Below are 72,089 nucleotides of genomic sequence, written 5' to 3'. Positions count from 1 at the left end.
ATATAATCAGGGCCGTTGGTGATGGATCGGGTGGCTCCGGTGCGCAAGTACCCCTTCGCCGCGACACATTTTCTAAAGAGCCCTCGAAAGACACAAAAATACAACCCACCAACCTATTTTATATAGGAAGCCTCGGGATTAACTTTATAAATTACGGATCCATCCTTGGTCTTTTCGAATTGGCCCTTGGAAGCTATCTTTAGTATAAAATAAATGTTGCAATAATTAGAAAAAAAATCAATAACTTCTTCATTTAAACTCCGTTTTAGTCCATTCAAATTACGTTAGCTTCATAAAAATATTTCCTGAGCGGTAACAACATCATCTGTACCATAGCATATATGTTTATGATTAGATAGTGCTCAATCTATATTTAATAGATTAACTCTCCTAATTTAGGTTAATCTGTCTATTATTATAATATGACTAAAATATGATCTTTAATCAGGCAGTAACTTAGGTTAAAGTTGAACAAAGTTACTTATATCTTTTCTCACATGACTTATATTAATAGAATATAGCTTTATTGTTTACACACCTAAATCTTCATAAAACCATATCTTTGTAACCGTAACTCCAAATTTAGTGGTTCTTGAACCTACAATCTCGTAGCAACACATATAATATTCTTATGCAATTTGTTCTCATGTTTGGTGTGATGTTAATTTCTCCTATGCAATGTTTGTTTGTATTGTTGCGAGTAGACGAGCAAGTAACTGATGAGTCTGGAGCACAACAGGTTGAAGATCCAGAGCAGAAGCTCGCTGAAGGCAAGTTGTGCCCTTGATCACTCTTCTTTAACCAATAATATTCTTGTTAATCACTATGACATGCTCAGGCTAATTTGATGGGACCTAATAGGTTACCCTAGTTTTGTCTACTCTATACATGCTTACCACTGAACTATTTGGTAGTATCTGCTATTGCTCTATGTGCTTTTGGGTGTTATGATACATATTATTCATGATTATGCTTATCACTATCAATGGATTATTTATTGTTCATGATAAGATTATTTTGGTTAATTGGAACATGGAGCGACCACCCGAGAAAATAGTGCTACCACAAGGGTGCAATTGAACGCCCATGGTTGATTAATTAGGAAAGCTAGTGTGAGTTAATCCTTTTCCAAAAGTGGCGTGGGGTGGAGGAGTGCAGGTGTAGGGAGGTCCTTGGGTTGGACTGTGTTTTTAGCTTTTCGGATGAGGGATTCCAATACTGCCTCCGGCCCAGAATACGTAGCGGGTTCTCTCCTCTAGTGGAACTTTGTAAAGGCCACATAGTGCTACCCTGCCTCGCCTCCTCGGTAGAAGTGTATGGGATTCATAACCCCGTGGAAGATGGGTATCACAGCTTGTGGGTAAAGATCTGTGACCTCTGCAGAGTGTAAAACTGCTATATCAGTCGTGCTCACGGTCATGAGCGACTCGGACCGTCGCATGAGTAACTTATGGAATTAAACTTAATCTATCATTTGCATTGCACTTTGGGATTTATTTTTAATTGTGATCTCTTATTTAATTGGGTTGATATACACTTATACCTAGTAATTTCTAATAAAATTTTGACCAACTTATTAAAAGCAATGCTTAGCCTTAACTATTATGTGTTGATCAACTTACACTACACATGAACCCCCACCGTAAGTGAGCTCATGCACATTATTCCCCACACTTGCTGAACAATGAACGTCTGTGAGCTCACTCTTGCTATAACCCCCATAGGTGAAGAGTAGGTACCGCCGGAGGACTACTACGATGAGTTCGACGAGATTTAGGTGTCGTCTCCTAGTCAGCTGTTGGCGCCGAGGAAATAATTATCTTAGTTCGATTTATTTTTATCAGTTATTTTGTAAGACATTTTCGTTATGTAATAAATATTATGACATTCATCTCTATACACTGAGTCATTGTACGTGTGGATCTTTATTTGGCGCACATATGAGACGCACCTAGGTTTGCTCTTAAATTCGGGTGTGACAGAACGTCGGTCAGGGGCCAACTGACGAACTTAATATTAAGAACGTTGACCACTGAAAGTTGCCTAGAGGGGGGCGGGGTGAATAGGCAAGTTAAAACTTTAAAAAAAAAACTAGAAACAAACTGGGTAAAACCAGTTCAACAGGTGTCAAAACCGGTTCAACTCGTTTGCACGAGCTCAACTAAACGATGAGATATAAAACTGAATTGATCTCGAAATTCACCCAGTTAACTTTGGATATGAGATGTTCTAAATGATCCATAGGGTTCAAAGTAGTAGATCTGAGAAGGGCACTTCTCAAAATCCACACACCAAAAAGATATGAACAAATCTTCCATAGAAGGGTGAGAGAACGAAGAACACCAACAAACACAATGAGCAAGAACACAAGAGACACAAGATTTATCCTGAGGTTTGGTCACACCACGAAAGGTGCCCTACTTCGTCGTTGAGGCGCCCACAAAGAGCCAGGTCTCTTTCAACCCTAATCCTCCCTTCACCGACCACAAAGGCCAAGCCCACACACTAATCTTTGATCAAACGAGCGGGTAATACAAACTTTCTTGTGGTCTCCCACAAGATTTGGAGACTCACAAGAGACACCTAGTCGTCTAGGAGCTAGAAGCTCTAAGAGTAATGAACCCACAAAGAACTCAATGTAGTACCAAAGCTCGAATGGAGAAGAGCAAGAGGGATTTAGAGATGAAGCACAAAAACTATAGCTCTCAAGCTCACTCAAAGATTTCTCTCCAAAGATTTGAAATGGGAGAGGCAAGAAATGTGTGAGAGAGAGTGGGAGGTGTTTCTTATGTTAGAAATGGAGTTCAAATCATGCTCCCTTCTGTGGGGAGAGAGGTAGGAGTGAGTATATATATAGGTGGGGCTTCAAAACTAGCTGTTTGAGCCAAAAACCGGTCTAAAACTGGTTGAACCGCCCCTGGCAAGCCTGGCAGATTGTCTGCCAGTTTGACTAGCAGTCTGCTGCACAGACTGGTCAAGTTGACCAAAACCGGTTGAACCTCTTTCGGGGGTGGTTGAACCTCTTTGGCAGACCTGTCAGCCTGTCTGCTAGTCTGACTGGCAGACTACTGCGCAGTCTGGCCAAGTTGACCAAATCGGTGGAACTGCCCTGGGGGGGGGGCAGTTGAATCGCCCCTGACGACTCTGTCGACCTGTTCGCCAGTCTGATTGGCAGACTGTTGGTCAGAGGTCAGAGGGGTCAGAGACTAGTTGAACTGCCCCAAAAAACCAGTTCAACTGGTCTTGACCAGAGAGTTTAGGAGAGAAAACCCCAGTTCAACTGCCCGGAGGCAAGTTCAACTGGTATATGGTCAGAGAGGTTCACAGTTGAAGTTTAGTTGGAGTTAAGAAAGCTCAACTGTAGTTGAAAAGGCTCAACTGCAGTTGAAGAAGTTCAACTCAACTGAAGTTCAGCTCAGCTAAAAAAGCTCAACTGCAACTGAAGAAGCTCAACTCAGCTGAAGTTTAGTTCAGCTGAAAAGCTCAACTGCAGCTGAAGAAGTTCAGCTTCTTTTCAACAAGAACACTATGAGTTTCTCAAACCTAACCACGGTCAACCATAGAACGTTCAAGAGATTTTTGGTTTTCAAAAAATAGCTTTTGAATATAGAGACTTGAGCTTTGGCAAACACCAACCTTCTTTTTGGATCCCCCTTGATAGTACGACGATTTCTATACTCAAGTTAAATAAAATATAATTAAGTAAACTCCTTGAGTCATTGGTGTCTCATGTGTGATTTCTCCATGGCGTTGCCTCATAAGGATCACAAACATCTTTGTCTCACCTTTTGAAGCAAACACAAATCAAACCCTGTGACTTGTACCATATCACCATATATGAGTTCAAATCATGGCTTCAAGTCTCCTTACTGATGCCTCAACATGTTATAACTCTTCATAGCTGATTAGTTCATCGACTTAGTGCAAGTACTCTCTTCTTCACCTTAGCCATGGTACCTCGGTTCACAAGCCGTTGCTTGACCTTCACCTTTGCTTCGTTCCTCGAAGCCCTTTCCTTGCTATCTTCACCCTATCAAGCCATTCTTGAGTCACATCATATTGAGCATCCATTGAGAGAATCATTTCTTCAATATTGTGAACCTTGCTTGAATGTCTTCTAGATATAACTGTTAAGATCAATCAAGCTCTAGTTTGATTCTCATAGAAGCATATATGGACTAATAGTAATATGGTCAAGCTAATTCACGATTCCTCATATCTTATTCACTTTGGCTTGACCAATCCTCTTAATCACTTCATCCTCTATTCTGATCATATGTATGTAGTGATTTCTCAGTCTTGTCCATATATTAAAACCAATATAGAGATCATATTATATCCATTTACATTGTCTCATTAGTTATTTAACCTCGTTTTGAACCTTTGTTCACTGATCATTATACACTATTCAACTATGTTCATCATACTGAATTTCCTGTTCAACACTTAGCAAACTCATTAGACCTTTAAATGTGTTGTTATCCAAATCACCAAAACTCACAAAGGGGATGAATGCACTTTCAATCTCCCCCTTTTTGGTGATTGATGACAACACATTTAAAGCTTACATAAGATTTGATAACTAAGATTTTGAATCCTATGATATAGTTTCCTCCCCCTAAATATTTGCATTTCAGAAAATAACACTTTTGTACTCAAATGCCAAAAGCACATATTTGAGTCAAAGTATGGAGACAATTTATATCATACTATTCATGGGGTGCAGTGTGTCATAAAATAAATGTGATGCTGATGACATACTATGCACTCATCAACTTTCTATATCTTATGTTTTTCTTATGAATCCCCCTTTTTGTTAATTATTTATCCCCTTTTCAAAAATAAAGATAAGCTTTAATGCAAAATTTCTCCCCCTTTATCATAAATCTCCAAAAAGGATACAAAGAATATAAAGGGTAGAAATTATGATTAAGCAAGATGTGAACACACTATCATGAAAAGGGTCCTTAGATGACACAAAATAATGTAGAAGTGACATGAAGTGATGTACCTTTGCGTTATATCTTTTCAAGGGGGTGTTCCAAACTTGTGTTGGATTTGGAATTCATTTGCATGCTCTTGTTGGTATAGTTGTGACATAGGTCCAAGATATTAAATGAAGATTGTCATACTAAATCGAAGGTGAAGCTTGATACCTGGAGTCTAGATGTCACTTAGCATTTTCTTATCACAACAAGAGGCAACATGAAAATTGCACGAGTATGGATTCTACAACTAGTGATCATGTACGAAAAATATCAATTGAAAACACCAATTGATACAATTTGTTAGATAAGCAGATCACTAATTGCATATTACACTAAGTTCTCCTCAAGTTTTAGTGCGCACATATATATGAATTCAATTGATACTTGTTGAGAGTACTTATTTGCAACTTAATGTACCATTGGCATAAAAGGAGTATCAATTGAACATAATCATGCAACATAAGGAATATGTGCACTATTTAATCAATTAAGTTCTAGAAAGGAGAATTTATAAGCTATGCTACTTTAGACATTTGCAAACCAAAAGAATATGATACATGTTTACCAATTTTAGATGACGTTGGAGTAGCATATACGAGAGAAACTCACTCTCTTATGAAATGTATAAAAGATACATTTATTGGAGCAAAAAATCTATGATACCCATCAAATTTGCAGTGGAAACGATTGTCTTTGCCCGAAAATTCCTTTCTAATTTGAGACTACACACATAATAGACTTGGAAATGAACTTAGTCTCAAAGATTCAAATTATATACCATTCTCCCCCTAAATGTGTGCATACAAGTGAGGAGTACTTATTTAGCTTATGCACTTGGACTTGTGAGGCCATGGGATTAAGTTCTACAATTTGAACCTTGGTACAAATAAAGTATGAAAATATGAAACTGTACCAATTGCTCATACTCAAAAAGTATACTAATAGACATGATATGCAATATTTTAAGCCAAGATTCTTGAGAAGTTAGCATGTTTGACTCATACCTCACTAAGATGACTTAAGACTAACTTATGACATCACCACAAGAGGTATTAATCAAATATCTAGAGATTTTTTAATCGTCACCACAAGTGCAACCTTATGATGTGACTTAAGATATTGCATATACATGCACACACTAGCATGTAAGAGCCTAGATACAAAAAATGTAATACAATAGTTCATGGAGTGACACACCTTTGTTCTACGCCACATGGTCTCCATTATAATCATGAATTTCCATCTTAGCTTTTTTGATAGGCTTGACATTTCAAAGAGAAACTTATCCTCTTCACACGATCAAGAGAAACTCATTTTCATTTCTATGGAACCATTCATCCTCATTTGATGTTCTCCAAGGTGTGAGACTACACAACATGAACTTGAAAGAAATCATTAGTCTCACAAGATATAGGCTAAACTCTCCCTCAATTTGTGCATGCAATAGTACACAAAGTACACTTATGCACATCAACAATACGAGGTTGAAGAAGATGTTTGTACTATATCTTGGTTGAACATAACATGCCTTCATAGATGATGAAAATTAAAACAATTGAAAGTTTAAGAACTAAAAGTATATCAATTGAAATCCTGAAGGGTAAATCATGCTAATATGAACATCAAACCTTATAATGAAGGATATTATATGATTATGTCACTACTTCTTCATTATTTGGTTTTCAGGATAGTTCAACTTCCTTCTTGATTCAATGAGATTTCTTTTCTCTTTATGATTTCATCCAACCAAGCGATCTTGAACTTCATTCATCTTTGCTTGGTTCGATCATACTTGATATGAGACCCATTGAAATTCAATGATTGAAAGAACCAAGACTCTTATATTTGTAGATTTTGAAACCATCTTGAAAAAACTTGGAAGGACCTTGTTGAAACACTTATAAAAGAGCATTAAAAACACAAGAGAGGGTTTCACAAATGAGGATCCTTATATGTCGATGACAAATGAATCATCATACTTGAAACCCATAAGGATAGATTTAATTCCTTTAAATTAGTGCACACATATGGTTGATGTCAAAGTTATATGCACTATTGAACATTTTATACTTCAAGGAATTTAACATATACTATGGTACATTCCACTAAGGATAAAATACAAAAACAACTGAAGGAGAGGAAGTTTTCATACCTTGGCCTCTTGTCAACTTCATCTTACTTTAGTTGAATAGTATCCTTTAAGCTTGTGATTTATTCAATTTAATAATAAGCACCATCTCTCAACATAGATTTTCTATGGATAAACTCAACACAAGAGATGACATTAGTTGCACAAGCACTAGTTTCTTATTTAGCAACCCTTTATTTGTGGAAGGCAAGCTAGTTGCTAAAATAGAGAAATCTCATAATATGGACTAAATTTCCCTTGAGCCCTCATGCACAATATATTTTGAAAGACATGGATAATATGCATGGTTATTCAATGAAGTCTAAAGGGATCACTTAATCCATATTATGGTGAGTGTGTAATAAAGAAGAATCAAATCCAAATTAACTAGATAGAGAATACGTCACATAATTTTGGATTGTTGAAAATATGATAATATTCATTCATCTTCCAATTGGACCTTTATTTCATAATCAACAACTGATGTATATCCTCAAGTGCTTCTTTTTCCTTAATGGCTACACAAGACACAAAAGAGATAAGATTTGAAAATAATATGCACTTGAGATTCAGCTGTTATCACCCTTGCTACTATCTCCAAACATGATTTATACATCCATTATCGAGCACCCAACTTGATCCATTGAAGGAGTGATCCTGCAAAATAAGTTTAAGCTTCATATCTTGGTACCCAATTTAAATTGGGTCCTTTGAGATCAGTAGTAAGAGCCTTGGGTACCCACACATTCCTTATGGTGGCCTTTCTCTTTATTTAGGCACCCACATATACTTGACAACCACCATTCATGGTTTCAAGTTAATATTTAATCACACAAATAAAAACTAGAGTTAAGAATATGAGCCTTTTCTCCTTTTCTTGATACATCATTTTGTTGCCTTCTTGATGATGAACCTAGCTTGACCTTGGGTGCACCTAGCTTATCAAGGTTAGTCGCACAAGTATTCATATCATAAAGACAAGTTATGCATGGAATTTACAACTTAGTGATCCAATTCAATGTGAAGCATATGGATACCGATTGAAGTAGATTTCTAAGATATCAAAATAAGGGTTTCCAAAATTTAGAGAGTATGGATCACTAATTGTACCTTTTATAGTTTAAAAATCAAATCCATGTTAGTGCATATGTATGTGATGAATATCAACAAAAAGGATTCTTATGCACTTTTAGATTTAACGATAAGGGAATTTTAAACTGCATCAAGAGTAGCTATTTAGAAAACAAAGATTACAATCCATATGAATGAGATACAAATGTACTGTTGGTCACTTGTTCTCAGATGCTACAAATCAAGAACAAGGCAACACAATTGTTAATGGTTAAAGACAAACGTCCTTCGAAACATTATTTCCTTCTAGATATAAGGATATTCAGACGAAGGTCATGAAGGACGTAGCTTCATCATTTCAGTATGTAAATATGAATAAAATATAAATATGAGTAAGAGTGTGAAGGAACACTAAAGAATGAAAGATAATAATCAGATCCTCACAATTTATCTTATATTCATACCCACATGTATGAATCAATATTAATGACATGTATAATACAATTGTACCTTCGGTTCTCCAGAAGGTAAAAATGCCAAGATGACGAGAGAGAGATTACAATCCAGCCTCAACAGTACGGTGTTACTGTTCATCTATTTATAGGCACGGGACACAGCCCAGATAAGATTACACCCATGCCCCTGACATTTACCCTTAATCATAATGCAAGTTATCAAGGACTAAGTAGTCTTTTCCCCTTAGGTCAGTTTTGTCTTCCATCCAAGCCGAAGCTCCTTTAGCCACAGCTTCGGCGTCCATCCATGCCACCTTCGGGCTGTATACTCATCCCAAAGCCGAAGCTTCCTATAATAGTCTATCATACTGAAAACATATGATTAGTCACATTTTTTAGGACCTTAGGAAGAGGAAGGCCCCCAACAGTAGCCCCTCGCAGTGTTGATTTGTTTCTTCGTAACAAATTTAGATTGCGACGTGAACGAAGGCCTTTAGCCGAAGGTCCGAAAAAACACATTCCCTTCGCTAGAATAGAGAAAGACACTAACATGTAGGACCCACCAAATCGTGAGGCGCTAGGCATATAAATAGGAGCTTGTACTGAGAGTATTTTCTTGTGCCATCTCAGTTGCTTGCTTTGCGTTCGTCATTTAGGTTTTCCTGCTCTGTCAAATTTTGATTGAATTTTAAGCTTCGTCATTTCAACAAAATATGATGGCTAGTGAGAAGAAGGTTGTTGACCCAGCCCTATTCGAATTTTACAAAGATATGGAAAGAACCAACGCAAAAAAGATTGCACATGTAACATTAGCTAGGATATCTGAGAGTTCCAGTGATGATGAAAGCTTTGATGCAGCGAGTGAAAACGAAGATGCCGAAGACTGTCCATGGCGACAAAGCCATACTGTCTTTGGGAAATCAACCATTAAACAAAGCCAGATTGATGCAATGAAAGGTAGATATTTCCATGATATTTCTATCGTGAGGGCTGGGGGAGACAACAATACCCCTGTGCCTGAAGCTGACAAAGTAGTTGTCTACAGAAGCTTCATGAAAGCAGGGCTTTGGTTTCCCTTGGATAAATTCTTTTGGTTGAAGTTTTGAAGACTTTTGAAATTTACCTTCATCAGATTACCCCCGAGGCTATCATCAGAATGGGAATTTTTTATTTGGGCCACGAGGAGCCAGGGATTAGAGCTAAATGCAAAATGCTTTTGCAACATTCATGAGCTATCCTATGAGATGAAGGCTACTAGTAAAGACCAATATCATAATAATTTTGGTTGCTATAGCTTCGTGCCTCGCTCCGATGTGAGCTATCTAGTCCCAACATTTCGGAAGAGGTGGCCAGGAGCCTGGATGCAAGCGTGGTTTTATGTGAAAAACAACTTAACTGAAAGAGATGATATAAAGGGGATCATTCAACACCCTATCTGGTCTCGCTTCGTCATTAGGAGGCCAGCCACTGCCCTTGGAAATGATATTCATGCTAGATGGCCTTTAACACCGTATGCACTTATCTTGGCACAAGAGACCTAGTGCAGGAGCATATTGCTTATAGAGTGTGCCCCCTTGGAAGTGGCTAGGAGATGCCGAAGGAAGCTGCTACTGGGTCCATAGGCGGCTTAGTTTACCCGAAGTACACCTTCAGGTACAGAAATCAATTCGATGAGCCGAATGATGACTGGCTAGATTGTATTGAGGTAACTAGTGACGAGTTGCTTGGTGCCTACACAAGGGGCGAAGACGATGCCATGACAGTAGCCTTCGGAGGACGAGGCAAGAAAAGATTGAATAGAGTTTTTGACGTTATTGGCTTCGTATACCCGGATTATTACTATCCTTCGTGAAAACAAGGAAAAAAGAGAAAATCTGCTGCTTCGGCGATCGCCAGCACGCTGAAGCCGAAAAAGTTAAAGTTGTAACGCACCTCTCCAAGCGCGCTGAGACGGCCGAAGTGCCAAAACCTGCTGAAGGGTCTTCTGCTTCTGGGTCAGACTGCCCCGCTCTTGCCGAAGTGTCTAAGCCGAAGGTAATAACGGAGCAGCAAAAAGCCAAGATGGCCGAAGAGCCAGAGTCAAAGAAATCAGTAGAGCAACCGAAGATTCTGAGCCCGCCGCAGGGGATGGAGCTGCCAAAGGTGTCAGAAATTCCTGCAGTAACTCCAAAAAGGAGAAGAATGGCCAGCGTATTAGACGTTGTCATGGAATCGACAAAGGTACTGACTCCTGCTTCTGCAGAAGTACCTAACATAGGTGAAAAGAATATGAAGGAAACTGCCGAACCCGACATGAGTCAGGTTGAAATTGAAGCTGGGCCCTCAGTTCCCGCAGAAACGGGGCCTATGGAAGTTGTTGAAAAGAATATCGAAGCAAGACCTTCAGATGCTACAAAAACTAGCAAAGAGTCTGAATTCCCTGCTGCTGAAGCTTCTACTGAGGGATTGGAATTTATAGTGCGTCACGCGGCACGGAAGAAACTATCAGAAGAGCAGATTGCCGAAGCTATGCATTATGCCAAGGATTTGAAGTATCCCCTAGGATCCTTGGTGTTTAATGGTACTGATGAAGACGACTTTCTATACTGCCTTCCGAACAATAAGGATATATCTGATTGTCAGGAGATGGCAAAAAATATAGGATTCCCGAAGCTAGAGGTTAGCCTATCTGCAATGTTGAAGGATGAACTTGCAGACAACCTTGCTTATAATAGTTTGAAGGTATATATATTTTTGTTGTAAAATAAGTTATGTTTATAGATTTTCTTTTTATTGTTGTGTTCTCATATATTTGTATTATTAGGGTTTGATCCTAAGTAAAGCTTTGAGAGCCCAAAAGAAGCAGAAGACGAGAGCTGTCAAATAGCTCTTGGGAATCTTCGGGCGGAGGTCATTTCCCTAAGGAATGAAGCCCTTGAAAAGGATAAGATATTGCTTTCCTTAGTGGATATGCTGAAGGCTAGTGAAGCTAGGCTTGATGCAGAAACCGAAGCTCACAAGATCGAAATTGAAAACTTAAAGAAGCAACTTGCAGAAACAAGTGAGAAATTTGAAGTCGCAATGGTAAAACATGAAATAAGTGAAATTGAGAAATCCAGAGTGCAAAAGAATGCCGAAGAGATCCAGAATTCTAAAGAGAAATGCTACAAAATATCCTTAAGGTGCACCAAGACTCTAAAGGACAGTTTCGCAAAAGTTGGAGCGTACTCTTCAGAGCAGGAATTCATCCGCGGTGACCCTGATGGTGTCGTGCAATGGATCAGCGAAGAAGTCGAAGCCTTTGAAGAAATCTTAAGCGATCGAGGATACTCCTGCGCGTTTGCTGCCGCCCAAGGGGTCGCTGCGATCTTGGAGAAGGTTGATTGTAAGCACATTCAGGCTGCAGCTAGGCCGGGATTTGCTTTCTCGGTGGAAGATATTAAGAACCCTTCGGCTAAAGCCTCTACCTTAGGTGGTAAGTTCTACTCTGATGTGTGGATGAAGGGTGGTCGTGAGATGACTGATGAGGCTATTAGAAAAAACAGGAAAGAATCTCACGACGCCCAAGAAGAAGCTAAGCGAGCCGAAGAGGCTGCTGAGCGCGCGAGGCGTATAAGTACTTTTACTGAGATTTAGCTTCGGTGTTTGTTTTTAGCTTCGGATTAACAACTTGTTCTTTACTACAACTAAACTTTCACCGCCGCCTAAGCTGTATAATCCTGAGACCGATCCAGCCATGAAGGAAGCATTAGAAACGATAAGGATCGCCAACGAAGCTATTGACGAAGTTGTCAACAGACTCCTAAATGAAGCTGCAAAGAAGATATTGAAAGAAGACTGAATTCTTGTGTACTAAGAAATGCAATATTTGTATATGAGTCGAACATCAAACATTTGTATGTATATTAATGTAATATATTTCTTTGCGATGCATGAAATTTGTGTACATACCGTTTTTGAGCCTTTGTCGAAAAAACCTTCCCTTCTTGTCATGTTTTGCGAAGAAAAATTGCCACGACTGTTGTATAATAGCATTGCTGACGAAGGTTTTCCTGTTGTATACAATTATATCTGCCAAATGTGTACTTTGTGCTTCAGCACATTGTTCCATAATTCGTGAAATATTTTGAGAGGAGCATTTCTTTCCCCTCCACAACTTTGTTGCCGATGCGATATGATGTATGATGTAATGTTATGCGAAATGATGCGATGACGTGATGTAGCATGATGCCTATGCCGAAGACACACACCTAGACTCTGCATCCCCTTAGGAACGACTTTGGAGTCTCTTCACCTTTTACTTAGGTGGCATTTCAGCTCTGCATCCCTTTAGGAATGACTTTGGAGCTAAGCTCTATATCCCCTTAGGAATGACTTTAGAGCTTCTTCACCTCTAACTTAGGTGGTTTTTAAGCTCTGCATGCCCTTAGGAACGACTTTGGAGCTTCTTCACCTTTTATTTAGGTGGTACCTTAGCTCTGCATTCCCTTAGGAACGACTTTTGAGCTTCGGAACTTACTCTGCGCTCCCTTAGGAACGACTTTGACAATCGATGATGTAACGAAAGTATTATTATTACATCAAATTGGATATTAATTCTTCTTGAATTGTCTTTCTTGCAAGAAAATATAAAGACAGAAAAACTTAAGATACATCAGATCAGGATATTGTTTGGCCGCACCACTGTAGCCTCTAGTAGATGTGCTTTGATTCATGCACAGTGCTATTGACTGTGCGAGCTTTGGACTCCTCCCCAAGGTCGCGCTGTTACTGACCGTGGTGGTGCCCTTCTGGCTGTTGACTGTGGACCAAAGCAGGCGCTATTGGTGGTGGTGGTGGCAATTGGGCCTAGGAGGCTTGGGAATGACATGCCGAAGCGACAGAGGCCATAGCCTGTTGATTGCCTACATACTCAGGGACATAGAGAGAGTAGCATGAAGCGGTATGCAGGACCTGCTTCGGCTGATTCTGTCGTGCTTCAGCTTCGGCAATTTCTTTCTGCTTCTGGATCGTGACTTGGCACGTCCTTGTGTTATGCCCCTTATCTTCTTCGTAGAATAAACAAAACAGTTTCCTGGGCTGATTTCCAAATCCTCCTCCGAAGCTTCTTCCCCCTCTACCCCTTGGAGCTGGTGGCCTGAAAGAACTTTGTTGCACCCCTGATGACTGAGAGCTGTGTTGTTGTGCTTGGGTATGATTCCCCCTGTCATCACTTGCACTGGGATTATGGATCGATCTGACATGCCTAGGGTGGAATCTTCCTCTGAAGCCCCTAGCCATCTCGGAGTATCTGTAAGCTTCTTCCCTTCTTTGCCGAAAATCATTGTCGGCTCGGATATATTCATCCATCTTCTGGAGGAGCTTCTCCAAGGTCTATGGTGGCTTTCTTGCAAAGTATTGCACCATAGGTTCTGGCCGGAGCCCCTTGATCATGGCCTCGATGACGATCTCATTAGGAACTATAGGTGCTTGAGCTCTCAGACACAAGAACCTTCGAACGTACGCCTGCAGTTACTCTTCCTAATCCTGGGTACACTAAAAGAGAGCTTGGACAGTGATCGACTTTGTTTGAAAACCCTGAAAGCTAGTAACTAGCATATCCTTTAGCTTCTGCCATGACGTAATTGTCCATGTCCGAAGAGAAGAGTACCAAGTCTGGGCCACATTGTGGACTGCCATGACGAAAGACTTTGCCATGACGGCAGCATTACCCCCATACGATGATATTGTTGCTTCGTAACTCATCAAGAATTGCTTGGGATCCGAGTGCCCATCATACATGGGCAACTGAGGTGGCTTGTAGGATTGCGTCCATGGGATAGCCTGCAATTCTGCTGCCAGAGGAGAAGCATAATCAAAGCTAAAGCTACCATGATGGAAGTCGTCATACCATTCATCCTCATTAAACGAGCTCTCCTGACGAAGCTCCCTGTGTTGAGGCCTTTGGTCATGGTCATCTTGGGTAAGATGGCACATTTCTTCAGATTGTGATATCCTTGCCCCTGGGAAGGTGATGTCCTGGCCCAAGGCTTAATAGAATTAATAGAGTATCCATACCAACAAGGTGCGTCTTCTTTTTTGGAAGCCTATCTCGAAAGAACCTCCATGTTAAGCGTGCTTGGCTTGCAACAATTTGGGATGGGTGACCGACCGGGAAGTTTTCTCGGGTGCGCATGAGTGAGGACAAAGTGCGCACAAAAGACTCATGTTGGTCTGTGGGGACGATATATGATCCTAGAGAGCTGCCAGGAGTAAGTACCGCCGGTCCAGGGATTGGACGGGGTGTTACAAGTGGTATCAGAGCTGACCCTCGTGGTTTCACGGGCATGTGTGGGCTAGGGGGTTCGAATATATGGCGCATGTGGGACCGAAGTGGTCACATGGCATGGCATATGACGGCACTAGACATACAGACATGGCCAAGAGGGGAGGTTCCTGTATTGGGGTTGACCGACGAGGACGTCGGTTTTCTAAGGGGGGTGGATTGTGATATCCTAGCCCCTAGGATGGTGATGTCCTGGCCCAAGGCTTAATAGAATTGATAGAGTATCCATACCAACAAGGTGCATCTTGTTTTTCGAAAGCCTATCTCGAAATAACCTCCAAGTTAAGCGTGCTTGGCTTGCAGCAATTTGGGATGGGTGACCGACCAGGAAGTTTTCTCGGGTGCGCATGAGTGAGGACAAAGTGCGCACGTAAGACTCGTGTTGGTCTGTGGGGACGATATATGATCCTAGAGAGCTGCCAGGAGTAAGTATCGCCGGTCCAGGGATTGGACGAGGTGTTACAAGTGGCTTCGTCGATCTTCTTTTGAAGGTCAGCCAGCCGGGTCATCTTCTCCTTTTTCCGTTGTACCTGCTGATGAATGACTTCCAGGTTCCTGATCTCCTGGTCTAGCTCCTCCTCCTGAAGTGTTGGGCTAGTAGCCTTTCTTTTCTGGCTTCTGGCTTCTCGGAGAGAAATCGTCTCCTAGTTTATGTCTAGTGGCTACAGTGCAGCCCCTGGTGCTGCTGTCTTCTTCGGCGGCAAGACGAAGGTTGATGCTTTGCCGAAGGTTGTGGAAGTGAGTACACCGGAGGTGAGCGCCAATGTTGGTCACTTGTTCTCAGATGCTACAAATCAAAGAACAAGGCAACACAATTGTTAATGGTTAAAGACATTCGTCCTTCGAAACATTATTTCCTTCTGGATATAATGATCTTCAGACGAAGGTCATGAAGGACGTAGTTTCATCATTTCAGTATGTAAATATGAATATAAATATAAATATGAGTAAGAGTGTGAAGGAACACTAAAGAATGAAAGATAATAATCAGATCCTCACAATTTATCTTATATTCATACCCACATGTATGAATCAATATTAATGACATGTATAATACAATTGTACCTTCAGTTCTCCAGAAGGTAAGAATGCCAAGATGACGAGAGAGAGAGATTACAATCCAGCCTCAACAGTACGGTGTTACTGTTCATCTATTTATATGCACGGGACGCAGCCCAGGTAAGATTACATCCATGCCCCTAACATTTACTCTTAATCATAATGCAAGTTATCAAGGACTAAGTAGTCTTTTCCCCTTAGGTCGGTTTTGTCTTCCATCCAAGCCAAAGCTCCTTTAGCCACAGCTTCAACGTCCATCCATGCCACCTTCGGGCTGTATACTCATCCCAAAGACGAAGCTTTCTGTAATAGTCTTGTCGGGGACCATAATTAGGGGTACCCTCAAGACTCCTAATCTCAGCTGGTAACCCCCATCAGCACAAAGCTGCAAAGGCCTGATGGGTACAATTAAGTCAAGGCTCGGTCCACTCAAGGGACACGATCTCGCCTCGCCCGAGCCCTGCCACGGGCAAGGACAGCCGACCCCGGAGGATTCACGTCTCGCCCGAGGACCCCCTCAAGCAACGGACACACCTTTGGCTCGCCCGAGGCCCAGTCTTCGCCAAGAAGCAACCTTGGCCAAGTCGCCACGCCGACCGACCGTATCGCAGGAGCATTTAATGCAAAGGTGGCCTGACACCTTATCCTGACGCGCGCCCTTCAGTCGACAGAGCCGAAGTGACCGCAGTCACTTCGCCGCTCCACTGACCGGCCTGACAAGAGGACAGCGCCGCCTGCGCAGCTCCGACTGCTGTGCCACTCGACAGAGTGAGGCTGACAGCAGCCAAGTCCGGCCTCAGGCGCCATAGGAAACTCCGCATCGCCCGAAGGGCTCGGACTCGCGCTCAGCCCCGGAAGACGACGAACTCCGCATCGCCTGACCCCAGGGCTCGGACTCGGGCTCAGCCTTGGAAGACGACGAACTCCGCATCGCCCGACCCCAGGGCTCGGACTCGGGCTCAGCTCCGGAAGACGACGAACTCCGCATCGCCCGACCCCAGGGCTCGGACTAGGGCTCAGCCCCGAAGGCGACGAACTCCACATCGCCCGACCCCAGGGCTCAGACTCGGGCTCAGCCCCAGAAGACGACGAACTCCGCCTCGCCCGACCCCAGGGCTCGGACTCGGGCTTGGCCCCGGAAGACAACGAACTGCGCCTCGCCTGACCCCAAGGCTCGGACTCAGCCCTGGCCTCAGCCGACGGTCTCTGCCTCGCCCGACCCAGGGGCTCGGACTCGACCTCGGCCTCGGAAGACAGACTCGACCTCGACCTCGGAGGAGCCTCCACCTCGCCCAACCCAGGGCTCGGACCGACCACGTCACAGGAGGCGCCATCATTACCCTACCCCAAGCTAACTCAGGCTACGGGGAACAAGACCGGCGTCCCATCTGGCTCGCCCCGGTAAACAAGTAATGATGGCGCCCCGCATGCTCTATGACGACGGCGGCTCTCTGCCCCCTTACGGAAGCAAGGGGACGTCAGCAAGGACTCGACAGCCCCGACAGCTGTCCTTCCGCCAGGCTCCAGCGCTCCTCCGACAGCCACGACACCACACGAACCGGGTGCCAAAACCTCTCCGGCTACCACGATGGCATGTACTCAGGGCACTAGCTCTTCTCTGCTAGACACGTTAGCACATTGCTACACCCCCCATTGTACACCTGGATCCTCTCCTTACGCCTATAAAAGGAAGGTCCAGGGCCCTCTTACAGAGGGTTGGCCGCGCGGGGAAGGACGGGACGGCACGCGCTTAGGCCTCTCGCTCCCTCCCTCGCAGACGCTTGTAACCCCCTACTGCAAGCGCACCCGACCTGGGCGCGGGACAAACACGAAGGCCGTGGGTTTCCCCTTTTACGCCTGTCTCCCACCGGCTTCTTCCCCCCTTCGCGCTCCGTCTCGTGCCGACCCATCTGGGCTGGGGCACGCGGCGACAATTTACTCGTCGGTCCAGGGACCCCCCGGGGTCGAAACGCCGACAGTTGGCGCGCCAGGTAGGGGCCTTCTGCGTGTTCACGAACAACTTCCCGTCAAGCTCCAAATGGGTAGTCTCCAGCAACCTTTCCAGCCCGGGTCGGTGCTCCGTTTCGGGAGTCTTGAGTTCATGTCCCTCGACGGCAGCTATGACATGATACTCCTTCCTCCACCGCGCGACAGCGACAATGGCGGTCGACAACCCGCCCGCCGGCGGTGGAATCGACGACGTATTCCTCACGTGGCGGAAGAACAACATTCGGGCTTGTCCCGTCCCCTCCCCCGCCGACGGAGGAGGAGGCGGGGCAACCAAGGCCAAGCAGGAGGCGGCACCTCGTCGGCTGTCGAGCAAGTCGACGGCGCCGGCGCCCCAACGGGGGGCACGTCGGGCATCGACCTCACGTCTGAGACGAAGACGAGCGCCGTCTCCCCGCAACACGCCAACTCCAAGCAAACGGACGACGCCAGCACACTCGCAAAGGACTTGCTGGGCATCACGCTCGTACCTGCGACGACGGTGCAGTCTACCCCTGACGTGACTTTGTCACTGCCCGTCGACCAAGAGGTACCAACCGATTCCCATCTCGTGCCTTTTGGATTTAGCCTCGACCCACCAAGCGACTTCGCTTCGGTGGACGCTTTCATAGAGGCGAGTCCAAACCCTCTGGGGTATCGTATGCGGTCACCCTGGGACCGGCTGACGGCCGTCTCGACCTACGGGCCCTCGGGTTCCGAGGAGGATGACGGGCCCGACTTTTTTTGGGATTTCTCCGGACTTGGTAACCCCAGTGCCATGCGGGACTTCATGACCGCATGCGACTACTGCCTTTCCGACTGTTCCGACGGTAGCCGCAGCCTCGGCGACGAGGACTGCGGCCCAAGTCGTGAATGTTTCCACGTCGATCTAGGGGGTCCCAGCGAAGGCAACCATCTTGGTATACCGGAAAACGGTGATCCCCCTAGTTCTGCGCCTCGCGTTGACATCCTTCGAGAGCTAGCTGTGGTCCCCGTCCCGACGGGGGGTCATGACCCACAACTCGAGCAAATCCGCGAGATGCAGGCCAGGCTCGACGAGGGAGCAGGAACACTTGAGCCGTTTCGCCGGGACATCGGGCAGGAATGGGCGGGCCAACCTCCGGCCGGAGAAGCGTGTCATCTACCCCAGGGCACCCAGCACCGCATCGCCGACGATGCCAGGGCAAGGCCACCACCGGCCTCCAGCGGGGTCGGCCAGAACCTGGCTGCGGCGGCAATACTTCTCCACGCGATGCTGGAGCCATCTACCACCGAGGGCCGGCGTATCCAGGGAGAGCTCAAGAATCTCCTGGAGGATGCCGCGATCCGACGGGCCGAAAGCTCTGCCTCCCGAAGGCAGGGGTACCCCTAGGAACATCGCGCCGCGACTTCCCGATTCATGCGGGAAGCCTCGGTCCGCATCGGGCGCACGCGCAACACAGCGCCTGCGGCCCCGGGTCGCCTCGACAACGAACACCCTCACCGCAACCGTCGAACCCACCTCGACGAGAGGGTGCGCCGAGGCTACCACCCCAGACGTGGGGGACGCTATGACAGCGGGGAGGATCGGAGTCCCTTGCCCGAACCACCCGGTCTGCAGGCTTTCAGCTGGGCCATACGACGGGCGCCGTTTCCGACCCGGTTCCGAACCCCGACTACTATCACAAAGTACTCGGGGGAGACGAGACCGGAACTGTGGCTCGCGGACTACCAGCTGGCCTGCCACCTGGGTGGAACGGACGATGACAACCTCATCATCCGCAACCTCCCCCTGTTCCTCTCCGACACCGCTCGAGCCTGGCTAGAGCACCTGCCTCCGGGGCAGATCTCCAACTGGGACGACCTGGTCCAAACCTTTTCGCCGGCAACTTCCAGGGCACGTACGTGCGCCCTGGAAACTCCTGGGATCTCCGAAGCTACCGCCAGCAGCCGGGAGAGTCTCTCCGGGACTACATCCGGCGATTCTCGAAGCAGCGCACCGAGCTGCCCAACGTCACCGACTCGGATGTCATCGGCGCGTTCCTCGCCGGCACCACCTGCCGCGACCTGGTGAGCAAGCTGGGCCGCAAGACCCCCACCAGGGCCAGCGAGCTGATGGACATCGCCACCAAGTTTGCCTCTGGCCAGGAGGCGGTTGAGGCCATCTTCCGGAAGGATAAGCAGCCCCAGGGCCGCCCACCGAAAGATGCCCCCGAGGCGTCAACTCAGCGTGGCACCAAGAAGAAAGGCAAGAAGAAGTCGCAAGCGAAACGCGACGCCGCCGACGCGGACCTTGTCACCGCCGCCGAGTACAAGAACCCTCGGAAACCTCCCGGGGGTGCCAATCTCTTCGACAAGATATTCAAGGAGCCATGCCCCTATCATCAAGGGCCCGTCAAGCACACCCTTGAGGAGTGCGCCATGCTTCGGCGCCACTTTCACAAGGCCGGGCCACCTGCGGAAGGTGGCAGGGCCCGCGACGACGATAAGAAGGAGGATCATAAGGCAGGAGAGTTTCCCGAAGTCCACGACTGCTTCATGATCTACGGTGGGCAAGTGGCGAACGCCTCGGCTCGGCACCGCAAGCAAGAGCGTCGGGAGGTCTACTCAGTAAAGGTGGCGGCGCCAGTCTACCTAGACTGGTCCGACAAGCCCATCACCTTCGACCAGGGCAACCATCCCGACCGTGTGCCGAGTCCGGGGAAATACCCGCTCGTTGTCGACCCCGTCATCGGCAACGTCAGGCTCACCAAGGTCCTCATGGACGGAGGCAGCAGCCTCAACATCATCTACGCCGAGACCCTCGGGCTCCTGCGGATCGATCTGTCCTCGGTCCGGGCAGGCGCTGCGCCTTTTCACGGGATCATCCCTGGGAAGCGTGTCCAGCCCCTCGGACAACTTGATCTACCCGTCTGCTTTGGGACACCCTCCAACTTCCGAAGGGAAACCCTCACGTTCGAGGTGGTCGGGTTTCGAGGAACCTACCACGCAGTGCTGGGGAGGCCATGTTATGCCAAGTTCATGGCCGTCCCCAACTACACCTACCTCAAGCTCAAGATGTCGAGCCCCAACGGGGTCATCACCGTCGGCCCCATGTACCGACACGCGTACGAATGCGACGTGGAGTGCGTGGAGTACGCTGAGGCCCTCGCCGAATCCGAGGCCCTCATCGCCGACCTGGAGAGCCTCTCTAAGGAGGCGCTAGACGTGAAGCGCCACGCCGGCAACTTCGAGCCAGCGGAGACGGTTAAGTCCATCCCTCTCGACCCCAGCAACGACGCTGTGACACCCCCCAGTGTCACCTAGGGTTTCTCTTAAAAAGCCAAACCAAGAACCATTATTTTATGTGAACCAAAGTAAGCATGAGCATCAAAATAACTTAAGTAAGAAAGAGTTCACCAAGTATATGCTTAAAAGTGTCATGATCAAGACAATTGAGTCTCTTAAAGGATAAGAATGTGCAACCCTAATTAAGAACCCTAAGTGAACCCCATGAACAAAATTCAAGAAAATAAGTAAAAGGGAATGAAAAGTTTAAAATTTTGAGTTGAGCCAATTATATAAGTTAAAGTATATTTGATAAGCAACAAGATAGATTGAGAAAGCTTAGCCAAAATAATTCAAGAAAACCCCCAAATCAAGCTTCTTTTGTTGGGACTCATTGGGAATTCTGAATTTCAGAATTCTGAAATTCAGACCTTGAGCCAAAGATCAGGGATGTTCACCTTGATCCCTAACTCGAATCCTAATGGCCCCATTGACAAAATTGTGTCTAACTAACCCCTCTGTCGTGTGCCAGAAGATGGCATTGGGACGCGAGCCCTAGACATGACAAAACTTGGGATTTGCCTCGGGTTTGGGCAGGGAGACAGACCAGATTTCCTGGCTCCATATCTCTGCAACCAGTAGGCAAAATCCTATGACCTCCACACAAGAATGGTAGCTTGTAGGGAGGAGAAGAGGTTTTGTGCACTGACCAAGGCGAGAGCAGGCTCGGATGAGCGACCACACGCGCCAGAGCTTGGGCAGAACGCACGGGCACACGTGTTCGACCCTGGTCGGCACGCCATAGCTCGCCCAACCCGCGCGCGCGCTCGCCCCGGCGTCCGGTCAAGTCCGCCGCGCGCCCACGCCCTCGGCCGTGCCCGCCCGCGCCTATAAAGCCTCCCCGGGCGCACCTCTCTTCGCCCCGCACTCACCCTCACCGGCCAGCCACCGTTCCTTAGCTCCGGCGAGCTCATTTCCGCCCGCCATTGCCGCCAGAGCTACGGCCGCCGTGGCCAGCCCACTCCAGCCACCCTCAAGCCAAGCCAGTGCTTCGGCTAGCTCCGCCAGTAGCCCGTGAAGCTTGCCAAGCCCTCGGACCCGACCGGACTTCACCGGAGGCCCGAGATCGACCTCACCGGACTTCGGTCTTCCGCCGCCGCGCGTAGACCGAGCTATCCAGTGAGTCTCCGCCCAATTCCTTTCGCTCATAGCTTCTCTGGCATCCCGTGGACCTCCCTGACCTATTTGATTGAACTATCTCGCCGTGACCAGGCCGGTCTCCTCGCCGCCGACGAGCATCCCCGCCTGCGCGCGTGGACCGACCAACTCCGGCCATCTCCGACGGCGTTCCGCACACCGTTGTGATCCCCACGACCTCCCCTTCGCCCTCGACCACTTCACCGGAACAGTCTTGCCGCCGGTAAGCCCCTCCGCCCTTTTCTTCGCCGCGGCTACTGTTTGAGGTAGAAGAAGGACCTCGGGTTAGGTTCTGTAGAACCCGAGGGGTTTTCCGTAATGTCAGCGACTCATGTGAATAGTAACCTAAGGACTGATTCGCGAGGAAAACTTAGAAAAACCGCCAGGGACCCCAGTGCAAAGTGGATTTCCATTTAATCAATTCTGTTATTCTTTTAAAATAACCAGAGAACTTAGAAAGTCCATAACTTGATGAAATCTTAATAAAAAGTTGTCAAACCAATTTTGCTAGCTCTGGAATATTATGATCTATCATTTAAAAATAGTAAACCCCATGCTTTCTGTTCAAAATTTTAGAGTTTAAATTTAAAAACAGAAACCCCCCTAAACCTTGTTTAATTAAGGAAAATTAGTTTTTCTTTTGTGCTGAGCTTAAGAAAATTTGTAGATGCTTATACCTTAATTAGACACTGTTTAAAAATAGTAGGAGCCCCAGCATTAGAGATTATGATGTAGTTATTCATTTAAAGCCATTTTGTCCAAAACTTAGAGAAAATCAGAAAAGCATTAGAAAATGTTGAACAGTGATTAGTAATATTTTTCCTAGTTTACTTATGCAACAGAGAACCTAGGAAAAATGCAGAGACCATTAATTAGGACCAGTTTCTAATTAAGATGCTTTAATTAGCCTTATGTAGACTGAAAATCAATTATTAGAATTGCAAAACTATAACCAAAGTGGTTAACAAAAATCCAGTGAACTTATAACCACCAGACCCCCACTACCAAAAATACAGAGCACCCCAGCCTAACTTTTTAAGTAGGGAAAATAAATACAGAATGATAATAAGGCATTTTCCCACTAAATCATGAGCAACCCCAAATAATGTGATAATGGGCAACCAAAAATTTTCTAAGTCCATGATGAGATAAACCACCAGAGAAAAATACAAACCCATGAAAAAGAAGTGAACCCATGCCTTTTGCTAGTAATTTGTGAGAAAGGCCCTTTAGCTCAAATAATGCAAACCACCCCTTCCCTGAAGCAAAAGGAAGCCAAACTCCAGAATGATTGCTCTTGCACAAAATACTAGCTAAGAAAAATAAGAACTCTGTTGTTTGATGTTTTTCAAGTATAGTGGTAGTAGAAAGCACCTCTTTGGCTAGAAACCTTAAGAAAATCTTGGGGAAAGAATTAAAGGGTATTAATGACTAGAAATTTGTATCAAGTCATGTTATAACACCTAAAAGCCAGCAAAAATAAGTTTTTGAAAACTACCCACTGTTAAATAATAGTTGTAGTTCAAGGTACCCCTTCTGCCCTAAAATTTGGTAATTTTGTCCAGAGAAAACCATTCACTTTCTGAACCCCAAATTTTGTGACAGAGAATCATACACCAGTAACAAGCCACTGTAATTTTTGCAGAATTTTTGTAATTTTATAAAAGCAACTTGTAGTTCAAACCTACTCCAAAACATTAAAGAGAATAAAAGAAAAGAGAAGAAGGAATAAACCTCATCCCATTAAAACTAACCCAATTTACCAAGTATACCACTAAAGGGTTTTACATAAGCAAGGTTAACTTGTTTAAATTCAAAAAGACCATACATCTTTAAAGTTGTAAATTCTAAAGCACATATCATATCATGCATATATCTTACGCATTGCATTCATTAGATTGTAATCTTGCCGACGGAGAGTACGTGCTCATCCCCGAGCAAGGACCTGTCCAAGAGGAGGACCAGGAGCAGGCTTCAGAGGCTGCTATTGAGGATCTCCCCGCAGCCCCAGCAGTTGAAGGCAAGCCCCGGTTTTATGCATAACCATGTTATTATATGCTACTTTACTACACTTAATGCCTGTAGGATTGCAATGTGCACTTAAGTGTAGGAGTTGGTTGAAACCTCTAGTTGCATGAACTTAGGATTCCTTTGAGATGAATACTAGTATGCTAGGTCGAGTAGCTGCTTGCTAATCAGGATCTCGGTAGAAGTCGAGTGATTTTTCTAGCACTCGCGCGAGGTCAGGAATTGATTGTATTCATCTTGATAATGGGATATATGTTGGTCTATGGACTTGGATCCAGGGAGGATGCCTTGTCCAGGAGACGGGAAAAATGAATTAAGGATTAATGTGTGGATACCTGAGTCAAGCTTTTGAACGTACTAAGCACATGCCGGGAAAAATGGTAACCGGTAAACCTAGTACCAGAGTGAAGCCGGGCGCGGACTTTATCCCTCATGCGACCTGAGACTGGGTCTCCCATGCTAGCTATGGTGGGTACAAGTGCGGTCACTGCACGGCGGCAGCCGGGGTCAGTGGAGCATTGTATGCCAAGGCGGTGAGGCCTGGACGCGAACGGGGAATCGATGGGGACGGTTGTCATGTGTGGGGTCGGAGTACCCTGACATGCCGTGTGTTTAGGTTTACCTTGCAAGGTTTAAAAACTCGATTCGAATCGTCTGCTTCTCGCAGCTAATGAGACTGCTTGATTCCTTGTACTGCATCGAGTAAGAAGTGAAATGTGGATTACATGAGATAACTTGTTGATTGAGCTAATTGCTTGTTACCATGTATGCTTAGAAGGAGCAAATCTAGCTAAGTTAATGATGGTAGAATTTGAAAAGCTAAAAGTTGATTTTAGAAACAGCTAGTGCTTTTGGCAAACCAAACCCCTCAGCCAAACAGTTGCATAGTCTAGAGGTAGAGGAGTAGACTCCTCACACCGGTTAAGTCTAGCTGAGTATTAGTATACTTAGCCTTGCTTGTGGCACCATTTTTGCAGGTACCATGCAGGAATTGGTTGATGGTGTGACTTGGCCTACCACCCTGCCACCGGGTTGGACGGTCGAGTGGGATGTTGCTCCGGCAGGAGAGGAGCATGAGGAGTAGTGGGCTAGGCCTTGTCCATTACCTCATTACCGACGACATCGATTATCCGCTGCACTTTAATTTGTGAACTTTACTTGCTACTAAAAAAACTCCGATTTATGTAATAACTCAGTACTTAATTTGGGGTTTCCTGTTTTATTGTATTTCTTCTGTGACTCACCTTCGAGTGGGATTGTGGAATTTGATCCTGGTTAAGTGGCTCTATCAGACTAGATCTGAGGGACTGACGGGTTATTCCAATTTAAGTGTGTTACGGCCCCTGAGGCGTGACTTAGGCACTTAAGCTGGAATAATTCGGGCGGTTCTGCCACAGCTGGTATCGGAGCAAATTCCACCACAGAGAAGGGCAATAAACCATGAATACCAATTTTCAAAATCTAAAACCTGCCTAGAAGCTACTACGGATCGTCAGGACTAGACCGCTAGACCTAGGACGAAAGGCCTTAGGCATAGAGGGAGAAATAGGTGGCTAACTAATTAGGCCCTGTGGGCCAATACTTATATTTTAGGATGCCCTAAAAAGGCACCCTATTTTCCTTTTGAGAGGCAACGTTTCTTTCCGCATGCATGCATTATAAAACATAAAGAGGAATTAAAATTGAGCTAACCCCCTTTTCTTCGAAATCATCCGGGCTCTCTTTTTCTTTTTCCTTCCACCATAATCTTTATCTTTGATTCCCTTCCGCAGATGAATTCACCCACCCCCGCTAGTGGAGGAGACTCTCGTTTCAGTTCTGACTTCCTTTCTCGCGATGGCTTTCCTTCCATTTTGTGGGAAGTGCTTAACTCCGCCGGTTACCCTACGCCCCCTTTGTACACGGTGCAGTTGTATGAGGAGCATCGGGTACCTCGTTGTCGGGTCTGGCTAACTTTGGAGGCTCATCCCCTTCAGCCGGGTTGGCGTTCTCTTGACTCTGAGACGATTGGACTCAGGACGGACGACACCGTTGAAGCAGCAGCCATGAAGACTCTGACGACTTTCTGTGGCTACCATCCCCTGGAGATGGTGATGCACCCCTTGGGACTCTTCCCTGCTGAGAAGAAGGATGATCCCATGTGGTGTAACCGCGTGAGCCATGTGAAGGATGTGTGGGCAATGTATCCTGACTTGGTTGGGAAGGTCACTGTTCAGTGCATGAGTGCGCTGTACCGCCTTCAGGCCCTTCAGAGCGATGCTATGACACTTCTTGCTAACACCGCTCAGACTGCCAAGCTCACTCTCGACAGTCGGGAAGATTTTGTGGTCGACCTATCCACAGAGTTGGTGGAAAAGGATCTACAGGTGGAGAGGCTGAGCCAGCGTATTACCACCCTGGAGCAGCAAGTGGAGATCCGAGATAACACTATTGATGTCTTGGAGAACCAGCTTCACGACGTGCAGAGGGAACTTGAGGAAGCCAATGACCACTTGGACATGCACCACCTGGAGATGGAGGCCAATGAAGCAGGAAGCGAGGGAGAAGAGGCTCCCGAGGAGCTAGGACCAGCCCCTGGTGCCAATGGGACTACCTCCGCGATACCTCCTTCACCCGTATCCAGTGTCGCTTCCACCGCTCAGGGTTAAGCAGTCGCTTTGACATTTTTAGGCGGATAGAAACCTATGCGAGCTTAGTAGTATCACATTTTGGACTAGGCTTGTGGGTACTTTCCCCTGATTAATGTAACCCTGTAAACTTTTGATATCTGTGGGATCCTTGTCACCATGTTATCTTCATTTCGAACCTAATATTATGATTATGGCATTTTCCTTCCATATGAGATGATATCTTGTCGTTCGGAAATGTGAATTGGGATAACAATGGCGACAATCTCTGTTTTCAGATGGCAGCGAGGCAGCGTCGCGGGCAAAATGAGCAAGCTCCCCCGCCACCTCCTCCAGCTCCCACAGTGCAGGAGCTGATGGCCCAGCAGAATGAAATTCTGCGACAGCTCTTGCAGCGCTAGCCCCACCAACAGCATCATGGTGGAGGCCAGCATCAGCGACCTCCGGCTATGGCAACTTACCAAGAGTTTCTGAGCACGCAGCCGCCCTTGTTCACCAAGGCAGAGGATCCGTTGGACGCCGACGTATGGCTTCGCGTCGTCGAGTCCAAGTTTCCCCTCCTCACAGGAGACTGCCCTGATGAGGCCAAGGCTCGCTTCGCTGCACAGCAGCTTCGCGGCCCTGCTCGGACTTGGTGGGACCACTTCCGTGCTATGCTCCCCGCTGATCGTGAAGTATCTTGGGAGGAATTCAAGACTGCCTTCAGAGGACACCACATTCCAGCTGGCATTCTTGATCGGAAGTTGAACGAATTCCTGGCCCTCAATCAAGGAACCCGCACGGTACTGCAGTATGCGCAAGCCTTCAACGACTTATGCCAGTATGCAGGGTATCATGCTGATTCTGATGAAAAGAAGAGGGATCGCTTCCGCAGGGGTCTCAATACCAAGCTGCGGGAACGACTCAACACTGTCCGGGCTGATAGCTTCAATGAGTTGGTCAACATGGCCATCTCTCAGGAGGATTGCATTGTTGCTCACCGGGCAGAGAAGAAGAGGAAGGCACCAATGGCAGCACCATCCACTCAGGCTCAGAGGTTCCGGATTGTTTCTCACAATCAGAGCAGGGGTTTTCAGCAGCAGGCAGGCAGATGGGTGATCAGGCCACCTCAGCAGCAGCAGCAGCCGGCACCCAACCGCTATCTAGCTCCCGCCCCAAGAAACAATCAGCCTCCGCAGCAGCAGCAGTTCCGCCAGGGAAATGGGAACAAGTGTTTCACTTGTGGCAATGTGGGCCACTATGCCAAGAATTGTCCCAGGAACCAGCAGAGGCAGATGCCAGCACCAAATCAAGACAAGGGAAGAAAGCAGAAGGTGCAAGTCAGGCAAGGGAAGCTCAACTTCACTGCTCTAGAGGAAGTGCCAGAAGGAGCTCCTATCATGACCGGTACCTTTTCAGTTTATAATCAACCTGCTTTAATTCTGTTTGATTCTGGTGCATCTCATAGTTTCATTAGCCAAAAGTTCAGTGCTAATTGCAAACTGCCATTCTCTCACTCAAAAGGGCCATTCATGATAGTCACACCTGGGGGTAAAATTGCAACTAATCAATTAAACCAAAGTGTGCCTATTCAACTGGTAAGCCACATTATCAAAACCACTCTTCTTGTGTTGGGATTGGAAAATGTGGACATTATTCTAGGAGCAAATTGGATGACCTTGCACCAAGTTGTGCTTGACGTAGCCAGTCGTACCGTGGAAGTTAATTCTCCCTTCTGCGGGAATTTCACTTTGATTCTGCCTAGTCAGGGTTCTTCTCAGTCATGTGCTTTCTCTATGACGGAGTTACCCCTGAAGAAGATCCCAGTGGTCTGTGAGTATGCAGATGTCTTTCCTGATGAATTGCCAGGAATGCCACCGGACCGGGATATTGAATTCGCCATCGAGTTGCAACCGGGAACGACCCCAATTTCCAAGAGGCCCTACCGAATGCCACCCGCTGAGTTGGCAGAGTTGAAGAAGCAGTTGCAAGAGTTGCTGGATAAGGGATTTATTCGCCCAAGCAGTTCGCCTTGGGGCTGTCCAGCACTGTTTGTGAAGAAGAAGGATGAAAGCTTGAGGCTGTGTATAGATTACCGCCCTCTTAATGCGGTAACTATCAAGAACAAGTATCCTTTGCCTCGTATTGATGTTCTCTTTGACCAGTTGGTCGGGGCCAAGGTGTTTTCCAAGATAGACCTTCGCTCTGGCTACCATCAGATCAAAATACGAGCAAGTGATATTCCGAAGACGGCATTCTCAACCAGATATGGGCTATATGAATTCTTGGTGATGTCATTCGGGCTGACAAATGCACCAGCATATTTCATGTATCTGATGAATTCTGTTTTCATGCCGGAATTGGACAAGTTCGTGGTGGTTTTCATCGATGATATTCTGGTGTACTCAAGGAACAAAGAAGAACATGCCGGGCATTTGCATGTAGTACTTCAACGTCTGCGAGAGCACCACCTTTATGCCAAGTTATCCAAGTGTGATTTTTGGCTAAAGGAAATCAAATTCTTGGGTCACACTATCTCTCAGGCTGGAATAGCTGTTGATCCTGATAAAGTGCAAGAGGTGATGAACTGGAGGCCACCAACGACTGTTCGCCAGATTCGGAGTTTTCTGGGATTGGCTGGTTATTACCGAAGATTTATTCCGGACTTCTCTCGAATTGCGAAGCCTATTACTGAGTTGCTGAAGAAAGAGGTCAAGTTTGTGTGGAGTCAGAAGTGCGAAGATGCCTTCCATGCGTTAAGGCAGCATCTGACCACAGCACCAGTATTGGCGCAACCCGACAGCAGCAAGCCTTTTGATGTGTATTGCGATGCCTCTGGCACCGGGCTAGGTTGTGTCTTGATGCAAGACAACCGAGTCATTGCTTATGCCTCAAGAGCACTCAGGCCTCATGAGCAAAATTATCCTACTCATGACCTTGAGTTAGCAGCAGTGGTTCATGCATTGAAGATGTGGAGGCACTATCTAATGGGAACCCACTGCAACATCTTCACTGATCATAAGAGCCTTAAGTACATTTTTACTCAGGCTGATCTCAACATGAGGCAGAGAAGATGGCTAGAGCTAATCAAGGATTATGACCTGGAGGTACATTATCACCCAGGGAAAGCTAATGTGGTAGCAGATGCCTTGAGTCGGAAGTTGCAATGCAACTGTATTCTGATGGATTCTCATGTTAACACCTTGTGTGATGAGTTGAGCAAGATGCAGATTGAAGTGATTCCTTCTGGTTCTTTGTCTCACATTGCTGTTGAGCCAGCTTTGCAAGACCAGATTATCATGGCCCAGCTCAGTGACAAGGGAGTGCAGATTATCAAGAAGAATCTCCATCAGAAGGTTGAGAAGTATAATTGTTTCCGCCAGGATGAGAAGGGTGTGTGATGGTTCAAAAGCAGATTGATAATTCCTAAGGACCAGGATCTCAAGAAGAAAATATTGGATGAGGCTCATCTCTCCAAATTCTCTATGCATCCGGGAAGCACCAAGATGTACCATGATTTGAAGCTTTTGTACTGGTGGACCAGAATGAAGAGGGAGATAGCCCAGTATGTATCAGAGTGTGACACCTGTCAGAGGATAAAGGCAAGCCACTTGAAGTCCGCTGGAGCTTTGCAACCACTGTCCGTACCTTCGTGGAAGTGGGACGACATCAGCATGGATTTCATTGTGGGTCTACCCAACACCTCTCGTCATCATGATTCGATTTGGGTTATTGTGGACCGATTGACGAAAGTGGCACATTTTCTTCCTGTGCACACCACTGATAAGGCTCAGAAGTATGCAGAATTGTATATCGACCGGATCGTGTGTTTGCATGGATTACCTCGGACCATTGTTTCTGACCGAGGAGCCCAATTTGTTGCCAGATTTTGGGAACAATTGCAAGAGTCTTTGGGAACCAAGCTAATCAGGAGTTCAGCTTACCACCCACAGACTGATGGTCAGACGGAAAGGGTAAACCAGATTCTGGAAGATATGCTGAGAGCTTGTGCGATCGATTGTGGCAAGAACTGGGATAAGCACCTCTCCTTGGCAGAGTTTGCTTATAACAATAGTTATCAATCCAGCCTAAAGATGACACCTTTTGAGGCTCTCCATGGAAGAAGGTGCAGGACACCACTCAATTGGTCTCAGCCTGGTGAAAGAGAAGTTTTTGGACCTGATTTGGTGACTGAAGCCGAAAGGAAGGTCAAGCTAATCAGGAAGAATCTAGAAGCTGCTCAGGCCAGGCAGAAGAGCTATCATGATAGGAGAAGGAAACCTCTCCAGTTCGAGGTGGGAAGTTTTGTATACCTCAAGGTATCACCCACCAAGGGAGTGCAGAGGTTTGGGATCAAAGGCAAGCTAGCCCCTCGTTACATTGGACCTTATGAGATCATAGAAGCATGTGGACCCGTGGCATACAAGCTGAAGTTACCTTCAAAGATGTCTGCCATTCACAGCGTATTCCATGTATCTCAGCTGAAGAAGTGTGTTCGATTGTCGACTGAGATCATAGCAGAGCCAGAATTGGAGATAGAGCCAGATCTCTCGTACCAAGAGTACCCCTCCAAGATTCTGGATTGCAAGGAAAGATCAACTCGGGCTAAATCAATCAAGATGTTTAAGGTCCAGTGGAGTAATCACTCAGAGGAGGAAGCTACTTGGGAAACCGAGGAATTCTTAAGATCCAACTTCCCCGATTGCCTACCTAAGGAAGCTGGTATGTAATCACCCCCAACCCCTCCTCCTGCCTTTCGAATCTAATTTCCAAAAATATGATCTTAATTCAGAATGAAGTGACTATAAAGTAAAACTTAAAAGGACTTCCTTCTGAAGTTGCAAAGAGAATGACATTCGAAGAGCAGTTTTGCCCTAATAATAACAATCACCACCCTTTTCCTATCAGTCTCACCCTTCGCTTCACCTCAGAAGGACTCTGGCCCGAATCTCGGGACGAGATTCCTTTAAGGGGGGAAGGCTGTGACACCCCCCAGTGTCACCTAGGGTTTCTCTTAAAAAGCCAAACCAAGAACCATTATTTTATGTGAACCAAAGTAAGCATGAGCATCAAAATAACTTAAGTAAGAAAGAGTTCACCAAGTATATGCTTAAAAGTGTCATGATCAAGACAATTGAGTCTCTTAAAGGATAAGAATGTGCAACCCTAATTAAGAACCCTAAGTGAACCCCATGAACAAAATTCAAGAAAATAAGCAAAAGGGAATGAAAAGTTTAAAATTTTGAGTTGAGCCAATTATATAAGTTAAAGTATATTTGATAAGCAACAAGATAGATTGAGAAAGCTTAGCCAAAATAATTCAAGAAAACCCCCAAATCAAGCTTCTTTTGTTGGGACTCATTGGGAATTCTGAATTTCAGAATTCTGAAATTCAGACCTTGAGCCAAAGATCAGGGATGTTCACCTTGATCCCTAACTCGAATCCTAATGGCCCCATTGACAAAATTGTGTCTAACTAACCCCTCTGTCGTGTGCCAGAAGATGGCATTGGGACGCGAGCCCTAGACACGACAAAACTTGGGATTTGCCTCGGGTTTGGGCAGGGAGACAGACCAGATTTCCTGGCTCCATATCTCTGCAACCAGTAGGCAAAATCCTATGACCTCCACACAAGAATGGTAGCTTGTAGGGAGGAGAAGAGGTTTTGTGCACTGACCAAGGCGAGAGCAGGCTCGGATGAGCGACCACACGCGCCAGAGCTTGGGCAGAACGCACGGGCACACGTGTTCGACCCTGGTCGGCACGCCATAGCTCGCCCAACCCCCGCGCGCGCTCGCCCCGGCGTCCGGTCAAGTCCGCCGCGCGCCCACGCCCTCGGCCGTGCCCGCCCGTGCCTATAAAGCCTCCCCGGGCGCACCTCTCTTCGCCCCGCACTCACCCTCACCGGCCAGCCACCGTTCCTTAGCTCCGGCGAGCTCATTTCCGCCCGCCATTGCCGCCAGAGCTACGGCCGCCGTGGCCAGCCCACTCCAGCCACCCTCAAGCCAAGCCAGTGCTTCGGCTAGCTCCGCCAGTAGCCCGTGAAGCTTGCCAAGCCCTCGGACCCGACCGGACTTCACCGGAGGCCCGAGATCGACCTCACCGGACTTCGGTCTTCCGCCGCCGCGCGTAGACCGAGCTATCCAGTGAGTCTCCGCCCAATTCCTTTCGCTCATAGCTTCTCTGGCATCCCGTGGACCTCCCTGACCTATTTGATTGAACTATCTCGCCGTGACCAGGCCGGTCTCCTCGCCGCCGACGAGCATCCCCGCCTGCGCGCGTGGACCGACCAACTCCGGCCATCTCCGACGGCGTTCCGCACACCGTTGTGATCCCCACGACCTCCCCTTCGCCCTCGACCACTTCACCGGAACAGTCTTGCCGCCGGTAAGCCCCTCCGCCCTTTTCTTCGCCGCGGCTACTGTTTGAGGTAGAAGAAGGACCTCGGGTTAGGTTCTGTAGAACCCGAGGGGTTTTCCGTAATGTCAGCGACTCATGTGAATAGTAACCTAAGGACTGATTCGCGAGGAAAACTTAGAAAAACCGCCAGGGACCCCAGTGCAAAGTGGATTTCCATTTAATCAATTCTGTTATTCTTTTAAAATAACCAGAGAACTTAGAAAGTCCATAACTTGATGAAATCTTAATAAAAAGTTGTCAAACCAATTTTGCTAGCTCTGGAATATTATGATCTATCATTTAAAAATAGTAAACCCCATGCTTTCTGTTCAAAATTTTAGAGTTTAAATTTAAAAACAGAAACCCCCCTAAACCTTGTTTAATTAAGGAAAATTAGTTTTTCTTTTGTGCTGAGCTTAAGAAAATTTGTAGATGCTTATACCTTAATTAGACACTGTTTAAAAATAGTAGGAGCCCCAGCATTAGAGATTATGATGTAGTTATTCATTTAAAGCCATTTTGTCCAAAACTTAGAGAAAATCAGAAAAGCATTAGAAAATGTTGAACAGTGATTAGTAATATTTTTCCTAGTTTACTTATGCAACAGAGAACCTAGGAAAAATGCAGAGACCATTAATTAGGACCAGTTTCTAATTAAGATGCTTTAATTAGCCTTATGTAGACTGAAAATCAATTATTAGAATTGCAAAACTATAACCAAAGTGGTTAACAAAAATCCAGTGAACTTATAACCACCAGAGCCCCACTACCAAAAATACAGAGCACCCCAGCCTAACTTTTTAAGTAGGGAAAATAAATACAGAATGATAATAAGGCATTTTCCCACTAAATCATGAGCAACCCCAAATAATGTGATAATGGGCAACCAAAAATTTGCTAAGTCCATGATGAGATAAACCACCAGAGAAAAATACAAACCCATGAAAAAGAAGTGAACCCATGCCTTTTGCTAGTAATTTGTGAGAAAGGCCCTTTAGCTCAAATAATGCAAACCACCCCTTCCCTGAAGCAAAAGGAAGCCAAACTCCAGAATGATTGCTCTTGCACAAAATACTAGCTAAGAAAAATAAGAACTCTGTTGTTTGATGTTTTTCAAGTATAGTGGTAGTAGAAAGCACCTCTTTGGCTAGAAACCTTAAGAAAATCTTGGGGAAAGAATTAAAGGGTATTAATGACTAGAAATTTGTATCAAGTCATGTTATAACACCTAAAAGCCAGCAAAAATAAGTTTTTGAAAACTACCCACTGTTAAATAATAGTTGTAGTTCAAGGTACCCCTTCTGCCCTAAAATTTGGTAATTTTGTCCAGAGAAAACCATTCACTTTCTGAACCCCAAATTTTGTGACAGAGAATCATACACCAGTAACAAGCCACTGTAATTTTTGCAGAATTTTTGTAATTTTATAAAAGCAACTTGTAGTTCAAACCTACTCCAAAACATTAAAGAGAATAAAAGAAAAGAGAAGAAGGAATAAACCTCATCCCATTAAAACTAACCCAATTTACCAAGTATACCACTAAAGGGTTTTACATAAGCAAGGTTAACTTGTTTAAATTCAAAAAGACCATACATCTTTAAAGTTGTAAATTCTAAAGCACATATCATATCATGCATATATCTTACGCATTGCATTCATTAGATTGTAATCTTGCCGACGGAGAGTACGTGCTCATCCCCGAGCAAGGACCTGTCCAAGAGGAGGACCAGGAGCAGGCTTCAGAGGCTGCTATTGAGGATCTCCCCGCAGCCCCAGCAGTTGAAGGCAAGCCCCGGTTTTATGCATAACCATGTTATTATATGCTACTTTACTACACTTAATGCCTGTAGGATTGCAATGTGCACTTAAGTGTAGGAGTTGGTTGAAACCTCTAGTTGCATGAACTTAGGATTCCTTTGAGATGAATACTAGTATGCTAGGTCGAGTAGCTGCTTGCTAATCAGGATCTCGGTAGAAGTCGAGTGATTTTTCTAGCACTCGCGCGAGGTCAGGAATTGATTGTATTCATCTTGATAATGGGATATATGTTGGTCTATGGACTTGGATCCAGGGAGGATGCCTTGTCCAGGAGACGGGAAAAATGAATTAAGGATTAATGTGTGGATACCTGAGTCAAGCTTTTGAACGTACTAAGCACATGCCGGGAAAAATGGTAATCGGTAAACCTAGTACCTTAGTGAAGCCGGGCGCGGACTTTATCCCTCATGCGACCTGAGACTGAGTCTCCCATGCTAGCTATGGTGGGTACAAGTGTGGTCACTGCACGGCGGCAGCCGGGGTCAGTGGAGCATTGTATGCCAAGGCGGTGAGGCCTGGACGCGAACGGGGAATCGATGGGGATGGTTGTCATGTGTGGGGTCGGAGTACCCTGACATGCCGTGTGTTTAGGTTTACCTTGCAAGGTTTAAAAACTCGATTCGAATCGTCTGCTTCTCGCAGCTAATGAGACTGCTTGATTCCTTGTACTGCATCGAGTAAGAAGTGAAATGTGGATTACATGAGATAACTTGTTGATTGAGCTAATTGCTTGTTACCATGTATGCTTAGAAGGAGCAAATCTAGCTAAGTTAATGATGGTAGAATTTGAAAAGCTAAAAGTTGATTTTAGAAACAGCTAGTGCTTTTGGCAAACCAAACCCCTCAGCCAAACAGCTGCATAGTCTAGAGGTAGAGGAGTAGACTCCTCACACCGGTTAAGTCTAGCTGAGTATTAGTATACTCAGCCTTGCTTGTGGCACCATTTTTGCAGGTACCATGCAGGAATTGGTTGATGGTGTGACTTGGCCTACCACCCTGCCACCGGGTTGGACGGTCGAGTGGGATGTTGCTCCGGCAGGAGAGGAGCATGAGGAGTAGTGGGCTAGGCCTTGCCCATTACCTCATTACCGACGACATCGATTATCCGCTGCACTTTAATTTGTGAACTTTACTTGCTACTCAAAAAAAAAACTCCGATTTATGTAATAACTCAGTACTTAATTTGAGGTTTCCTGTTTTATTGTATTTCTTCTGTGACTCACCTTCGAGTGGGATTGTGGAATTTGATCCTGGTTAAGTGGCTCTATCAGACTAGATCTGAGGGACTGACGGGTTATTCCAATTTAAGTGTGTTACGGCCCCTGAGGCATGACTTAGGCACTTAAGCTGGAATAATTCGGGCGGTTCTGCCACAGAAGCCTCCAAGCAGATCCGGATCGGCTCCGAGCTCGACCCCAAATAGGAAGTAGTGCTTGTCGACTTTCTCCGTGCAAAAGTCGATGTTTTCGCGTGGAGTCCCTCGGACATGCCCGGCATACTGAGGGATGTCGTCGAGCACTCGCTAGATATCCGAACCGGGGCCCGACCCGTGAAGCAGCCTCTGCGCCGATTCGACGAAGAAAAGCGCAGAGCCATAGGCGAGGAGATCCACAAGCTAATGGCGGCAGGGTTCATCAAAGAGGTATTCCATCCCGAATGGCTTGCCAACCCTGTGCTTGTGAGAAAGAAAGGAGGAAAATGGCGGATGTGTGTAGACTACACTGGTCTAAACAAAGCATGTCCAAAAGTTCCCTACCCTCTGCCTCGCATCGATCAAATCGTGGATTCCACTGCTGGGTGCGAAACCCTGTCTTTCCTCGATGCCTACTCAGTGTATCACCAAATCAGGATGAAAGAGTCCGACCAGCTCGCGACCTCTTTCATCACACCTTTCGGCATGTACTGCTATGTTACCATGCCGTTTGGTTTGAGGAATGCGGGTGCGACGTACCAAAGGTTCGGCGAACACATTGGTCGAACGGTCGAGGCTTACGCCGATGACATCGTAGTCAAGACGAGGAAAGCCTCTGACCTCCTTTCTGACCTTGAAGTGACATTCCGGTGTCTCAAGGCGAAAGGTGTAAAGCTCAATCCCGAGAAGTGCGTCTTCGAGGTCCCCCGAGGCATGCTCTTGGGGTTCATCGTCTCCGAGCGGGGCATCGAGGCCAACCCGGAAAAAATCGCGACCATCACCAACATGGGACCCATCAAGGACTTGAAAGGCGTACAGAGGGTCACGGGATGCCTGGCGGCTCTGAGCCGTTTCATCTCGCGCCTCGGCGAAAGAGGCCTACCTCTGTACCGCCTCTTAAGAAAGGCTGAGTGCTTCACTTGGATCCCGGAGGCCGAGGAAGCCCTCGGGAACCTGAAGGCGCTGCTCACAAACGCACCCATCTTGGTGCCCCCCGCTGCCGGAGAAGCCCTCTTGATCTACGTCGCCGCTACCACTCAGGTGGTCAGCGCCGCGATCGTGGTTGAGAGGCGAGAAGAGGGGCATGCATTGCCCATCCAGAGGCCAGTCTACTTCATCAGTGAAGTACTGTCCGAGACCAAGATCCGCTACCCACAAATTCAGAAGCTGCTGTACGCGGTGATCCTGACGCGGTGGAAGTTGCTACACTACTTCGAGTCTCATCCGGTGACTGTGGTGTCATCCTTCCCCCTGGGGGAAATCATCCAGTGCCGAGAGGCCTCGGGTAGGATTGCAAAGTGGGCGGTGGAAATCATGGGCGAGACAATCTCGTTCGCCCCTCGTAAGGCCATCAAGTCCCAAGTCTTGGCGGACTTTGTGGCTGAATGGGTCGATACCCAGCTCCCGACAGCTCCGATCCAACCGGAACTCTGGACCATGTTTTTTGACGGGTCGCTGATGAAGACAGGGGCAGACGCAGGCCTGCTCTTCATCTCGCCCCTCGGGAAGCACCTACGCTACGTGCTACGCCTCCACTTCCCGGCGTCCAACAATGTGGCCGAGTACGAGGCTCTGGTCAACGGGTTGCACATCGCCATCGAGCTAGGGGTCCGACGCCTCGACGCTCGCGGTGACTCACAGCTCGTCATTGACCAAGTCATGAAGAACTCCCACTGCCGCGACCCGAAGATGGAAGCCTACTGCGATGAGGTTCGGCGCCTGGAAGACAAGTTCTATGGGCTCGAGCTCAACCACATCACCCGACGCTACAACGAGACTGCGGACGAGCTGGCTAAAATAGCCTCGGGGCGAACAATGGTTCCCCCGGACGTCTTCTCCCGAGACCTGCATCAACCCTCCGTCAAGACCGACGACACGCCCGAGCCCGAGAAGGCCTCGGCCCAGCCCGAGGCACCCTCGGCTTGGCTCGAGGCACCCTCGGCTCGGCCCGAGGTACCCTTGGCCCCCGAGGGTGAGGCACTGCGCGTCGAGGAGGAGCGGAGCGGGGTCACGCCTAATCGAAACTGGCAGACCCCGTACCTGCAATATCTCCACCGAGGAGAGCTGCCCCTCGACCGAGCCGAAGCTCGGCGGTTGGCGCGGCGCGCCAAGTCGTTCGTCTTGCTGGGAGACGGGAAGGAGCTCTACCACTGCAGCCCCTCGGGCATCCTCCAGCGATGCATTTCCATCGCCGAAGGCCAGGAGCTCTTACAAGAGATACACTCGGGGGCTTGCGGCCATCACGCAGCGCCTCGAGCCCTTGTTGGAAACGCCTTCCGACAAGGCTTCTACTGGCCGACCGCGGTGGCCGACGCCACTAGAATTGTCCGCACCTGCCAAGGGTGTCAATTCTATGCAAGGCAGACCCACCTGCCCCCTCAGGCTCTGCAGACCATACCCATCACCTGGTCGTTTGCTGTGTGGGGTCTGGACCTCGTCGGCCCCTTGCAGAAGGCACCCGAGGGCTACACACACCTGCTGGTCGCCATCAACAAATTCTCCAAGTGGATCGAGGTCCGACCCCTAAACAGCATCAGGTCCGAACAGGCGGTGGCGTTCTTCACCAACATCACCCATCGCTTTGGGGTCCCGAACTCCATCATCACCGACAACGACACCCAGTTCACCGGCAGAAAGTTCCTGGACTTCTGCGAGGATCACGACATCCGGGTGGACTGGGCCGCCGTGGCTCACCCCATGACGAATGGGCAAGTAGAGCGTGCCAACGACATGATCCTGCAAGCGCTCAAGCCGCGGATCTACAACGACCTCAACAAGTTCGGCAAGCGATGGATGAAGGAGCTCCCCTCGGTGGTCTAGAGTCTAAGGACAACGCCGAGCCGAGCCACGGGCTTCACACCGTTCTTTCTAGTCTATGGGGCCGAGGCCATCTTGCCCATAGACTTAGAATACGGTTCCCCGAGGGCGAGGGCCTATGATGACCAAAGCAATCGAGCTAACCGAGAAGACTCACTGGACCAGCTGGAGGAGGCTCGGGACATGGCCTTGCTACACTCGGCGCGGTATCAGCAGTCCTTGCGACGCTACCACGCCCGAGGGGTTCGGTCCTGAGACCTCTAGGTGGGCGACTTGGTGCTTCGGCTGCGACAAGACGCCCGAGGGCGACACAAGCTCACGCCTCCCTGGGAAGGGCCATTCGTCATCGCCAAGGTTCTGAAGCCTGGGACGTACAAGCTAGCCAACAGTCAAGGCGAGGTCTACAACAACGCTTGGAACATCCGACAGCTACGTCGCTTCTACCCTTAAGATGCTTTCAAGTCGTTCGTACACTTCGTTCACACACAAAGTCTAACCATCAAGGAAGGGTCAGCCTTGCCTCGGCAAAGCCCGACCCTCCCTCAGGGGCTAGAAGGGGGGAACCCCCTCTGCGTCAAAATTTTCCTCGAAAAAAGTCTTCCATCAAAAAGGCTTCTGCGTTCCCCGGCTATATCAGTAGCAGGACCCCAAGAAGCGAACGAGGGCGCATGTAAGTGGCAAGGCCGACCGAGCCGAGGGACTCCTACACCTCTAGGATATGGATACCTCACTCGTCACCTACCACGAAAAATGACTCCTACTTGGGCAAGCCACCCTGCTACTGACAAACGGGGCCGGATACACAAAATGGAAGGAAAAGGATCACAACCTTATACTACGATAATAAAGTGTTCGGGCCTCAGCGGCCGCAAAAGACACATGTGCATTCAAAGAAAACTGCTCTGGCAGAGTCAGGCGTCGCCCGGAGAAGGAGCCGTGCCCTCGGCTTCGTCCCCACCCTCGGCAAAGTCCGCCCCGGCCTCGGACGATGGCGCAAGCGGGAGGATCTCTGCCTCGAAGGTGGTGGCCAGCACCGCGCTCGGGCCCGCGGCGGCCGCGTCGAGCCTCTGGACTTCAGCCAGGGCGGCTTCATCTTCGTGGGGAGGCAATACCCCTCGCTGACCCACTCCAGATCCACGACATAGTGGGAAGCAAGAACGGCGAAGGCCCGCCTGACGCCGTGATGTAGCGCCTCGCGGAGTCTGCCACGCACATGGTCACCCAAGGCCTGCAGGCGACTTTGAGGGGAGCTTCCCGAGGGGACGTCGTCGAAGCCAAAGACCCGGCAGAAAGCCGAGATGGCCTCGGACATGGCCGCGTGGTTGGCCTCCCTCTGCTCGGCCTCCTGAGCAAGCGCCCTGGTGGACTTATCAAGGGCAGACTCGAGCTCTGCGAACAGCCAAAGTGCAAGACCTCAAACACAAGTGGAGGAACCGAGCTAAAACGAAAACTTAAAACAGCCAAGACATACCTCCGACTCGGGCACGCTGCTCCGAGGATGCGGCTTGGGCTATGGCTAGGTCTGCTGCAAGGGCTCCGGCCCGGCTTTCGGCCTCGGCGGCCCGACCCCGATATTGGTCCCGCTCGCCGGTGACCTAGTAAAGCTCTGACTGCCACCGCTGCACCTCTGCGCGTGCCGCTGCTGCCTCTGCTCCCAGATCGGCACAGAGCAACCGAAGGTCCGCCACCTCGGCGCTCTGCTGGGAGAGGCGCGCGGTAGCCCTGGCAAGCGAGGTCCTCAGGGACCGCAGCGAACCCTAGACATCGACCTCGCGGCGGATGAACGACGACTTGGCGGCACTTAGATCCGTCAGATCCTGAGGGAAGGAAGCGGGGCGTCACAAAGGACGCCTTGATCACGAGAAAGGTATGCCTGAAATCATTACCTGGAGGATCTTGGGAACGTCCCTGCAAAAGACCTCCAAGGATGACCGGAGCGACCCCACCGTTGCCTCGGCACACTCATGGAGCTCGTCCCAAGACTGCTCCTCCCGCTCATCATCAAGAACGAAGAAGGGTTCCGAGGCCTCACGGGTCCGGAACCGGAGCAACTGGCACCGCCCCTCGGAGCTCCACCGTGCAGGGACAAGGCTGCCGCTCGGCGGGACGGGTCGCGGTTCCGCGCCCCCTCCTTCGAGGCACCAAGTAGCGACGCCTCGGCCGTCTCAGCGTCGGCGGCGACGGGTCGCTCCACGGCGGACGGCAACGGCTTCGGCAGCAGCCGGCGCCAGCGTCGGCGGCATGTCTGGTGGGCCCGAGGCCACGGTCGCGCCAGCCGCCTCCCCCAGCGTGACGGCCGCCTCGACAGAAGAGCCGGCCTCGGGAGCTCGCTCCACGGCAACTGGTGCCGCCTAAGCCCCCCGCTGTGGGGCGTCTTGCGAGAAGGTCAGCTAGCCGGCGAGGCCCGGCGCGGCACCGGCTGCGGAAGTCGACGCCGTCTTGAGGACCTTCCGGGGAGCCAGATCGGTCGGGCCATGACTCCGCTTGCTAAGGAGAAAAGGAAAGTCAGGGTCGGGACATACAAAGGAGGAGCCGGGACGAAGACATCCTAAGGTACTTACCCACTCCGGGCCATGATCAACCGTGCCTGTGGGGAGGTCTCTCGAACCTTGACCCCCGAAGGTACCGCTGAGGTCTGCCTCGCTGCCAGCTTCGGTACCATCCTCGCCTTGGGCGCTCTAGACGCCCGAGAGACGGACTGCCCAGGCGCAGCCACGACGACCTGAGGATCGCCCTCCTGCGCAGTCGGCACGGGCGACGGTTCTCGGGGAACAGGCAACTCGGCCTGACTCCCCAGGGTCACCTCAACTTCCCCAGCCGAGGGGTCTAGTACCCCCTCGGTCTGCCCCCGCTCTTCGGACCGGGACCCCGGCGTCCTGGCCCCGGAAACCGACGGCGCCAGCCCGCTCGGGGGCTGGCTTGACGACTCCTGGCCTAGCCTCAGACCCGGGCTGAGGCCAAGGCGGGCAGCCATATCGTCGTCTTCATCATCGTCTTCATCGTCGTCGTCGTCGTCAGGCGTTTCCGACGACGGCTCCCTCGGGAGTCCATCGCTCTCCTGCCGACGATGGAGCCTTTCCAAGGCGTCTCGGGCCCGTGTCCGCTCGCGGGCCCGAGCCTTCTTCACGTCCTTCTTCTCCTTCCTCTTCTCCGCGGCAACCCTCCGCGCAGCTCGGTCCACCGCGTCCTCCGGGACCGGTGGCCGGGAAGGCTTGTGACACCCTACCACCTAGAGACAGACAAAAAGTCTCGGCTATGAGAACCAAGGGCAATCCGACGCAAGGAGAAAGAAGGAGCGGACACTCACCAGGGACACACACCCGCGGTCAGGATGCATCAAGGGCTGGGAAAGGGCGCCGGCATCCGGTTTCCCCAACGTGACGGCTACCCGCCTGTGGAGGTCATCGACGGGAAGGGGATCCGAGGACATCCACGAACCCTCCAAGTCGGCCTCCGGCGTCATCTCCCAAAGCGGCAACCGCCGCTCCGTCAAGGGAAGCACCCTCCGGCGATGAATGGCGGAAATTACTCCCGTAGCGGTGAGCCCTCCTTTCCACAACCCCTCCAGGGCCTTCAGAAGGGGCTGGAGATTCTTCTGTCTATCGTGCGGGGTCCCGTAGCGCCAGGCGTCAGCGGCGGCGGTCACCACTCGCTGAGAAAACAACGGGAGCCTCCCGTCGTCATTTCGGAGATAGAACCACCAACGCAGCCACCCTTTGTTCGAGGACGCAAGGATGGCGGGGATATACTGCGGCGCCCGCGCCTGCCTCAGCTGGAGGATGCAGCCACCGGCCCGCACTGCTGTGCGGACCCTTCTCTCCCCCGTCGGCGAAGCAAAAAGTTCAGCGGAGAAGAAATGAGTCCACAGGTCCCAGTGGGGGTCAATCCCCAAGTATCCTTCGCAAACCGCTGCGAAGATGGCGGCTTGCGAGATGGAGTTGGGGCTGAGGTTGTGCAGCTCCACCCCGTAGACATGCAGAATCGCCCGCATAAAACGGCTCGCCGGCACTCCGAACCCCTGCTCGTGAAAGGAGACGAAGCTCACGACATACCCTGGCGGCGGGGACGGGCCGGCTCCGCTTGGGGGGGGGCATCCACTCCGGCTGCCTCTCATCGGAGAGAGGGCGAAGTAAACCCTCAGCGACGAGGGCCTCTAGGTCCTCCGCCGTGACGGTGGAGAAAGGCCACGGATCGTGCGGCGGAACAATGGTCACCCAGTCGGCCATCACCAAGCGGAGGAGGTGGCGACAGAGAGGACTGGGTGGGCGGTTTCCTTTTCTCTGGCTATTCCCTCGGGTTGCGAAAACCTAAGAAGGAGGCAAGTAGCAGAGCAAAAAACCGTCACCGGTCCCTCTCCTGAATATATAAAGACCCAGGCGAGACCCGTTAAACGCGTCGCCCGAACCCACCGCGGGATTCAAAACTCAAAGCGAAATGCCCGTGCCTCGAACGGCTCGCGCACGCGCAACGGCTGCCCCGCGAACCACTCATCCCGTCGCATTAACTCCGCGGCGGGACAGGCGGCACCTTTGGCAGGAGAAGCGGACGACGCTTTGCCTTCGCCATAATGACCGCGTCAAAAAAGGTGCGCCACATCATTCGATTTCGTATCCTTTTCCTTTTCCTCTTTCTCTCTCTTACAACAGGGACCGGGAAAGGGGGATACCCCGAAAGGAATCCTTCTCCACGAAAGAAACGGGCCCCGAGCCCCCCTACTGATCAGAAGTTCGAAGGCTGGCCCCTCGGAGGGGTTCAACAGTCGCCTCAGAGCGCTCGGGCTCCGCGCCCACTACTGGTCAGAGGTTCGAAGGCCGGCCCCTCGGAAGGGTTCAACGGCCGCCTCAGGCCACTTGGGCTCCACGCCCACTACTGATCAGGGGTTCGTAGGCTGGCCCTCGAAGGGTTCACAGCCGCCTCAGACGCAGAGCGAGGGATGACCCTGGGTACGTTCGATACATAACCAAGGCTCGAGCTACGCTCCCAAGGTACCCTAGGACATTTCCGAGACCAGCGGGAACGATCTTGTAACGGAATCCCATCAGAGGGAGGCATCGAGCCCTCGGACCCCATCAAAAGGGGACCGGGTCCGGCAAATCACCCGCAGGTACTTTTGGAGCGCGCCTCCGGGCCTCTAGCCGACCCCTAACAAAGGGGGCACGGGCGTCCACTCGGATTACCCGCTAGCAGCTCACTGGAGACACCATGTTCGGCACCCTCCAAGGGCAACATGGCGCTTTTCCCCCCCTCCTCCTTGCGGAAAGGCGACGCAGGGGCGTATGTAAAAAAGTCGAGTCTGTCCTTGACCGTCCTCTCGCTCTGTGCGGAGGCTCGGGGGCTGCAAACCCGGCTCCGACCAAACCGTTGACAACGTCAACATACCAGCCCGAGAACTTGGGACCCGACCGTGCACCCGGGCTACGGCCAGCTCGCATGAGGGAACAACCAGACCGGTCGAAGCATCACGAAATGCATTAAGACATCGAAGGAGTCAAACCACTCCTCCGAGGCCTCGGGGGCTACACCCGGCGGGTGCGCTCGCGCGCACCCACCGGAACAAAACGCAACCGAGAAAGGCTGGTCCCCTTGCAAAAAAGTGCGACAAAAAGCCTCCAAGCGAGTATTAACACTCCCTTCGAGGCTCGGGGGCTACTGTCGGGGACTATAATTAGGGGTACCCTCAAGACTCCTAATCTTAGCTGGTAACCCCCATCAGCACAAAGCTGTAAAGGCCTGATGGGTACAATTAAGTCAAGGCTCGGTCCACTCAAGGGACACGATCTCGCCTCGCCCGAGCCCAGCCTCGAGCAAGGGCAGCCGACCCCGGAGGATTCACGTCTCGCCCGAGGACCCCCTCAAGCAACGGACACACCTTCGGCTCGCCCGAGGCCCAGTCTTCGCCAAGAAGCAACCTTGGCCAAGTCGCCACGCCGACCGACCGTATCGCAGGAGCATTTAATGCAAAGGTGGCCTGACACCTTATCCTGACGCGCGCCCTTCAGTAGACAGAGCGGAAGTGATCGCAGTCACTTCGCCACTCCACTGACCGGCCTGACAAGAGGACAGCGCCGCCTGCGCCGCTCCGACTGCTGTGCCACTCGACAGAGTGAGGCTGACAGCAGCCAAGTCCGGCCTCAGGCGCCATAGGAAACTCCGCATCGCCCGAAGGGCTCGGACTCGGGTTCAGCCCTGGAAGACGACAAACTCCGCATCGCCCGACCCCAGGGCTCGGACTCGGGCTCAGCCCCGGAAGACGACGAACTCCACATCGCCCGACCCTAGGGCTCGGACTCGGGCTCAGCCCCAGAAGACAACGAACTCCGCATCGCCCGACCCCAGGGCTCGGACTCGGGCTCAGCCCCGGAAGACGACGAACTCCGCCTCGCCCGACCCCAGGGCTCAGACTCGGGCTCGGCCCCGGAAGACGACGAACTCCGCCTCGCCCAACCCTAAGGCTTGGACTCAGCCCTGGCCTCAGCCGACGGTCTCCGCCTTGCCCGACCCAGGGGCTCGGACTCGACCTCGGCCTCGGAAGACAGACTCGACCTCGACCTCGGAGGAGCCTCCACCTCGCCCAACCCAGGGCTCGGACCGACCACGTCACAGGAGGCGCCATCATTACCCTACCCCAAGCTAACTCAGGCTACGGGGAACAAGACCGGCGTCCCATCTGGCTCGCCCCGGTAAACAAGTAATGATGGCGCCTCGCATGCTCTATGATGATGGCGGCTCTCTGCCCCCTTACGGAATCAAGGGGACGTCAGCAAGGACTTGACAACCCCGACAGCTATCCTTCCGCCAGGCTCCAGCGCTCCTCCGACGGCCACGACACCACACGAACCGGGTGCCAAAACCTCTCCGGCTGCCACGATGGCATGTACTCAGGGCACTAGCTCTTCTCTGCTAGACACGTTAGCACATTGCTACACCCCCCATTGTACACCTGGATCCTCTCCTTACGCCTATAAAAGGAAGGTCCAGGGCCCTCTTACAGAGGGTTGGCCGCGCGGGGAAGGACGGGACGGCACACGCTTAGGCCTCTCGCTCCCTCCCTCGCGGACGCTTGTAACCCCCTACTGCAAGCGCACCCGACCTGGGCGCGGGACAAACATGAAGGCTGTGGGTTTCCCCTTTTACGCCTGTCTCCCACCGGCTTCTTCCCCCACTTCGCGCTCCGTCTCGCGCCGACCCATCTGGGCTGGGGCACGCGGCGACAATTTACTCGTCGGTCCAGGGACCCCCCGGGGTCGAAATGCCGACAAGTCTATCATACTGAAAACATATGATTAGTCACATTTTTGAGGACCTTAGGAAGAGAAAGGCCCCCAACATTTACCATTTTGGATTGTCTTAGTATAGCTTACTCAAGGGAAACTTATTCTCTACGACACAAGATATATAATGTTCTCCCACTAGTATGTGCATTAAGTATTTGAATGACTTGCCACATGCACTTTTAATTCAGTTAAGAGTCTCGTGAGGAGTACATTACATATCAGGGTCAAGGCATGACAAACTTGCAATGAATTAACTTATCCTTAAGAATAATTACCACCAAGTAGAGCGTACCATTTGTAATACCAATTTGAAAGATCTTACTACGGTGGTGGTGTCATCGTGGTATTCTTCTTTTCATCATTTGTGGAGACTTCCTTCTTTAGCTTGTTATCTCTTTTCCTTTTAATACTAGTTGAAAAATAACTTTTAAAAGAGATATTAGTGGTACACAAAAGTATTTAATGAATGGTGATCTTTAGATATGTATTGCAAACAAATCATCATTTATGAGGCATAAAGGCATAAGTTAAATTCCTTTTAAGTTAATGCACATGGAGGAGTGAATTACCAATATGCACCAATTTACAAATTTAAGCAAAAAGGAATTTAACCTTCATATTGATATTTCTTTCCATAGAATAGATTATTACCAATTGAAAGAATGCCACTTGAAAGGAACTATTATTGGTCTCATACCAAATGAAACAACTAGTTCCATACCTTTGCATTGAGCACTCCTAATCTTTTTTTAGGTGAAGATTAACCTTTAATGCTTGTGATTTTACCAAATGAAAGAGCACGATCTCTACTTATGAATTTCCATGAAATAGCTTAAAAGAGATTGCATTAGAAACACAAGCAATAGTTTCCTATTTAGCAACCTTTAGTATATGAATGACAAGAAGCTTACTAAAATAAGGAAACCTCATGATATGAACTGAGTTACCCTTACAAGCATCAAGCATAACACTGATTTAAACAAGGTGAAAATAGCATGATTATTTAATTAAGTTTGCATGGAAAGTTTAATTCATAGCATGGTCAGTGATTAATGTAGAAGACTCAAAACCAATTTAAACAAGAAGGAATACATCACATAGTGTTGGATTGATCTTCTTTGAATGTTGAATGGCACATTCCATTTGAGAAACACATTCTCATGTTGTGAAACTACATAAATCACTTAGATAAAAAAATTAGTCTCACAACTCTAGTCATATAGATAAGTTCCCTTTTGATAAGTGCTTTAAGAATTTGAATTTCTTACTTAGTACTCTATCCATTTAAGAATTCGGTATAATTCTCTTTATGTCTAGGTCATGGCAATAATACGATAATTCATTTGAAATATGCCACAAATTAATTCTCATCAATTAAAGTATGTAGATTGCCACATATAAGAATAACAAATATGCAATCTACCATATGATTGGAACTTTTCAAAGACAAGGTAAAATATTTTAAGTTCATTCTCAAGTGCTTCATTTTTCCTTTATGTGGCTATGAAAGACACAAAGGAATATAGTAATTAAAAGCAATGTGCACTTAAGATTTAATTGTTACCATCCTTTGGATATCCTTAGTTGTAGGCCTTTTGCTTGATTCCCACAAAAGTTAATCCTTATTCCCTACAACATAAGTTCTTGCTAGAGATGAATATGAAGTTAGTGATATAACAACTCAATTCATCTTTGGGTCAATCTTAAAGGATAGACAATGTAAGATTGATAGCTTGAGATAAGAATTGAGTTAAACCGCTCAAGCACCCCAAAGCTTCATATCATCTCTGGGTACCTGCAAAACTTATTAAGTACATTTTGGTACCCATCTCATGATGGGTCCATCAAGGTTAGCCAAAAAGTACTTAGGCACCCAATTAGCCTTGGTCCTAGAATGTGGTGAACTCATCACCTTTCTAGCACAAGAGTCAAATTTGGGTCTCCTAAGCATATTTGAATGTATTGCCAAGTTAGGCTTATGAGTTTTACCCTTTGGACAAACCTTGAATAGATGACCTTTTTCACGACAATTGTAGCAAATGCGGTGCTTGTCCTTGTAATGCATTTGCCTTTTGCTTTCATCTTTCTTGATGGTCATCTTTCTTGATTGTGCAAGGTCTTGGTTCTTCATGTGGGGGCATGAATCAATTTCATGACCCTTCTCCTTGCACCCATAGCACCTTCTATCGCTTCTCTTTGATCTTTCTTTATTGAAGCACATAGGTACATTGTTAGAGCAAATAGTATGAACATTAATTTTCTTACCATGAATTTTGCTCATGCCCTTCTTGGAAAGCTTGGTATTCTTTTTAAGGGGTTTTGTGCATGCTACGGTTGTCCCCTTCTCAAGCTTTTTTACCATATTATCACGATTATTTTGAGACGGTTGAGCATGGCACTTTCCCTTCAATTGAGTCAAGCTCCTTCTTAGCCTCTCATTTTCTTCCTTGAGCTCATTGTTTTCTTTTGCATGGGAAACATTACTTGTTCCTAAAAATTCTAGCTCAATAGAAGATTGGCTTTCTTGAGAGCAACATTTGTTAGCACATGATAATATAGTTTCTATTTGAGTACATGTGCATAAGTGAGGTTGGTATGATTTCAAATTAGTTAACACAACCTCATGAGCCATTTCTAACATGATATGTGAATCCATAAATTTATTATGAGAGCACACAAGCATACCATGTTTTTATTGCGAAGCTAGATTTTTAATATTTAACTTTTCTATCATGTTCTTGAGAATAACATTTTTATTTTCTAATTGAGCAATATATGATGAATGATTAACAACTCTAATTTGCTCAATTGAAATGTCTTCATACCTTTGGACCAAATCATCATGAGAGCACTTTAGCTTCTCATGCTCTTTGGTCAACTTCTCTAAGTCTTCGATTTTTCTAATGAGGAAGTCTTCTTGCTTATGAAGCATTTCTTTTTGTTCTTCCACTCTTTTCATGAGTTTGAGCAAGCTCATCCAATTTTTCTTGCTTAACTGAGTGAAGAATTGTTGAAGATCATCCTCATCTTCACTATCACTTCCTTGCTCCTCCTCATCCTCACTTTTGCTTTCACTGTCACTCCCATTAGTGATAAAGCACATATGAGAAGTGGATTTGAAAGACGAACCTTGTGAAGAGATGGATTCGTCGTTTGGTCTCCATCGATCATTTTCTTCTTCAATCTTGTTCTTTGCCTCATCTTCCTTCATTTTGAGGAACATCCTTTCAACGATTCTCATGGCAAGGTCTATTACCCTAGGATCAACATCTGCACCAAAAGATGAAGTTGAGGCAACCTCAGCTTTGTCAAGCTTAGAAGCACTTTCGTTTCTTAGTCCCCCTGACATGATCTTTTCCTCACGCGGTTAAGCGTTAGAACGAGGATTAGGTTCTGATACCAATTGAAAGTTGCCTAGAGGGGGTGAATAGGCAAGTTAACACTTTTCCAACAAAAAACAAGAAACAAACTGGGAAAACCAGTTCAACACGTGTCAAAACCGGTTCAACTGGTTTGCACAAGCTCAACTAAACGATGAGATATAAAACTGAATTGATCTCGAAATTCACCCAGTTAACTTTGGAAATGAGATGTTCTAAATGATCCACAAGGTTCAAAGTAGTAGATCTAAGAAGGGCACTTATAAAAATCCACACACGAAAAAGATATGAACAAATCTTCCACGGAAGGGTGAGAGAACGAAGAAAACAAACAAACACAATGAGCAAGAACACAAGAGACACAAGATTTATCCCGAGGTTCGGTCACACCACAAAAGGTGCCCTACTTCCTCATAAGGCGCCCACAAAGAGCTGAGTCTCTTTCAACCCTAATCCTCCCTTCGCCGACCACAAAGGTCAAGGCCACACACTAAACTTTGCTCAAACGAGCGGGTAATACAGACTTTCTTGTGGTCTTCCACAAGATTTGGAGACTCACAAGAGACACCTAGTCGTCTAGGAGCTAGAAGCTCCAAGAGTAATGAATCCACAAAGAACTCAATGTAGTACCAAAGCTTGAATGGAGAAGAGCAAGAGGGATTTAGAGATCAAGCACAAAAACTGTAGCTCTCAAGCTCACTCAAAGATTTCTCTCCAAAGATTTGAAATGGGAGAGGCAAGAGATGTGTGAGAGAGAGTGGGAGGTGTTTCTTAGGTTAGAAATGGTGTTCAAATCGTGCTCTCTTCTGTGGGAATAGAGGTAGAAGTGAGTATATATAGGTGGGGCTTAAAAACTAGCCGTTTGAGCTAAAACCCGGTCTAAAACCGGTTGAAATGCCCCTAGGGCGGTTGAACTGCCCCTGGCAAGCCTAGCAGACTGGTCAAGTTGACCAAAACCAGTTGAACCTCTTTCGGGGGTGGTTGAACCTCTTTGGCAGACCTGTCAGTCTGTCTCCCAGTATGACTGGCAGACTGCTGCGTAGTCCGGCCAAGTTGACCAAACCGGTTGAACCACCCTATGGGGGCGGTTGAACCGCCCCTAACGACTCTATTGACCTGTTCGCCAGTTTGACTGGCAGACTATTGGTCACAGGTCAGAGGGGTCAGAGACCAGTTGAACTACCTCGAAAAACCAGTTCAACTGGTCTTGACAAGAGAGTTTAGGAGAGAAAACCCGAGTTCAACTGCTCGGAGGCAAGTTCAACTGGTGTATGGTCAGAGAGGTTCACAGTTGAAGTTTAGCTGGAGTTGAGAAAGCTCAAATGTAGTTGAAAAGGCTCAACTGCAGTTGAAGAAGTTCAACTCAGCTGAAGTTCAGCTCAACTGAAAAAGCTCAACTGCAGCTGAAGAAGCTCAACTCAGCTGAAGTTTAGTTCAGCTAAAAAGCTCAACTGCAGCTGAAGAAGTTCTACGGCTTTTCAACAAGAACACTCTCAGTTTCTCAAACCTAACCACGGTCAACCATAGAACGTTCAAGAGATTTTTTGTTTTCAAAAAATAGCTTTTGAATATAGAGGCTTGAGCTTTGGCAAACAACAACCTTCTTTTTGGATCCCCCTTGATAGTACGATGATTTCTATACTCAAGTTAAAATAAAATATAATTAAGTAAACTCCTTGAGTCACTGGTGTCTCATGTGTGATTTCTCCATGGCGTTGCTTCATAAGGATCACAAACATCTTTGTCTCACCTTTTGAAGCAAATACAAATCAAACCCTGTGACTTGTACCATATCACCATATATGAGTTCAAATCATGGCTTCAAGTCTCCTTACTGATGCCTCAACATGTTATAACTCTTCATAGCTGATTAGTTCATCGACTTAGTGCAAGTACTCTCTTCTTCACCTTAGCCATGGTACCTCGGTTCACAAGCCGTCGCTTGGCCTTCACCTTTGCTTAGTTCCTTGAAGCCCTTTCCTTGCTATCTTCACCCTATCAAGCCATTCTTGAGTCACATCATATTGATCATCCATTGAGAGAATCATTTCTTCAATATTGTGAACCTTGCTTGAATGTCTTCTAGATATAACTGTTAAGATCAATCAAGCTCTAGTTTGATTCTCATAGAAACATATATGGACTGACAGTAATATGGTCAAGCCAATTCACGATTCCTCATATCTTATTCACTTAGGCTTGACCAATCCTCTTAATCACTTCATCCTTTATTCTGATCATATGTATGTAGTGATTTCTCAGGTCTTGTCCATATATTCAAACCAATATAGAGATCATATTATATCCATTTGCATTGTCTCATTGGTTATTTAACCTTGTTTTGAACCTTTGTTCACTGATCATTATACACTATTCAAGTATATTCATCATACTGAATTTCCTGTTCAACACTTAGCAAACTCGTTAGACCTTTAAATGTGTTGTTATCCAAATCACCAAAACTCACAAAGGGGATGAATGCACTTTCAACCACTGATCCAACCGACATTCTTAACTTTAAGTTCATCGACCAGTAGGAACCGACTAGGAACCTACGTTCTTAACTAGTTTAAGGGCCTATTTGGTTCGACTTTTTTCTGACCAGCTTTTCTGAGAATCTGACTGTGGCAAAATCTGGTCGTAGGGAGAATCTGAGTAACATGGGGATTACGTGTGGAGAAAGATGAAGGTGTCCATGGGGTTCAGAATCTAGAAAGTGATGGATTTCTACTATTGTAAAGACTTGGTCGATTATGTGTTTATGTTATTTTAGATGGGTTTTGCCAAATCGATTCTTATAGAAGCTGGCTGAAAAGTTGAGTGTTTGGCAGCCAGCAACAGCTTTTGGTGGCCAGAAGGTAAAAAAGTTGAAACAATCAGGGTCTAAGAACGTCAGGGCCGGCGTTCTTAATCAGGCTGACATTTTTCCTATTTTCCTATAGTGCCTAACATTAAAAAGGTGTTGGAAATTATTTTGTCTGACAAACGATGAAGAAACATGTGAAGGAGGATGTTGCCTGGATCCATAAAGTTTGCTAGAATGGCTCGACAAGTAGGCTCTCCTGCCATAGTCAACTTAGCTATGTTGGCCTTGTTGGACACTTGTTTTCAATTGCTGTGAATTAAAAACAAGTCAACACAAGGTTAAATATTAAAGGCCTTCATCCTCGAGGGCATTATCCTTTTAGAGATAATGGTCCTTGGACGAAGGTGATAGCATGTGTTAGATTTCAACTTCAAACAACCTTTTGCCGAAGGTTGTGTAAACGGTGCAAATTCATAATAGGATGACATTATTTACATTTGATACATGAGAGATGGACGATGAAGGATGAACCCTCTATTTTATTCATATTTATATATCCTTTAAGAACATGCCTCGAACAATACGGTAACAAGCAATTAGATTTGTACCTTCGACTTCACATGAAGGAGAACACAAAGATGACCTTTGGAATGTGAGTAATCGAGATTGCACTTTTAGCTCTCTCTATGATCACCCTCTCCAAAAGATGATCAGTACAATTGTGCCCTTAACCTCTATTCATTTGCTCTAGTGCAGGTACTGAGGATAAAGTTGTCCTTCTACCCTTGAGTTGGCTTGCTGCGAGTCCTTTAGAATTAGCTTGAGCTGAAGTTATAATCATGATGATTGTCAAAGCTTTGCAGCGTCTTTTGCATCCCTTGCTTCATTATCTTACCTTTGGCATTTAGTCCTGCAGTACACTTTGTTAGACAAATTAAAACAATTAGCTTGTTTTGAGGACCTTCGGCATAAAGATACCCCCAATAGGCCTACCACAGTGCCTAGGGCCCATGAAAATTTTAGGCTCATCTTCTTTCTTCATCCATATGTGGTGGCCACTGCATCTACGAGGGAATCTATCCTTGGCAAGTGAAATTCATCCTTCGGACATGCCTTGTTGAGATCTGTGAAATCAATGCACATCCTCCATTTTCCATTTGCCTTCTTTACCATCACTTTGTTAGCAAGCCATTCTAGGTAAGTAACTTCTTTGATTACTCCAGCACTGAGGAGTCTTTTGACTTCATTTCTTGCACCTTCGGCTTTATCTTCTGACACTTTCTAAAGCTTCTATTTCCTTGGTTTGATGGTGGGATCTTGTAACAACCCAAAACCTTATTTTTGGGAATCTAGTAAAATTCTCCAAGGGTTCTAAAATTAAAATAGTTTTTAGAACATGCTTACCGTGAAGCTACGTCTCCTAAAGCAAATAGGGTTTCTAATAAAGATCTAATAAAAGTATGCAATTATGATTTTACATAATTCTTTGTTCAAGTACATAAATTTATAAGTACTATCTAAAAGTATTTTCATACACTAGAAATTATCCTTTAAGAAGGATACGATCTTTGTGTGTATTGCATATTGGAAACATATGCCTAAATAAATAAACATCAATTAGATAAAGTGGCTCTTAAAACTTTGCATCATGCTGGGTTTTGCTCTATGCATTTAAAATCAAGTGTGGAAATCAAAACATAATTGAATATTGAAATTCAAAATAGGGAACAAAAGGAAAACAAAAAATACAATAAAAAGAGACAAGAACTTGCCTGCTACTACCACTGGGCTGAAACCATCGCACAACCCATTTCTCCTTGCGCTCGCTTCACTGACCGCTGGCCAGACCCGAAATCCGCACACACACGCGATGAACCTATGGCGCTGGTTGTGGGTCCCGCCTTGTCATCTCTATCCTTATCCGACCGCAGCAATCTCAACAGATCCTGTAGCAAACTCCAGCAGATGTATGCATCCGCAACAAACTCCCTGGAACATCGGATCTCGCATGATGCTCGCCCCTAGCTTGGGTGGAATCTTGTGGTCTGGGCTTTGATATAAACCGTGAACCTCTCACCCTCGCTCATCATCACTAGAAAGCCAGTCCAAAAACCAGGAGAACCCAGGGAAAACTCGTTGAGCAGCTGGAAGGAGACAGGGGGTTAGTCGCCGGAGCCACCTGTGCCCACGACAATGTCCAAAGTTCGTTGGTGCATGGGGTTCTTCGTCGGGGTGCACATAGGAAGTCACGCTCTTGTCGGGTGAGTCTGGATGGCAGGGTGCTCTTGATGCCTCGACGACATTGAGGGAAGCCATGGACTCCTACTCTCGTTGACCGACGTCGTCGACATCTGGATCATCGGTAAGAATACCATAGAGCTGTTCTTCTTTACCCTTGCAGCGTGTGGCAATGGTTCTCTAGACGAAACCAGCTCCTCAGACTCGGATGGGGTGAACCGGTGGCCTGCTCCACCCTAGTGGGCGCGGTGGTGCCACCCAGTTCGGTCGGGAGGATGGGAGGCCACCTGGCCATTAAATCAGCTATCGAACTCACGGTGGGCAGACCTCCATTTCAATCTGGTCAGTGATGGGGTCCGTGCAGGGAGTCCTCGACTTGCGTGCTCATCGGCGAGCTATGCCGCGTGGGGTGGCCGACTCTTTTCTATCTGGAAACCGACAAGTGAAGATGATGGGGTATTGACCGTCAGATCTAGCTAGGACGGTGGAGATTAGATCTCTATTTATCTCTATGATGTTGAGATATGGGTCGTCGATAGTGAATCGGGCGGGTCGAATGAGATTGAGATGTGGGTGAGTTTGAACCGTAGATCAAAAATCCAAGGGTTTAGGTAACCTACTGATTCGTATCTAATCTGTGCACTTGATGAGAGATCCAACAACTTATATCGCAAGATACCCCTTCACCATAGCCTTTTTTCTTAAGAGCCCATGGTCTATTTGCAATTCGACACCCAGTCTGGGTATGTGTAGAGATGAGTACGGTTAGGTCCAGATTTTTACGGAATAAGCCCTAAAGACTTGAGAAATAGCATCTGCAGTTCATATGGTTCAGATATAATAAAAGAAATATGGAAATTAATTTTCAAGTATAAAAGTAATTCCCAAATCTTAGAAAATTCATAACTTTCATATTTTAACTCCGATTTGACTCGTTCCAATTGCTTTAGATTTGTAATAATATATGCTACACAGTGACAAACATTATTTTGTCAAATCACATACTTTTACAATTAGATATTTATTTAACTTATGTTAGTTAAATAATCATTCTAGTCAAAGTTAGTGTGTCTATGACTATAATTTAACTAAAATATGATTTCTACTCAGGTATAATATCGATTAAAGTTATTTCTTTAATATCCTTATCACATGATTTATAAATCAACATAAAGACTTAGATCTAATTAGTTAATCACACAGATCTTCCAGAAAACTATCTCTGTTCGTCCATAACTCCGAATTTAGTGTTTCTCGAACCTAGGATCTAGTTACGATGCATAGATCATTATTATGTAATATGTTCTCATGATTGGTGTGATGTTAATTTTGCATGTACTATGTTTGTTTGTATTGCTACGACTAGCAGCGAGGTTACTAGTCACTTGATGTGGGGGACAGATATCCCTCGGGTCCACCAGAAGGATAAAAGACCTCACGAAAGGCCTGTGGGCCCAATAATTCGCGAGGTCATCCCTTCGTGGGCCTGGGGAGGAACGCCCAATAAAGCGGATCGACGCAAGGCCGGATCGATGCAAGCCCAGACGGCCCGATGAATTCGAGCGGTGATCACAACAGTGACCCGACCTTCCCGCGCAGGGGCCACGTACATCGGAACTGAGCGAGGATGGGTCGGCTGAATTATAGGAAGATAGACTCAGTCAGTTCACTATTATCTAGGCACCCGTTATTATCATATCCACATGTAATGCCCCACGGTCAAGTATATAAGGCCTAGGGGGCACCCCTTCAAGACGATCGACCTCATATTACTTAGCCATCCACTTCGGCTCTCTACGTTTCCAATACTAGAGAACCGCCTTGTAACCCGCCACAAAAAAGTGCTTGCACCAGGACGTAGGGTGTTACGCATCTCAAAGCGGCCCGAACCTATACACAACTGTCCACTGTCTCTCGTGCATTTAGCACGAACCATTGAGCTACAGTCGATAACACCGTCCTACTCCAAAAAGCACCTTGAGGGGCAACCCCGGGTGCGCGGTCGGACCCAAAACACCGACAGCTGGCGCGCCAGGTAGGGGGTGTGTCATCGATCCAAGCTAGCTCAATGGCCGTTACCTTCCAACACAAGATCATCCTCCGCCCTGGGTCCGTGTTCTGCTTCGAGACTATTTCGTCCGTAGCAGATGAAGAGGGAACTCTGCATCGCATCGCGGATCCACCGGAGAGAAAGTCATCTTCAAAGATCTCCGAGAAAATCAGAGCAAAGCAGGGAAAAGCGCAACCTCCAGCGCTCCGAGAAAAGATCACCTTCAGCAAGCCAAGAGCCGAGGGTCCGTCTACCCGGAGAACCCCGTTGTCCACCTCTCCGACGGAAAGATGGACACGGATCAGAAGGAGGAAAGAAGTGAATGAAGCCAAGGGTCATCAAGCTGCTCTTTCTGTGCCTCCGTCCTCAAAGGAGGACAGAAAGAAGATCGTCGTGACAGCTGCTCCATTCTACCCCGACGTCCTCTTCATCAAGGGAAGAGTGGAATCGAATCCTATCTCCGACGATGAACCAACTGCACCAGGAGAAGAACCTCTTCACCGGGAGTCTCGCCGACGGAGGAACCGACGCCGAAATATTCGGCGACATCACGAAGCCGGAGAACAGGATCCGGCACAGCCCGTATCATGAGACGAGGTCTCAGAAGTGGGAGAAACTCCGGAAGAACGGGTCCTCAGAGAAAGAAGGAACTCTCGACGACGTGATCATCGGCAGGCTCAAGAACAGGTCGAGCAGGAAACAAGGCAGCGTCGGGAAAATCCACTCTTCGGACGCAACCTGAACCCCAACTTCGCCCGAGCCATGAACACGTCGAGTGAAGTCGGCGGAGTGTTGGCTCGGATAGCTGATGGCCTCCCCGGACTCCTGACGCCGAGGGCTATCGGCGGCTGTTCACTCAAGCAGCTAACCACCTTCTACCCCTTGCTCATCCGCCAAACGATCTATGACACGCCATCAACAGTCGGCGGGACGCACGGAGCTCCATCAACGCTTTGCGCGAATGACGACACGAGAACGATATCCGTCACTGGGAAGAGTACGACCGGGATCACGACATCCCAGCACGGAGTCAGGCTACCAGGACCGAGTCGACAACGGCTTCAACTGGTGGCACCACCCGGGGACGGTCGAGGCACCACGACAACCACTCCCCTTCCCGGGAAAGACATCATCGCCGACGACAAGAAGACAGCTGTGGAGTATTGGCGCTTACTCCACGCCTCAGGGCCATTCAATGGCCCCCTAACTTCAAGGTCTCCAACGTCGACAAATATGAAACTAAGCAGGGTCCGGGAGGCTGGCTGGCTGTCTACACCATCGCTGCCCGAGCCGCAGGGGCAACCGAGGATGTGATGACCACGTACTTGCCTATTGTCCTTGGGCAAGACGCGCTGCAATGACTGCGACACCTACCCCGACACTGCATCGACGACTGGAGCGACTTCAGTCAGCGCTTCACCGCCAACTTCCAATCCCTCTCTGACAAACCGGCGCAACCATGGGACCTCAAATCCATCAAGCGCCGGGGGACAAACTCTCCGGTCGTACCTCAAAAGATTCTAGACCATGAGAAATCATATCCCCGAGGTTGCGGAAGCAGCAATGATCGAGGACTTCTACCGGGGATCCAATGACTCGGCCTTCGTCCGAGCCATACTACAAAAGGCGCCGACCACTTCGGAGCAGCTATTCCGGGAAGCCGACCTCTACATCACCGCCGATGAACGAGCTCTAGACCTCATCGGAGGAGCAAAGCCTACTCCGACAGCACCACGACGCGACACGAACCAGCAACCCGACAAATGCTGGGAGAAGAGGCCTCGTGAAGAGGTCCACGCCTCTGGACCGCCCACCTCTCGCGCCCGAGGAGGATCTCGTGGAGGCGAGCGCACGCTGGACGACATCCTCGACGCGCAGTGCCCATACCACAAGGACATGCGCCACACCCTCTGGAACTGCAGAGACTTCAAGCATTCTGTGGGGAACGGCCAACCCTTCCAACCTCTACTTCCTCCCCCGCCGCGAGGAGGACCAGGAGAACCGTGACAACCCCAGCAATAGGAGGAGGGAGGAGGTGGAGCCTTCCCGCGCGTCGACAGAGAAGTCAACGTCATCTTCGGCGGACACAGGTCGCAGGAAAGCAAGAGATAGCAAAAGCTCAACGATCGTTAGATACTGGTGGTGGCTACCGGTCCACCCGCCCCGTACCGATGGTCTGAGCACCCGATCACCTTCACCCAGGCAGATCAGTGACTCAACTTCGACCACCCAGGCAAGTACCCGCTCCTCGTCGATCCGGTGATCCGAGAGAATAGGGTAAAGAAGGTGTTAGTGGACGGGGGAAGCAGCATCAATGTCACCTTCCCCCGGACGCTCCAAGGCTTGGGAGTTCCCCTCAAAGAGCTCCACGAGTCAGACACACCTTTCTTCGGCATCGTGCCGACTGAAGGAGAATATCCGCTGGGCCACATCTACATGCCGGTCACCTTCGGAACTCCGGAGAACTACAGAACCGAGTTCCTGAGGTTCGAGATGGTGAACTTCGACTGCGGATACAACGCCATCATCGGGAGGCCTGGATTGGCGAAGTTCATGGCCATTCCGCATTATACATACATGATATTGAAGATGCCAGGACCACAAGGAATCATAACTGTGCTCGCTGACTACCAAGGCGTCGCAGAATGTTTCCGAGTGGCCATTCAGGCGGCCCTCACTACCAAACCATCGGCGATTTCTTCTGCGCAGGCGAACTCAAAGCCTGAGGAAGACCTCGCGATACCCGTGAATGAAGCTCAAGCCATGACCTCTATACTGCCGACTGAAGAAACGAAGAGAATCAATCTTGGGTTCGCTGACGAGCGCAAAACTGCTGTCATCAGTTCCAGCCTGGATGACAAATAGGAAGGCGCACTCGTCCAGTTTCTGCAAGATAACCGATACATATTCGCATGGAAACCTGCGGATATGCCGGGAGTCCCGAGAGAACTGGTCGAGCACAAATTGAAGGTCTACCCCCAGGCAAGGCCAATCGGACAGAAATTACGACGCTTCACGCCTGACAAGAGAGAAGCCATCCGTGCTGAGCTAGCTCGCTTGGTCGCGGCCAAATTCATTAGAGAGGTGTTACATCCTGAGTGGTTAGCTAATCCTGTTCTTGTACTAAAAAAGAATAAAGTGGATTGGCGCATGTGCGTCGACTGTACGGATCTCAACAAACACTGTCCGAAGGATCCCTTCAGACTTCCTAGAATAGACCAGGTGGTGGATTCAACCGCCGGATGTTCTGTGTTGTCTTTCTTGGATTGCTACTCCAGGTATCATCAGATTAGCTTGGCAAAAGAAGACGAGGAAAAAACAGCATTCATCACCCCGTTCGGAGCTTTCTGCTATACCTCCATACCGTTCGGCCTCAAAAACGCTGGAGCGACTTATCAGAGAGCTATTTAGACATGCTTAGCCGACCACTGGGGCAAGCGTGTGGAAGCTTATGTGGATGATGTGGTGATCAAGACAAAGAATTCAGAAAAATTCATTGAAGATTTACAGCTGGTCTTCAACAGTCTACGGCGAAACCGATGGAAGCTTAATCCCAAAAAATGTGTCTTTGGAGTACCAGCAGGAAAGTTGCTTGGGTTTATTGTCAGCCACCCGGGAATCGAAGCCAATCCAAAAAAGATCGAGGCTATCATGAGGATGGAAGCACCACGATCACAGAAGAAAGTACAAAGACTTACCGGATGTATGGCAGCTCTGAGCAGATTCATATCAAGGCTGGGAGAGAAAGGCTAACATTCTATAAGTTGCTCAAGAAGGTAGACAAATTCTAGTGGACTTCAGAAGCACAAGAAGCTCTAGATGCGTTGAAAAAATTCTTGACAACACCACCAGTGCTAAAACCGCCGCGCCGAGCCACACCGACTCAACCGGCTGAAGATCTGCTATTATACATCTCTTGCACGACTCACGTGGTGAGCACCGCGTTGGTAGTCGAGCGACCAGAAGAAGGACATGCATACCCAGTACAACATCCTGTCTATTTCATCAGTGAAGTTCTGGGTCCCTCGAAGAAGAAATACCCTCAAGTTCAGAAGCTATTATATGCAGTACTTCTAACTGCACGCAAGCTCCGTCACTACTTCGACGACCACAAAGTCATAGTAGTCACTGGATTTCTGATAGGGGATATTCTCCACAATAAAGAAGCTATCAGAAGAATAGCCAAGTGGGTCTGTGAACTGGGATCTCATGACATTGAATTTCGACCTCGCACTGCCATCAAAACTCAAGCACTGGTCGACTTTGTATCAGAATGGACCGAGCAACAGGTGCCGGATAATCCGGAAACTGCAGAAGTATGGCGAATGTATTTTGATGGCTCGTTGAAGCTGTAGGGAGCAGGCGCAGGGATCCTCTTTATCGCGCCTGGAGGTGAACAACTCAAATATGCTCTTCAACTGTTATTCCCTGTGTCCAACAATGCAGCAGAATACGAAGCTCTGGTTCATGGACTGAACATTGCCATATCACTAAGCATCAAGAGACTGATGGTATATGGAGATTCTTAGGTGGTCATAAGTCAGATAAACATAGAATGGGATTGCTCGAATGATTCCATGGGAAAATACTGCACTGCTGTCCGGAAACTAGAAGACAAATTTGAAGGTCTGGAATTTCATCATGTGGAGAGAGATCGCAACACGACAGCTGGTATATTGTCCAAGCTAGGATCCAGTCGGACTCAGGTCCCGCCTGGAGCTTTTGTTCAAGAAATACCGCATCCGAGCATTTCACTAGATCGGGTGGAGGAATGCAATGCTCTGGGCCAACCAGAGTCAAATTCTGATGACTGGAGGGAGCCGATCATCAACTACATAAAAAATGAGGAAGAACCAGATGACAAAAATGTGTCAGAACGAATTGCAAGGTAGTCAGCTCATTATACTCTCATTGGGGAAATGCTATACAGAAGAGGCGCATCAGGAGTCCTCATGAAATGCATTCTCTCAGCCACCGGAAAGCAATGCTAGAAGAGGTTCATGCTGGGCAATGCGGATACACGCAGCATCCAGGACCTTGGTTGGGAAGGTCTTCAGGTTGGGTTTCTACTGGCCAACAACAAAGAGTGATGCAGCCGAGTTAGTCCAGAGGTGCGAAGCCTACCAATACTTGTCAAAACAGCAACATCTACCAGCGCAGCAACTGCAAACCATACCTGTAACTTGGTCGTTCGCATGCTGGGGATTGGATATGATTGGACCTTTCAAGAAAGCTCAAGGAGGATACACTCATGTACTGGTTGCTATCGACAAATTCACTAAATGGATAGAGTTCAAACCCATTGCTTCTCTAACTTCAGCTAAGGCAGTGGAATTCATACAAGACATAATATTCAGGTTTGGAATACCGAATAGCATCATAACTGACCTAGGATCCAACTTCACAAGTTCAGAGTTCTTCGATTTCTGCGAGCAAAAGAGCATTCAGATCAAATACGCCTTGGTGGCGCACCCAAGAGCCAACGGGCAGGTAGAAAGAGCCAACGGGATGATATTGGAAGCGCTCAGAAAGAAAGTCTTCGACAAGAATGAAAAGTTCGCAGGAAAGTGGATCAGAGAGCTGCCGTATGTTGTTTGGAACCTGAGAACTCAACCTAGTCGAGCTCTGCATGGAAACACACCCTTCTTTATGGTCTATGGTTCGGAAGCAGTGCTACCTACTGATCTCAAGTTTTGGGCACCAAGGTTAATCTTTGAAAACATAGTAGAAGCTGAGGCTACTAGGCTGAAGGATGTCGATGTACTAGAAGAAGAACGATTGAATACGGTGATTCAGTCGGCCCGATATCAGCAAACTCTGAGACGCTATCATGACAAGGCCATACGGCATCGATCCTTTGCAGTGGGAGACCTCGTCCTCCGCCGAATTCTAACGGGGGAGGGACGGCACAAACTGTCCCCACTATGGGAAGGACCATTCATAGTAGCAGAAGTCACTTGGCCTGGATCATATCATCTCACTCAAATGGACGGCACGGAAATTGGGACCTCATGGAACATAGAACATCTCAGGAAGTTTTACCCCTAGCTATATCTCAAAAGCTATTGGGACGACAATGTACTCTGTAAACTGGGAAATATATCATCAATAAAAAGACTTCAAAGGCACTCGAATTGTTCACTGTCAACCTGCATGCTTACTTAACTCGGGGTGACCACTATACCCTACTAACGGAGCAATCGACTTAAGTCGGCAATGACTTAAAGCGGTGCGACATGCTCACGCTTACTTAACTCGGGGTGACCACTATACCCTACTAACGGAGCAATCGGCTTAAGTCGGCAATAACTTAAGGCGGTGCGACATGCTCACGCTTACTTAACTCGGGGTGACCACTATACCCTACTAACGGAGCAATCGGCTTAAGTCGGCAATGACTTAAGGCGGTGCGACATGCTCACGCTCACTTAACTCGGGGTGACCACTATACCCTACCAACGGAGCGGTCGGTTTAAATTGGAGCAACCGACGAAGAGGGACGACTCGAGGAATCAGGAGCGGCATTCACATCTGCCACTATGTCGTTTGGAACAACCACGCCGAGTCTCCTCATCACGATCCGCCCCGTGCGAATAGCTTTGTCCATAGCTTTGTCGCGCTGGGCCCTCAGAGTAGCAAAAGTCTCTTCAGCAGCCTTGACAGCCAACCGAGCAGTTTCTAGCTCCTGGGCGACTGATTTCTTGGAAGCACGCAGATCCTTGATGATAGTATCCTTGCTCGACACCACTTGCCTAAGGCGAATCATATCATCCAAGGACTCTTGCAGCTTATAACGATGATTATCCAAATCTTCCATGGTGAAGCGATGACTCCTCTCCAAGATGGTCAACGAGTTACTGGCGTCGCGATATAGCTTGTCAAGGTTGTCGCGAGAAGTGGCAAGAGCACGTTTTTTCTCTCGCAGACAAGAATCAGTTTCTCCAACATCAAGCAAGCACTAAGAACATAGCAGATAAAGCCAAGTAAAGCTTAATTCACTGGTCACCTTTTCAGAGAAGCAGAAACCCGGGCCAGTTCAGTCTGACCTTGAGAATATTTTTCTTCAAGATCAGAATACCGCCGAGCCATATCTGTCAAGAAAAAGTCAAGCAAGGGTGTTCAGCTAAAAAGCAGATTAATCAAGTAGCCAAAGAAGAAACAAAGGGCACCAACCAGCATTTGCCTTCTCCAAATCAGATACCCGACGCTGAAGCATCACTGGATTCCAATGCGTCAGAGATAGAGCTCTTTCCGGGACAGAAACATTCTGCGACCTCAGCTGACCAGCCATTTCATCAATCAATGCCTGACATTAAAAACAAATGAGTGTAAGAACAATATCACACCCGGGGTTGACAGAGAAATGTGCCCTTGGGCCATTTCTAAGTATTTTGGTGATTGAGTGCCAACACAAGTGCTTTTGTGTTAATCTATGCAAAGTGGTGGACAAAGTGCAAATCATGTCAAAAGGTATGTTTCTAGACTTAGTACATTGTTTTATGGACTAATGTATTGTGTCTAAGTGCTGGAAATAGGAAAAATCGAGTTGGAGAAGAGATGGCTAAGTTTAGCCAAGGTAAGCGCAGTCTGGGTGCACCGAACTGTCCGGTGGTGCACCGGGCAGTGTCCGGTGCGCCAGGCTGGCTCAGGCGAACTTGCTGCTCTCGGGAAGAAATTAACGGCGTACGACTATAATTCACCGGACTGTCCGGTGTGCACCGGACAGTGTCCGGTGAGCCAACGGTCGCCGGGCCAACGGTCGGCCGCTTAATCCGGGCGTGACGCGTGGCCGAGCCAATGGCTAAAAGGGGCCACCGGACTGTCCGGTGTGCACCGGATAGTGTCCGGTGCGCCAACGGCTCCAAGGCGCCAACGGTCGGCTTCGCCAGATAACGAAAGAGATCCGCACTGGACAGTGTCCGGTGGTGCACCGGACTGTCCGGTGCACCAGGCGACAGAAGGCAAGAATTGCCTTCCCGGATTGCTCTCAATGGCTCCTAGCTGCCTTGGGGCTATAAAAGGGACCCCTAGGCGCATGGAGGAGAAAAACCAAGCATTCCTTGAGCACTCTTGATCACTCACACTCCATTCTTGCGCACTTGTTCAACATTCTAGTGATTTAAGCTCCGTTCTAGTGTACTAGTCTTTTGAGCTTAAGTCTGGGTCTTGTGTGTGCGTATTTGCTGTGATCTTTGTGTCTTGTGTGAGTTGCTAATCCCTCCCTTACTCCGTGCTTCTTTGTGAACTTCAAGTGTAAGGGCGAGAGACTCCAAGTTGTGGAGATTCCTCGCGAACGGGATTAAGAAAGGCCAAAGCAAAACACCGTGGTATTCAAGTGGGTCTTTGGACCGCTTGAGAGGGGTTGATTGCAACCCTCGTCCGTTGGGACGCCACAACATGGAGTAGGCAAGCGTTGGTCTTGGCCGAACCACGGGATAAACCACTATGCCATCTCTGTGATTGATCTCTTGTGGTTATTGTGTTTTGTTGAGACTCCTCTCTAGCCACTTGGCGATTATTGTGCTAACACTTAACCAAGTTTTTGTGGCTTAAGTTTCATGTTTTACAGGATCACCTATTCACCCCCCCTCTAGGTGCTCTCAATTGGTATCAGAGTCGTTCTCTTCAAGAAAGGGACTAACCGCCCGAAGCGATGGATCCTAAGGGCAAGGGGATTGTGATCAATGACAAGGAGAAGGAGTCATTCGTCAACGAGCCCAAGGATGACAAGCCTACCGACTCGGGCTCGGGCCACAAACGCAAGGATGGGAAGAAGAAGAAGACAAGGCGCATCAAGGAGATCGTCTACTACGACGACAGCGACGAGTCCGCTTCTTCCCAAAAGGACAATGACGACAACGACTACGAGAGAAGGAAACCGGTTAATTCGAACTTTTCTTTTGACTACTCTCGTATTTCGCAAAGTACAAATGTTCATTTGCTCTCCATTCCACTTGGCAAACCTCCTCACTTTGATGGAGAGGACTACGGATTTTGGAGCCACAAAATGCGTAGTCACCTGTTCTCTCTCCATCCAAGCATATGGGAGATTGTGGAAAGTGGAATGGAATTTGATAGCTCGGATAGTCCTATGTTTATCAATGAACAGATTCATAGAAATGCACAAGCTACTACTGTGTTGTTAGCCTCTTTGTGCAGGGACGAGTACCATAAGGTGAGCGGCTTGGACAATGCCAAGCAGATCTTGGACACCCTCAAGATCTCTCATGAGGGGAACGACGTCACCTTACTCACCAAGATGGAGTTGGTGGAGGGCGAGCTTGGAAGATTCGCGATGATAAGGGGCGAGGAGCCAACCCAAACATACAACCGGCTTAAGACCCTTATCAACAAAATAAGGAGCTACGGAAGCACACGATGAACGGATCACGACGTCGTCCGCCTAATGCTAAGGTCCTTTACTGTACTTGATCCACATTTGGTGAACAATATTCGTGAAAATCCTAGGTACACCAAGATGTCGCCCGAAGAAGTCCTTAGGAAATTCGTGAGCGGGCGAATGATGATCAAGGAGGCGAGATACGTGAACGACGCGTTGAACGGTCCAATCCAGGAGCCTCAACCCATTGCTCTCAAGGCAACAAGGAGCAAGGAGGCGCTACCTAGCAAGGTGGCGCAAGTTGAGGCGGCCGAGCTCAATGATGAAGAGATGGCCCTCATCATCAAGCGCTTCAAGACGGCGCTAAAGGGTCGCAAGGGACAGCCAAGCAAGACCAAGACAAAGGGGAAGCGTCCATGCTTCAAATGCGGTAAAATTGGTCATTTTATTGCTAACTGTCCCGATAATGAAAGTGACCAGGAACAAGGGAGCAAGAGGGAGAAGAAGAAGGCATACAAGAAGGCTAAGGGCGAGGCACACCTTGGCAAGGAGTGGGACTCGGATTGTTCGTCATCCGACTCCGAAAATCAAGGACTCGCCGCCACCGCCTTCAACAAGTCATCCCTCTTCCCCAACGAGCGTCACACATGCCTCATGGCGAAGGAGAAGAAGGTATGTACTCGAGATAGTACTACTTATGATTCTTCTAGTGATGATGAGTCTAGTGATGAAGAAATAGATTACTCTAGTTTGTTCAAGGGATTGGATAGAACTAAAATAGATAAGATCAATGAATTGATTGATGCCTTGAATGAAAAGGATAGACTCTTAGAGAAACAAGAAGACCTTTTATATGAAGAGTGTTGGGGACTTGTTCTCAAATGCTATGAATCAAGAACAAGGCAACATAAAATGTTAAATATCAAAAGCCCTTCGTCCTTCTAATCATTATTTCCCTTCAGATATAATGAATTTAGGACGAAGGTCATGAAGGACGTACCTTCATGATCATGGTAAAAAATGAAGAACATTCAAACAAAATACAGAAAGTAGCATAATTTCTGTAAGCATTATCATTAATATATTTCTATTTATATTACTTGTGTAGACAGAGGTAAATTATAAATGTACCTTCGGCTTGAAGGAAAGAAAATATAGGCGTGGTGCAAAAGTGAATGCCAAGTCAGCGTGAACAGTACGGGAGTACTGTTCATCTATTTATAGGCACAGGACGCAGCCCGTGTAAAATTACATTAATGCCCTTTACATTTATCAATAACTCTATAGTAATTCTTCGAGGTCTAATTAGGCTTTTCATCTTTAGGTCGGTTCCCCTTTCCTGCTGTCATGCCGAAGCTTTTCTGCGCATAGCTTCGTGATCATCTTATCCTTCGTCATAATCGCCTTCCGTCTCACTCAAGCTTCGTCTTGATCATACTCTTGTATATCAGTAACCCAATTCCGAAGATACCTGTTCACATGTTTCACTTGGAAAACATTGTCAAATCGTGTTTTTGAGGAGCTTCGGAGGCCGAAGGCCCCCAACAGTAGCCCCTCGCAATATTAATTTGCTGGAATGATAAATTTATATTGCGACATGGACGAAGGCTTTGAGCCGAAGGTCCGAAAAAACACCTTCCCTTTGCTAGAATAGCAACAGTCTTTGACAAGCGGGACCCTCTAGTTTTCGACATAATGGGTGTATAAATAGGGGCTCACCACAATTTATTTGGTACGCTCTCTTGCCATCTGTTTTGCCTGCTCAAATAGCTTTCTGCCCACAAATATTTGGTTGCCTCCCTAGTTTTAAGCTTCGGAAGCGAGAGGCAAGAAATCCGAAGGGATGTCTGAGGAGAAGAAGGTTGCTGCCGAAATGAAGCTGAGCCTTTCTGAAGAGATGCATCTGGGTTTTCTTTAATCTATGTCAAAGACTAATACGGAGAAGATCACTAAAGAAATTTTGGAAGGTTTATCTGAAGATACTGGTGACAGCGACAGCTATGATGTTGATAGTGGTGGCGAAGACTCCGAAGATCGACCTTGGCGACCAAGCCATGCGGTCTTCGGCAAATCAAGTATTAAAGAGAATCATCTTGTCAACATGAGGGGAAGATATTTCCGGGATTTGTCTGTTGTAAGAGCCGACGAAGGAGAAAAGACTTGCCCAACTCCTGAGGAAAACGAAGTCGTAGTATTTCGAAGCTTCTTGAAAGCTGGACTACGATTTCCCCTGAGCAGCTTTGTTGTAGAGGTGCTGAAGATATTTGAAATCCACCTTCACCAACTTACCCCCGAAGCAATCATAAGGATGAATATCTTCGTATGGGCCGTGAGGAGCCAAGGCTTGGAACCTGATGTAAAAAGCTTCTGCAACATACACGAATTGTTATACGAGACAAAACCCTGGGGTAAGGAACAATATCACAACAACTTTGGCTGTTACAGCTTCGGCTCTCGATCTGGGTCAAGCTGCCCAGTGCCGACCTTTCGAAAGAGATGGCCTGGCGACTGGATGACGGAATGGTTTTACGTGAAGAATGACTTGAAATCTCGAGAAGATATAAAGAAGATCATTATGCGTCCCATCTGGCAACGCTTCGGCCTGCGAAGGCCGAAGGTGGAAATGAATGAAGCAGCCGAAAAATGCCAGAGAGCCTTCAGAGTTGTTTGCTCTTTTATTGGGACAAGGGATTTAACACAAGAACACATTGCCTTCATAATGTGGCCTCTTGCAGATAATTGGGAAATGCCGAAAGAAACTGTTAAAGAAACTGACGAAGGTGGGCTAGTCAGGCTGAAGTATTCATTCAAGTACGGAGACAAGTTCGTTGAACCAGATGATGATTGGTTAAAGAGCATTGAGACTGTAAGTGATGAATTGCTTGGGGTATATTCGAAGGCCGAAGACACTGCATTGTCAGCGGCCTTCGGAGGCCGAAAAAAAGAAAAGACTCAACCGAGTGTTTGATGCAGTCGGGTTTGTCTACCCCGACTATCGCTATCCAATACAAGGGCAAAAAAGAAAAGGCACAACTTCTGCGAAAGAAACAGCTGCAGCTGTTCCTAGCGAGCCAGCGCCGAAGAGAAAAAGGATAAAAGTTCTCACACACCGGCCACACTATATTGTACCAGCCACGGTGCCTGAGTTCACCGGTGAGACCTCTTCGGCCACCGAGGCTAAAGAGCCAACCCTGCTGCCAGAAGTCACAGAAATGGCCAAAGTGCCAGCGACAGAAAAGATGGAAGAACCAAAGACGGAAGAAGCGAAAGCATCAGCTGAGGGAGTGAAAATATCAGAAATTTTAAGTCCTTCAGAAGAAATTGAAGCAACAAAAATTAAAAAGGGGCCAACAGTGACCCCAAAAAGGAAAAGAATGGTTAATGTGTTAGATGTTTTGGAAACAATTAAACTTCCAAGCACAACCCCAAAGAAGACTGGTGAAACTTCTGAGGCGCTTGCTGAAGTATCCGTTGCTAAAGCTCCGAAGCAACAGACTGGAGTTGAAACCGGGCCTTCAGAACCAACCAAGGTAATACCTTTGGAAGCAGAAGAAGCAAAAATTGCAAAGGCAACCGAAGAAATGAAAATGTCAGAGCCAACTTTGGTCGAAGAAATTGATACCGCTGCCCCCGAAGCATCTTCCAAAATATACGATTATATCGTGCGACATGCTTCGGGGAAAAAGTTATCGGAAGAAGAAGTTTTTGAAGCTAATCACTATGCCAAAGAATTGAAATATCCGAAGGGGGCACTAGTGTTCAATGGGACGAACGAAGAAGATTTCCTATACTGCCTCCCAGACAACAAAGAATTATCCGTCTGTCGGGAGATGGCTAGAAGTATGGGGTTTCCGAAGCTCGAAGTTGGATTATGTGCTATGACGAAGGAGGATCTCGCAGATAATCTTGCGTACAATAGCCTGAAGGTATGGGAATTGGGCGTTTGGAAATTTTATAATTCGTAACTCATTCTTTTATTCTTATACCAACTCTTTTACATATAAGGTTTAATTCTAAGCAACGCATTGAGAGCACAAAAGAATGCCGAAGATGAGAGCTATGAAATTGCGTTCAACAACCTACGATCAGAAGTTATTAAACTGAGAAACGAAGCTCTGGAAAAGGATAAAATTCTGCTTACATTGGTAGACAAGGTAAAAAAGGACGAAGCTGCCTCAAAGGCCCAGGCCGAAGCCCAAAAACGTGAAATTAAAGATCTTCAGAAACAGCTAGCTAGAGCTAAAGAAGAGCGTATACTTGAAGAAACAAAACGGGAGCTTAGTGATCAATTGGCCAATCATTTAGAGATAAGTGTTAAGGAGCTTCGCGCCTCCCAGAGAAAATGCTATGTTAAATCCATAGAGTGCGTCAAGAAGATAAAATCCAGCTTCGCCAGCATTGGCGCATTCTCTAGTGAAGAGAATTTCTCAAGAGGCAATCCTGAAGGTCCAATGGAATGGATCAGTCACGAAGCAGAGGCCTTCGAGGAAATCCTGAATAGCCGCGGTGACATCTGCGCTTTTTCGGGTGCTAGAGGGATTGCTGCTGTTTTGGAGAGGAAAGGCTGCGAGCATGTAAAATCCTTAGCGCAGTCCGAAGCTACCTTGTCCTCTGAAGACATTAAAGACCCCTCACCCGAAGCAAGCATGGTCGGCGGGAAATTCTTCACCGATATCTGGGATAACGGCGGCCGAGAATTGGCGCAAGAAATTATTCAAAAGAGTGAAAAAGGTATCCACGATGCTAGAAAAGTAGCAGAAGCTGCCGAGAAAAGTACAGAGCCCGAAGGCAGATAGGTACTAATTAGTGGTTTTTATTATGCTGTAATTTTTAATTCCAGACTTTGTTCGCAGTTTGTAATAGTAATATAGCCGTATCTTTTCTTCCCTTAGAACCTGCTGAGGCATCTCCGGGCCCCCACCCGAAGGGGGACGATGAAATTAGAAAAATGACCAAAGCCATTATGAACAAGGTTGTCGACCAACTATTGAATGAAGCTGCAGAAATAGTGCTTAAAGAGGATTGAATGTTATTGTAGAAACATTTGAAACGTAAAATGTGTAATATATTGTAACTTTGAATGTAATATATAATCTATTTACAGTTTAATTCTTTACGATGCATGAAATTTTGCATACATACCATTTTTTGAGCCTTCGGCGAAAAAACACCTTCCCTTCTTTTCATGCTTCGTGAAGAAAATCTTTTCTATATCACAAGAATTTGTTTACTTCTCTGATGAAGAAAATCCAAGCTTCGTGAAATATTCTCCGAAGCTATAAAAAAGTTTTTACTCTTCGTCTCGATTCGTCTCGTGCCTTAGCACGATTTTCTCTTTTCCAAAATATTCTCCGAAGATCAACACTGTATCCCCTTCTTGTTCCACATGCAATATGCTGTATGATGCTTATGTTATGCAAAAATGATGTGATGATGTTATGTTATGCAAAATGATATTTGTGCCGCAGATACATATCCCTGTAATAAA

The sequence above is a fragment of the Zea mays genome, chromosome 7, assembly GCF_902167145.1.
Source record: "Zea mays cultivar B73 chromosome 7, Zm-B73-REFERENCE-NAM-5.0, whole genome shotgun sequence".
NCBI lineage: Eukaryota > Viridiplantae > Streptophyta > Magnoliopsida > Poales > Poaceae > Zea > Zea mays.
This window is presented reverse-complemented; position numbering follows the sequence as displayed.